A 72089-nucleotide genomic window follows, 5' to 3' on the forward strand; every position below is an offset into this window, starting at 1 on the left:
CCACTTTCGGCATTTCAAGCTTAAATTAGCTACGGACCCCCAAAACTCAATCCGAACACGCCCTTAAGCCCGAAATCACCCAACGGAGCTAACGGAACCATCAGATTTCCATTTTGAGGCCGTCTTCACACTGTTCCGACTACGGTCAACTTTCCAACACTTGATCTCTCATTTAGGGGCTAAGTGTCAGAAAACTCTCCGAAACTCAAAACTGAACATCCCGGCAAATCAAAATAGCATAAATAAACTCAGGGAAAGCAGTTAATAGGGGATCAGGGCGTTAATTCTTAAGACGACCGGCCGGGTCGTCACACATCCCGAGCCCCTCGAGGCCTCAATCAAATATACCATCACATCACATATCAACATACGAACTTAGTCGAACCTTCGGAACACTCAAAACAACATCAAAACACCAAATTACCCTCGGATTCAAGTCTAAGAACTTCTAAACTTCCAAATTCCGCAAACGATGCCGAAACATACCAAACCTCGTCCGAATGACCTGAAATTTTGCACACACATAAAAAATGACACTCTGAACCTACTCCAAGTTCTAAAATTCCATTCTGATCCCGACATCAAAATTTCAATGCCGACCAAAAATTGCCAAATTTCCAATTTCGCCAATTCAAGCCTAATTCTACTACGGACCTCTAAATCACATTCCGGTCGTGCTCTCAAGTCCAAAATTACCTAACGGAGCTAACCGAACCATCAGAATTCGCATCCGAGATCGTTTACTAAAAGGTCAAAGCTTGGTCTAACCTTTCAAATTTTAAGCTTCAAGTTGAGGATCATTCTTCCATATCCGTTTTGATTAACTTGAAAACCAAAACCAACGATTACATAAGTCATAATACATCATACGGGTCTAGTCATGCCTGAGAACTGGCAAGTGAAGTGCAAATGCTCAAAATGACCGGTTGGGTCATTACATCCGCCCCCACTTAAATATACGTTCGTCCTCAAACATGCCTTGAGTTGTTCCGAAAACCACCAAACACTGTGTTCCCTTACCACACACATACCCGGGGGTGATCCCGCGTACCCTATCTCATATAGGCCCGATAGAACTATATATATATATATATATATATATATATATATATATATATATATATATATATATATATATATATATGAAATTTCACAATCCAACCTAGCCCATAAACCTTAGAACCAAATTTCCACTTCCGAAATTATCTATAAGATCAGAATCTTACATCTACACACCGAATAAGTCTGAACACACCGTATCAAACCATAACCACAATTCAAGATGGAAATCACATGATATAGCACATAACTCAAACACTCATAGCGATAACTTCTAATCACAGTAGCTGCCCAAATAACCCAATTCCGGTAATAAACCTCTTATGAGTAAAGATTCACTCCAACACTTTCATATACTACCAATGAGGAAATAAGCATGTAGAAATCATAACCATTTCTCAAATCAAATAGTCATAGAGTTCCTTATCCTTCTGTAAGGACTGTAGTAAATTTCTAAGTTGAATCCCGATATTATCCTTCCAACATGCTGAAATCGAATCCGGTAGTATTCATTCTAAATCCCAATGCCCTCATCTCATCCAACATGATTGCTCTATTGACATGACACATCAATACAATCTAAAGCCGCAACCCGTGCAATCCGCACACCAACAAGCAATAATCCAAATGTACTCAAATCATGGAAAATAACTCAAATGAGAGAGTTGTACCACAAGCTCACCAGTACCATCACAACACGATGTTAAGAACCCTCCATACACCGTAGAACTAGAACACACGAATCTAACCCAAAGGATCATACCTCCATATATCGCGGCATTGCGCGACCCTATCCAAACACTAGTCCACATGAAACACCTTGCGTCACCATGCTCAAAATCGACTACCATGCGCAATTTGATGCCTAGTACCAAAAGTGAATCACCATAACCACGAAGAAGCAAATGACATAATGCCATATCAGTCCGAAAGAACATATCCAATGCACAATCAGTCATGCAACACCCAAATACCCATCTCATTCAAATTCCGCTATAAAGCCCCAAATAGAACCCTATCACTTGTGCATAAAATCAGCAAATCACAACTCCTCGCAACATGGAAAGGTAACTCATAGATTACTCCCGAATGCGAATAAGCTCAATGACAATCGAACGACACATCCCTCAACAATAGCAATTCGGAATCAACAAAGCCGACTCGATGCAGAACACACATCCACATTGGCCTACCAATGAACCCCTTATCAAGGAGTTCCTGAAGCTGCTCCTTCAACTCCTTTAACTCCTCTGGTGCCATACGATATGGTGAAATAGAAATGGGCTGAGTGTCCAACACCAATTCAATACTGAAATCAATATCCCTATCCGGCGGCATGCCCGGCAGGTCTGCAGGAAACACATCCGAAAAATCTCTCATCGCCGGTACTGAAACAATGGTAGGAGTCTCTGCACTAACACCCCTCACGAAGGCCAAATAAGAAAGACAACCATCCCCAACCATCCGTTGGGCCTTCCAAAAAAACAAAAACACTCTACTAGGAATATAATTCGTCGAACCTCGCCCACATCGTCGTCTTAGCGTAACAATCCAAAATAGCACGACACGGAGACAATTAATCCATACCCAATAATCCACCATACTAAGCAACAAATGATCTACTCGGGTCTCCAAACCCCCGATAGTTACCACACAAGGTCGATACACGTGGTCCACAACCACGACATAACCTATTTGTGAGAACTCCCAGTCCCCAAATTAGTATAGCACAAGAATCATCATATCCGATCCCAACTCCACTGCCGTACATCTGACGTACCTCTAATACTCGATCATTCCACGAGGGATACTCCTATAATCTTTCTGTGCCACCAAGCAAACTCGAACACATCAGTCGATCAACAAAAGAGTGCCACAATACTAATGAAGTAACCTTAACTCAAACACATTGCCCTTTATGAAAATGTATACCCTCATCAAGCCACACCAATTAGTAATATCATTTACCTAGTCATCTAAAACTGTCCATGCTGCCTAAGAATTTATGACCGTCCTTTCGGAACTGAACCGTGACCTTACACATGCAATTTTCAATACTACATAACATACCGCATATACCATGCCATCCCATGATAAATATGAGAACTTCATAGTCCTTTCCAAGCCACAAGCAACTACGTACTCAACTATCCAAAAGCTTTCCATTTGATCCCATCTAGAAGAAAATCACTATATATCACATACTTCTCACACCATTAGAAAATATACATCCCTACCTATGGTAGAAACCATCAAGAACTCTCCGAATCCCATTTGCACAAAACAACCCGTCAGGACTAAATCTTTTTAACTCAACCAAGTTACGCAGGTCACCAAAAACCTAAGAGCATTGCCATGAAACACCTATAGAAACTCATTACCTCATAAGGACCCAAAGAACCAATCAAATCCCTCACCATGTTGATCCGACCTACTATAAATCTATCCTATTTATCCAAGTTCCTTCTAAATTACCTTTAAATTGATACTTCTTCTTGCTATAATACCCCAATCTTCAACTCAGACTCACCACATGAGACCCAAGCATAAAACTACACTGTCTAAAGGCTGATAAGTTGTTGAATACTCTCTTAAATATCCCCAAAAGCACCACATTCAAAATACTTACCCTGAAGAGACTTCCTGCGAATCCAAAACCATCACCTTCACCTTCCTGATACTGATATGCAGAATCCATAATTGATATAGAAATGCCATAAGTCTTGACACCCTCCAATGTAAACCTCAATTTCTAGCCAAATACACATCCTGAAGAATTCACAATCGCTTCATGTAAATCTTGAACCCATCAAAACATTCTCTAGAGTCATCCACTCTACTCAGGTTTCAATTACACTGATCAAACAAACTGAACGACCTATGCCCCATTAGCACAGCAACACCTAAGGAAGTAACCCATCCTTCTAAGCAGCCGAGCGATATCCTACTCCATACATGTTACATCCCTTACGATAACAACTAATTCATCCAACGATTTTCTCATGTACCTACAAAGCATAACACACCACTATCCAAAATTTCCTTTACTCGAGTCATCCTCGATCTCGACCTCTGTAAGCCATGACTGATTTGCCGGTATACTACGAATTAAAACTAATAATCAACTTATCAATAGCAGACTCCCCCACTTGGCTCAAAGCCATAGGCCAAAACACACAAAAACTCACAATGCCCATACTCTATTACTGCCATAATACTATAGGGAATTTAAACTAAATCCTTCATAAGCTCATGCAACACAATCATTGAGTACTTCAAATCATCCAAAAACTCGCATTCACCCTCATAACAGTCAAGACAACTCCCATACGCGATCCAAACTCAAACTGGAGCACATATAATTCACTGGTAAAAGAGGACCTCCAACAAACAACATAGGGGTCACACAAACTTCAGAACACTCCACAGGAGATAACCCACCTGCTCTGCCTTAAACTAACATCTCTTTATACCCTTCCGTCCTCTTAAACATCACTCAATCACTTAATCTTCCTAAGTCCGAACTCATATCACGACATAAAATCTACCTCACTACCCGACTAAACAACATAAAAAGATCCTTCAGCACACCCATAACTCGGGGCTATGCATCAAATCACGATGGAAATCAAGCACCAGATAATTCTTTCTACCCTCAAGCAGACCTTTCTCGTCATATTCAAATCATGTGAACGCACCTCACAATCACATCATACTCATCACGTAGCCATCTAGTTATCACTTCCCCTAATAGGGACACTATCAAACATATAAATCTAAAAGCACGTACTCACACAATCAACACATCAGTGCTCAAGCTGCAGGCAAAGTCCGGCCTCAAGTCCTCCAAACTGGCCCAACATCAACACACAGAAATCGCATCTCGCCCCTCGATTAGGGAATCACAAACCGTCGATGCACAGCTAATACTGACCGCTCATGCGTGCATACGAATGCGTGGAAGGAATTTCAAGAGTTACATTTAAGGCTGAATCAATGACACGCGATAAGAATTCAAGAATGTGGGATTTCCTAAAGGTTCTACAGCCTCTCGAAGATAAGTACAGACGTCTCCGTACCGATCTACGAGACTCTACTAAACCTGCTCATGACTCGTGAGACCTATGTAACCTATGCTCGGATACCAACTTGTCACAACCCCAAAATTGACCCGGTCGTGATGACGCCTATCGTGAAACTAGGCCAACCGACGCAATCCCAAATCAAACCAATATTTCATAAAAGGAATGTTTTAGACTATAAATAAAATAAAATCCCATAACATGAGTCTAAATAACAAGTGCAGAAAGAAAATACAAGCCTAAAACCGGGGAGTCACACGTCACGAGCATCTACTAAAGGCTGAATACAATGAAGACTACCACAGTCTGGAAAATACTAAAACAATCTAAGGAAGATGAGAGGGAGAAGAGCAAGGCTGCGAACGCCAGGCAGCTACCTTGCTAACTCCGATGGACCTGCCACTGAGTGATCAACACCCACTACCGAGTTCAGAAATACCTGAATCTGCACACAAGGTGCAAGGAGTAACACCACAGTAAGTACAAGATGTTTCCAAAACAGTATATAAATCAAGTAATCTCGTTAAAATCCAATTTCAGTAAAAAAAATCCTTTGAAAAATGTCTTTCTAACATTTTCAATATAGATTCAATGAAGTTTAAAATAAAAATGATGAAAGTCGTAAATAGCCCCTCGGCAAGACATGTATCATAAACCGCCCCTTGGGCATAACATCAATCAGAACCAGCCCCTCGGGCTACCTCACAATCACTCGTAATCAGCCCCTCTGGCACAACATGTATCAAGATCAGCCCCTTGGGAAACATCATATCACTCACTTAGGGTACCTACGCTCACTAGGGGTGTTCAGACTCCGGAGGGGCTCCTACAGGCCAAGCGCTATAACAAGCCATCTTGTGGCATAAATCAGTCAGGCCCTCGGCCTCATAACAACAAGCAACCTTGTGGCATAAATCAATCAGGCCCTCGACCTCACATAATAATGAATCAGAACAACCTGATGCGGCGCGCAGCCCGATCCCATAATATCCTCATAAAACAGGTCGTTGGCGTCACTCAATCAGAAACCTCTCAAGCCACTCGAGCTAACAATAAAATAGGACGCTCAGCCCAAAATATCATTTATATGCATCAAAACAGAGTAATAAGCCTGAGTTATGAAATCAATAAAACACAACAAGACTGAGTACAAATATTAAATCAAAATAGAGAGGAATAGTAGTAAAAAGACCTTAAGGGTCCAAACAGCTTGGCACGAGGCCCAAATATGGCATTCAGCCCAAAATATAGTAATACTTTCCAAAACACAATAGTATCAAATAGTTTTCAGTCAAATATGCGACTTAATAGTCGTACGGGACAGACCAAGTCACAATCCCTAATGGGGCACGCCCCTCCCCCCCACCCACTCGTCATCTAGCGTGTGCGTCACCTCAAAGTAGTGAAACGATGTGAAACTCGGGGTTTCATACCTTAAGGACAAGATTTACTATCATTACTTACCTCAAACTAGACAAAACTCTAACCCGCGATATCCTTGCATGTTGACTGGGCCTCAAATCATCCCAAATCTATCCAAAAGCAGAATCATATCATCAATACATGCTAAAGGAACAAAGCCCATACGGAAATTATCAAATTAAATCAAAATTCCTGAAATTGGCAAAATCCGACCCCCGGGCCCACGTCTCAGAATCCGATAAAAATCACAAAACTAGAATTCTTATCCTCTCACGAGTCCATACATACCAAATTTACCAAAATCCAACACCATATGACCCCTCAAACCCTCAATCAAAACTATCCAAAATCCCAAGCCTTAACCCCTCATTTCACCCTTAATCACCACTAATTACATGATTAAACCACAGAAAACTACCAAAATTATGAGTATTAGGGCTCAAATTACTCACCTCAGGGAAAACCCCCTTGAATCCCTCTTTAAATTGCTCCCAAAAGCTCTAAATCCGGATGAAAAATGACCAAAATTCACGAAGGGGCTTTTTTATACATTCTGCCCGGCACTTCCGCATCTGCGGCCCAATTCACGCACCTGCGGGACCGCACATGCAGTCCAAACGCCGCATCTGCGCATTTCACTTAAATCTCTAGCTTCCGCACCTGCACCCCAGACCCCGCAGGTGCGGCCAAATCCTCTGTTCTTGCGACAAATTCTGCATCTGCGGTTGCTTCCCGCATCTACGATCATCACACATGCGGTCCCCACTCCGCAGGTGCGAAAACATCAGAAGTAGCATCTTCAGCTGCAAAATCCCACTTCTAAACTTCTCCGTTAACCATCCGAAATCATCCTGAGCCCATCGGGGCCTCAACCAAATATACCAACATGTCACATATCAACATACAAACTTAGTCGAACTTTTGGAACAGTCAAAACAATATCACAACACCAAATTACCCTCGAATTCAAGCCTAAGAACTTCTAAACTTTTAAATTCTGCAAACGATGCCGAAACATACCAAACCTTGTCCGCATGACCTAAAATTTTGCACACACGTCAAAAATGACACTACGAACCTACTCCAACTTTCGGAATTTTATTCCGACCCCGATATCAAAATTTCCAATGCCGACCGAAAATCGCCAAATTTTTAACTTCGTCAATTCAAGCCTAATTCTACTACGGACCTCCAAATCACATTTCGGCTGCGCTCCCAAGTCCAAAATCACCTAACGGAGCTAACCAAACCATCAGAATTCACTTCTGAGATTGTTTACTAAAAAATCAATGCTTGGTCAAACCTTTCAAATTTAAAAGTTCAAGCTGAGGATCATTCTTCCATATCCGTTCCGATTAACCTGAAAACCAAAATCGACGATTACATAAGTCATAATACATCATACGGGGCTATTCATGCCCGAGAATTGGCGAGCGAAGTGCAAATGCTCAAAACAACTGGTCGGGTTGTTACACACCAAAACTCGCTCCAAACCAAATTTAAAGAACTTCTAAAAACCTTCAAGAACCAACTTTCACTATTAGGCGCCAAAATGCTCCCGGGTCATCCAAAACCCAATCTGGACATACGTCTAAGTCCAAAATCATCATACGAACATATTGAAACCATCAAATACCGATTTTGAGGTCGTTTACTCAAAACGTCGACCGAAGTCAAACTTGGCCTTATAGGCCAACCTTAAGGAACCAAGTGTTCCGATTTCAGCCCAAACTATTCCAAATTTTGAACCAACCATCCCCCAAGTCATAAATTAGTAAAAGCAAGTACGGGAAATCTTATTCAGGGAACGAGGTTGTAGAAAGCAAAACGACCGGTCGGATCGTTACAGTCAAGGTGTTATCCAATTAGCAAAGAACCAAGTTTATCATGCAAGGACGAAGCACATTGATGTTTGATATCACTTTGTACGAGATATTATAGAAGAAGGTGGAGTCACGATGCAGAAAATGCGGGCTACAGACAGCCCTGCCGATATGCTAACAAAGTGACTGCGATCAAGTTTCAACATTGCTTGAACTTGATCAACGTTGTTGACTTTGAAGATTGAAGTTGAAGACACAATCAAAATTTATCAATGAGAGAAAATTGAAAGAGTAAAATCTTGCCAAGGTGGAGATTTGTTGAATTTGACAAGATTAATGTAAACTAGTGTGAATATTTGAGAAATTCCTATTAGGAGGAAATTGGTAGATGCATTTTTTCATGCATTTATATTTCATCATCACACTTAATGTTATGTCATGCATGACATTATTAAGGCCATTTCCCTTCTATAAATAGCAATAGTTTTGTTCATTTGTAAAACATCTCTCACTTGCCTTCTTATCTCCTAAAACATTTGAATCTTCTTTTTCTCTTGTAGTATTTCACTTGTAGTTTTGGAGTGAAATAAAGTTTTAGTTGATTGTGTCCGAGGACAAGACAAAAAACATATTTTGCCGAACCTCGCAAACTTCTGGTGTTCTTTTTATTATTGTCTCACTTACTATTTATTAGCTACCTTTAGATATAATAGTTGTGATTTAATCAGTCTCTATATATTCGGCTTCCGCAACATACTAGAAGTAGGAAGCTCCTAAAACAAAACTTGAATTACCAAAATATCCGTAAAAATTTAGATGACCATTTTATCCTTCCTTTGTACTCTACTCCTATAATATTTTTGTCCCAAAAAGTAAATTTACCCTTCAGTAAATGATAATATGTGTACTAATCTACCATAAGTTAGGTAAATGAAAAGACAATTGTGTAATAAAGATGTACTATGCACCCTTTCAACTCATCCTTACTAAAGTTGTACCACGACAATCTTTCCAATTCTTGCAATTACTTTCATCTTCTCTATTCAAACCACTGTAATTGAAGAAACGTTTTTTTTCCATAAAGAAACATTCTTCTTTTGATTTGCTTATATCTGGTTATCATCTCTTACATACAAAGCTAACTACAAATATCAAATACACACACACACACACACACACACACACACACACACACACACATATATATATATATATATATATATATATATATATATATATATATATATATATATATATATATATATATATTCGTTTTGCGCGTGTACCCTAAGTATAAAACTTAAAAATCATATAAATATTGTTAAACTGTGTATGTGAGTCGCATAATAATTCATACAAAATTTAGGTTAGAAAAGGGAGAAGGACTAAGACTCGCTTATATAGTATTTAATTTGTCTTTTAATATACTTATAATCTGTATTCATAAGAAATAGTGTTTAATAAACCTTTGTCTAATTAGAAGAATCTATACTTAAATACGTAACTATGTACCATATACTATATAGGAATTTTTCTCTGTGTATGGACTAATTATATGTATCGTATTTATTAAGTTAATTTTCATACTGAATTTATGAATAGGTCATAGTTGTCAGTTTAATTTGGTCAGTGTTAGTTAAGCAAATACATTGTTAGTATAAAACCAATTGTCTCAGCTTCTCATCTATATTTAAGAATATCCTTGTTAAAAGCTTTTAGTTCATATAGGTCTCAACCTTTTCATTGTGTTTCCTTCGGCCGTCGGTCACTAACTCACTATTGCTAGTGTGAGTCCTGACATTGAGAGAGAATCAATTTTTTAATATATAGTTAATTTCGGGGATAAGTAAATTATCATCCTATTGCAATCAACTACTCCATTTGTTAAATAAATTTTCGAAACAGCTAATCGTGTTATGTAAAGTGAGCTCAATGAAAATAGAGTCTTCAATATGCTAATTGATTCTTGCCTTAGGAATATTATCAAGGTTTGCATAGAAGTTAAACTAACTTCTCGATCGAGTAATTTTCTTTTAGGACGTGGATGATGATTCTTAGAGATTAAAAATTTGAAAACTAATAGTTGTAGGCAAAATCAAGACTAAAGTAAAAAAAAAAAAAAAAAAAAAAAATGAAATCTCGTGAATTTGTTTCTTTTAATAACTACACATTTTTGGATAAAAAATAATAAATGCACTTTAAGATATACTAAACATATTCTATGTTGACTTGGACTCTCTATAAGGAATACCTATTTTCTATTCGGGAACATAATTCTTTTTAAAAAAAAAACAAATTGCTTACCTTCTAAGTCTTTAATTTAAGTCCTAAATATTAGGACTTCTTACATAGTCCAAAGAAGGAAAAATAAAAAGACCAAGTTTTAGATGATTTTGAAGTACTAAATATTATGAAAATAATTTAATTATGATTTTGTCCAAAGTAAATCTATTTTTAAAGGTTAAAAAAGGCGAACGATATTTCGCTGAGGGGCTTCGTGCTTTTAATATAGTACTAGTCTTTGGGTACGCTCTTTGCGTGTGTACCTATATTAATGAATAAATAAATTTTAAAAATTACATACATATTATTAGATAATTTGTTTGAGTTATAAAGTATAATTTAAGATTTTTTTAAAATAATAAATATTATTCCCATTTAGTTAGCTTAACAAATGAAGGAATTTTATTTAGATGCCTTATTGTTATTTTGTCCGGACTTATGTCAAAAATTATGAAAATTGTTAATATTTACAATTCTTTAAAGATTTATCAAATAACACAAATAAAAAATTAATTTCTTGGTCTTTTAAAAATTTGCGAATGAAAAAAAATGGCATTATACCTTCTAAGAATTTGATAGTGATAATGTAAAGTTTAAAGAATGACTAATATTAAACTAATATTTTACAAGAAAAAACTTAGTATAAAAAATATAGCGAGACATTTTCGTTTTTTAGACTTAATGCAGGAAAGAATCAAATGACAACTCATTTATAATCTAGTTGCCTTCTACAATTTACCTTATCTCTTAAAATTTATTTTTTCACCGATTTGAATATGTATTTTTTACTATAATTAATTTTGCTATATTTTATGATTTCTTTCACTATCGATACTCTTCTTAAAAAAATAAAATTTATGTACTTTCAGTGTTTTGTCAATGTAACAGGTAATTTTTCTTATATGATAAAATTTTAAAATAATTGAATTTGATTCGTTTGCTAAATTGTTATTCAACGACTTAATTATGTGTTCTCAACATTAAAAGAATAACTTAAATTTTATTAATTCAAATTCTGAATATTTGCTCATTCTAATTTTTAAATATTTGAGAATAATTATAATTTTTCCAATATGAATTCGATTTTCAAATAGTAAGAAAAATCATATGTTTTGAATCTTTATGTTTTCAAAATTCGTTGTGTGTTTGACTCCTACATAATTTTGCTAACTCACATTTTGCATAATAAAAAATCTTATAGGAATAGTTCAATACAACTCTAATATTAATGGGCTTTGAATAAGAAAAATTTTAATAATAAAATCTTAGTTGATTTTAAAGTCCTAAAACAAGAAAAATAATTAAATGACTATTTTATCTAGTATAAAATCTATTTTTAAAGGATAAAATAGATGAATAATATTTCGCTAAGGACTTTTATGCTTTACTATGTATAAAATAGATAGATAGATAGATAGATAAAGATTTTAATGCTCTAATGAGATGTACAATTGCTCCAGCTATACCAAATATGATTAGAATATTTTGGGACGGTTCTAATTAAATCTCTCAAAATATTAAAGTAACATTTCAATAAAAGGGGAGAGAAGAAACCAAAATTCAAAAGAACAATTTGTTAAAAAAACTTATTTTACTTGTTTTTCTCTTTGGTTACCAAATTAGCCGATAAGTAACAGAATTAGATCAAAAAGATGTAAAACTTATGTATAATTTGGATTTGGCCAAAAATAAAATTTTATTGTATTTAACTATTTAAGGGCAAGCATAATTTATATTATTTATAACAAAACAAAAAGGGTAAAGATTTGAAAAATAAATATGTCTGACGGGGATCTGGAGAAAGTTAAAAATTTATTATATTTAACTATCTATGTTTGATACTAAATATGATTAAAATATTTTTATCAAAACAAAAAGGTCAAAGACTTAGAAAAAAATTGCCTGACGGTTCCTAACTTGGTTAAAAAGAAGAACTTGGAAACTTAGAAGGATTTAAGAAGAGTCCTAATATTTAGGATCTTGTACATAGTTAAAATAAGTTAGTATTTAATAAATAAATTTTTAGTTGATTTCAAAGTTCAAAATTTTAGGGAAATAATTAAATGACAATTTTGTCTAATATGAACTCGATCTTTAGAGGGTAAAAAAAGCGAACGATATTTCGCTAAGGGCCTTCGTGGTTTTAATATAGTACTAACTTCTAGGTACGTGCGTTGCACGTATATCTCGTTAACTATTAAAAGGTAAGGTAAAAAATACTTCTTCCTCCAACTTTATATTAAAATGAAATCCATCCAACTTTAAACAAATAAACATTTATTACGGCACGTCTCAAAATATGTCAATTAAGCAACCATTTTAGAAAGACAATGTAACTTTATCCTTTAAATTCGATTATTAAGTTATTCTTTTTGTTTCATCATATTTTTATTGTCTTTCATAAAAAATATGTATGTTGGCAAATTTTATATATTGAGTAGTTGCATGTTATCTTTTCTCATCTGTGTACATACATATTTAGAGCCAATGTACATAAGAATGTTAGTAAATTTTATCTCTTTTATATATTGAGTAGTTGCATGTTTTTCTTCTCATCTTGTATATACATGTTTAAAGAATGAATATTTGAGTTTTGAGCTCTTTCTAGAAAGACTCTAGCCTTAGAATAAAAATGGTAAGTGTCTTTAGCCAAATCATGTAGATTTCAAATATTAATGGTCGTATATCATGTTGCAGTAACAATAAGTAGTTTAAAATAATTATTAAGTTGAGAAATCAAAACAAGGGAGCAAACTTTGTATTATGAATTGCATGGAGGATTAGTGTTACAAGCCAAATTTGGAGGGAGGTATGTGAAATTATACTTATATAAAAAGTAAGTAATTTTTAAATAGATTATTAATTCTAAAATGTCCGAATATTAGAAAACTAATTGTGACCTATCATGTAATTATTGCTTGTGCACGTACGACATTGTCCAAATTCATATTTGTAATTGGGAAGGCCTTGGTTTTAGGATTCTGTCATTGTAGCTAGCCGAGTCTTAACGGAATTGGTTAATTTTAATTTTTAAAGAAGAAACTCAATTTAAAAAATTACATATGCAAAGCGAAAAAATTCATTTATGGTGAAAAAAAAAAGTAAATTTCTCTACCCATCTCAACAATAATTTAAAAGAATAAAACAATTATTATTAACCCTAATTCTCATCATAAATTCTCTAATATATTAAGATATTTAAACATAAAGCACATACAAGAAATTTATCAAATGAGCAAGAACTCAAGTGTTGTATCGCAAAGCAACATAACCACCTCCGGCCTGCAATCACAACTAAAATATGTTGAACAATTGATGACAATTCTTAAAGTTAAATAAAAAAATATGCACGTCTCTTACAAATAATTTCTTAACAATTAGTTTTCCTTACATAAATGACATAGAGTTTTAAGGCTTAACTGAATTAGAATTCCCATTACAAATAAGGTATACTTCCTTTATGTAGTGGGCTAGTGGCGGTGATTTTCTAAAATCTTGGTTGATTTTAGAGTTCTATTATAAGCAAAATTCTAAAATTTTACAATTTTACCCACTATGGTATTGTCTTTTCCCAAAAAGAATTAAAATTTTAAGGGTATAAAAGTCGATTAACATTTCAAGGATATTTTTGTCGTTCAACATTTAGCGTTTCAACATTCGTGCTTTTATAATAATATAGATAGATATAGATATAGATATAGATATAGATATAGATATAGATATAGATATAGATATAGATATAGATAGATATAGATATAGATATAAATATAGATAGATATAAGATATATAGTTAAATTTTCTCTTAACTGTGTTTGGTCATTATCTTATTGTAAATCAATTTCTCTTAAAAGTCATCAAACTATTTTCTTAATTATATTGGTTATGTAATTACTCAAATATCTATGCATTCCAATTCCATTTTTCAATGAGTATTTCATTTACTGAATTATCTTTGTTATGTCCACTTTTTTCTTCTTCGTAGATGCTGAGATTTTTTTGTCCTCTATTTTATTACACAATATTGGTTTAATATTCAAAAGCTAAAACTTCAACACTAACGATGATGAACGTAAATCATGTACTGGTGGTAATAAATATGCTATTGTCAAATATATGTTATTGATTTTTGCTACTTAAATAGGTATTCCTCTTCCTCTTATTAGAATTCTTTCCTTCTCCTTGTTAATTCTTCTTTATTTTATGGCTTTCATAGAATTATTGAAGGTGCAGTTTAATTGGAGACAATCTTTTGGCATTTTATGCCGCTATTATTCTGCTGAGTTTTCCTCTAAACAGTGATTTTCATTTGGAATTGAACCCCACTAAAATAATTATTTTTCTATAATATATAGATTAGATTAGGTGTTCCATATTCCTTTGGTCTTGTATATTGACGTCTTACATATACAAAGCAAAAATAAGTCTCCAAAAACTTTGTATTTGTATCTCCATAAGGCACTTTATTCGTTTAGACTACCTAAGTGTGCTATATTGCTAGATAAGTCAAAGTGCTACATATTTTGTTATGTATGCATTATACCTAGCTGCATTTAGTTGTTCAACTTTGCAGTTTATATACTATCTTATTAATTTGCCATCAATAATCAAGTTTGAGCTTGTATTTTTCTCTTTTAAATTTTGTGCAACTTATCACATATGTTTTAATATTATCTATTTATACTATTTTTTAAGAAAAAAATTATTGAGATACGTGTGCAACGCACATGTCCAGGAACTAGTCTCATCATAAAAAAAGAGATCTTGAAAGGAAGATTAGGGTGCCAAATCTTATAACTTGTTATGGAGTGATTCTTAACCTTCCTCATCATCGTAAAGAAAGAGATCTTGAAAACTTATTATTCAGATATTAGCAAAGGTTCATTTATAAGCTTAATGAGGTCATTCATAATCACATGAAGCGCGAGCAAATTACCTAATAATAAAATGTTAATAAGACCGTAACATTTATATGATTCATTATATTTGACCTTTGTCTACAATGAAGAACAGAAAGTACAAATTATAGTTAAAACCATATTTAAAGAAAATAGTCTCAGAAAGAGTATTTTCCAAAACACTAATTCTCTTCACAAAATAATACTCCCTTCTTTCCAAAAAGGATGATACTTTTTGAATTCGAGAATTAAACTTCTTAATTTTAACAATAAATTCGGACATAGAATCTTTAATTTTTTTAAATAAAATTTATATTTTTGAAAACTATATAAAAATTACTATTAGTCACAATAATTAACATTTCAAAATATTTAGAAAGGCATATGAAAAAGTTATGACGCCTTGTTGTACACGGATTCCTTCAGTAAGTAACACGATTGCAGCCTAAGTAGCAACACCTTGGTGGAATTGTGCTTGCATTAGAAAATCATAATCTCAGCTCCTGATCAACGCACTCTAGGAACCTGAAAGAGAACCTGATTCTTTTATTATCTACCAGTTATATTTGTAATCCTGTATGTTAGTTCGGCAAATATCTTTTAGAGACCTAGTTCTTAGACAATCGTTTGTTAATCATCAAAACTAATTTTCAGCTTAGCTGGAGAGGCAGCAGATGAGGTGCACGCAAGCTGTCTAGGACACCATCGTAGAGAGCTTAGGTGCTCTCTACCAATTCTCCAAATTTTGAGGAGAGTCAATCACTCAATCTGAAGCGATATAATGAGTGGTCAAATCTCTGTATGTAAAAGGTAGTAATTGAAACAACTGTTAAACTAAGCTCTAAAATACAGTTTTATTTATATAATTATACACCTCTATTTTTTGGAATATAAAGAAAGAGATAAGCCTGAATAATTATATTTTGAGTGCAGAATAGAATGCTTTGTTTCACTCTAGTGTTCTTTATGCTGTATATCTTGCTATCTGTCCTTGAAAATTAGACATGAGCTCCTTACACCGAGTGGCTGATAATTTTGGAGTTCTCTCGAGATTGGTAAAATTGACATAATGCAATCCAAATCTTTTTGTATACCCTTCTAACCATTCAAAGTTGTCGAGCAATGACCAAGCGAAGTAGCCCCTCACATCTGCACCTTCCCTGATCATATATATGTTAAGGATTTAACTTATATATACTTACAGTATAAACATCTTTTTACACGATCAATATGTGGAATTAGTCGGAGGCGGATACATAATTTAAATTTTATGGGTTCAAACAAATTATATTTTTAAAGTTATGAGTTCATATTTACTATATGTTGTAATTTTAATAATTTTTCACATAAATTTATACTCCGCACTGAAAGTACTGGGTTCAGTTGAACCCGGTACCAAAGGGCTAGATCTGCCCCTGGAATTAGTATGTGTTCGAGAGAGGAAGAGATATACCTTATTGCATTTGCTAAAGAATTCAAGTGGCTATGCATATATTCAACTCTTGGAGTGTCGTTGAGAGAATCAGCTAGAGAAGAATTTGGATTGTCACTCTCAGCAATGCCTGCAAAATTTCCATTACATAAGGAGTTGCCTCCAAAGAGATAAACTAGCATTTGATAAACTTATTACTCCCGCTGTCCTAATTTATGTCGTACACTTTTCTTTTTTTGTATGTCCCAAAAAGAATGTCACTTTCTATATTTAGAAATAATTTAACTTCAAAATTTCTGTTTTACTCTTAGGGGCCGTTTGGTTGGAATACGATTTATACCGGTATAAGTTATGCTGGAATTGTTGTTTATTCATTGTTTGGTATGTTGTATTAAGAATGACAATGACATAATTTCTAAGAAGAAGGTATAAGTTATACCGGTGCTAATTACCCCACCTTCTATAAGATATAAGTTATCCCGGTGTTAATTTTAACACCGGGATAACTTATACCTGGTTTGCTAACCAAACAGAGTATTAAGGTAGTATTAAATTTTTATACCATCCTTATACCTTCTTATACCTCATACCAAACGACCCCTTAATGAGAATTTATAGCCATACAAATGTTAAAGACTTGTTTTGACCACAAGTTTTAAAAGTCGTCGTTCTTTCTTAAACTCCAGTACCAAGTCAAATGGTGCCACATAAATTGGGACGGAAGGAATACTTAATTAACGACACTGTTATTTTTGTAACTTTTCGTCTTTTCCGTTACCATTTTCAGTGATAATGATTGGAGTGTTATTGAATCTGTCCTTCATGTACATCACAAGCTTTTCCATCCCTTGAGGGTAAACAAAAAGCCAGTCCATTGTAGTCTGAATCATTTACAAGGTAAAGAATCAATTGCTATTGCAGTGTCAAAAGAGCTTCCTCATTTTCTGCAGAATGGCATAGTACTGATCAGAATACTTACAGGTTGTCCAATGTACACACCATCTTTTTCTGTAGTACGAAAATAGGAACCCTCCGACCAAGAGGTTCCGTGTTCACAGGCGGAGTACAAGCAATCTTTTATATAAGCAGCAGTGTAATGATTGATGCCAATGAAATCCAGGCCATTATTCAGTTTTTTCAAATCATTGCTTGAAAAAACAGGCAGGTTATTTCCAAGAATTTGTTGCATTTCTTCAGGATATCTTCCAAATATAATAGGGTCTAAAAACCTGCATACCAATTAATCAAAACATTCCTTTTTCTTGTTTTCATTCACTTCTGTTTCTTGTAATATAAGCTATGTTGCTCGGACTCTCCGAAAATGTAGTCAGGTGCGTGTCGAATCCTCCAAAAGTAGTGTATTTTTTGAGGGTCCAACACGAGTGCGGCAGCATTTTGAAGAGTCCATGCAACATAGAATATATGCACTGATTAAGAAGTCTTACCAGTTGTAAACGAAAGATCGAGCTCTCTGAGCTGCATATTTGTCTTCTGATGAATTGCTAAAAGGTTCATACCATTGAGTATTTAAAGAAATTCCAATCATACCTCCTTGTCTTTCCTACATGTCAGCAAAGAACAAACTAAAATTACTGGTTTTGTTATATTAATACTTCAGACCAATTTGTCTAAGGGGTGATTGAAATAAAAGACTCATAAGTAAGGGGTAGCCCGGTGCACTAAGCTCTCGCTATGCGCGGGGTTCAGAGAAGGGCTGAACCACAAAAGTCTACTGTATGCAGTCTTGTCCTGCATTTCTGCAAGAAGCTGTTTTCACGGCAAAAACTCAGAAGTAAAACAAAATAAAACGGTGAACTTAGTAAAGAACTTAAAATTCTATTCTTTGACTGTGTAAAAGAATAGAATGGCCAAAAAATTGTCCAAAGTATAGATGCAGAAAGTAGCCGGAATGGCCAAAGTATAAATTGTCACATTTTGTCTTCTAATCTCCACAACTTTCCAACTTTCCAACCCCCCGCCGCGTCTAATCTCCACTTAATAACATCATTTATCCACTTAAATTCCATCCCTTATCAACTAACATGCTCAAGAGTAACATGACAGTTGAAAGAACCTGATATTTGGTTCTGTAAATGCTGGCAGCCGCGGCGTGGGATAGGATCATATTGTGGGCAGCAATGAACGGCTCCTTTTCCGAATTCCCAGCGCTGCAATTACCAAATGAACGAGAGCATCGAGCTGGAGGGAAAGTCCCCAATCTGTAGCCGCGAACGGCCATCACATTTGGCTCATTCATAGTCACCCAGTATTTAACTCTGTCTCCAAAATATTTAAAACATATGTCTGCATAATAGCTGAAATCACTCCTGGAAACAGAACAGATTTGTTCAGCAGAATAGCAACAACCACAACAGCATACCCAGTGTAATCCCACACAGTGGGGTCTGGGATGGTTGTGTGTACGCAGACCTTACCCCTACCTCGTGAAGATAGAGAGCATAATTGTTCGGCAGAATAGGTCATTGATAATATATATATAGTTACCTTTTCACGAAGTATATAAGAGGCGAAAATACTTACTGTATTTTCGGACTTAGCCAACCTCCATATCTGTCTTCAAGTTCTTGAGGTATATCATAATGTGTTAACGTGACAAATGGTTCGATACCTGAAATCATAGCAAATAAAAGAACTTGTCTAAGCCTACAGATGGTTACATTTTGCATATATTTTAGATTATTGTGATCAAAATATGTGTAAAGTTGTTCTCGTGCAACCTATGGGTCACGGGTTCCAGCCATGGAATCAGCCACTGCTGCTTGCATAGGGTAGACTGCCTACATCACACCCCTTGGGGTGCAGTCCTTCACTGGATCCTACGTGATCGGATGCTTTGTGCACCGAGCTGCCCTTTTATTGAATCAAAATATGTGTAAAGTTGTCTTAGTGCGACCTATAGGTCACGGGTTCAAGCCGTGAAATCAGCCACTGATACTTGCATCAGGGTAAGCTGCCTACATCATGCCCCTTTGGCTGCGGCCCTTCCCCGGACCCTACGCTTCATGCATGACGCTTCATGCGCCGGGCTGTCCTTTTTGAGAATCAAATATTTATAAAGTTGTCTTCGTGCGACTTATAGGTCACGGGTTTGAGCCGTGGAATCAGCCATTGACGCTTGCATTAGGGTAGACTGCCTACATCATACCCCTTGGGGTGCATCCCTTATCCTGACCCTACGTGAATACGGGATGCTTTGCGCGTCAGACTGCCATTTTTGTGATCAAAATATGAAGTGTGAACATAACAAAAGGTCACTAAATGAATGAGATAAGCAGAAATAACCTTTCTGTATGAGTGCATTAATCAGCTTACTGTAATGCTGAATTCCAGCTATATTGATATCTCCATACATCCCATCTGATTCAGTTATTGGACAAAAAAAAAAGGGTTATTAATAAGTAGAAATCGCGCTTAAGGTCAATAATTAAGGAGTTTAAATCCTGAAATATGTCATATAGACAAGAGATGTGATAGTTGTAACTTACTAGGCAGAATTCTTGCCCATGAAATAGAGAAACGAAAGCTATCCACTCCCATATCTTCCATGAGCTTGATATCCTCCTGTTTTCATTTATTTCCAAAAATCAGAAATCTAAGATTTCAAGCATTCTTCACATATTATGCTTTAGAGATACAGCATATTGATCTATATTTTCATTCTTAGATTATTTCCAAAAATCAAGAATTCTTGGATTGTCAAATGATCTTTCAATTACTTAAACTTCTAGCTAAATGAAAATTAACAGCCGTTAATCTTACTATCTTGTAAGTTACCATCACCCAGAGCTGCTAAATTAGCTCTTAAATTAGTAAACGCAAGCGTGATACTGCCCCGTACTAAGTTTCAGGTGGCTATCACCTTGATCCACGAGTCGCCCCTTCGAACTAAGTTTCATGTGGCCCCACGGGTTAATTTCCGAGATTCACTGTGTGCCACCACATGATCGAGCATTTATGGTCACCAAAACTTAGAGCTAGCTTCTTCTTGTGCACGTGTGTCTCCGGGCTACCTTGGCATGGTAAAAGTAGTAAAGAGCTTCATGAAATCACTCCGCCATTTCATACTCGTCCCCTCGAATCATTCGCTTTAATACCAGTTGTTAGACTCGGTTCAAAGACACTCTTAACATGACATCATACTATGCGCTTATTGGGCCAAGTTGGCTCGCACAGTTTTATTCAAAAAGGTTTCGCACCATTAAGAGTATTCCTACGCTTTATATGTAAGTTCACAATCTTTTCTATTCAATATTACTTTTTATGTATATATACTATGTAAAATCAATTGACACCCAAACCGTAAAATCATATTGTTTAGATAGGTAAATATTACTTACTACTATATATCGAATCTTCTTGATTTATTTATGTATTTACTTCTAAAAATTTTAATATTCCTTAATAAAAATACTTGCTACGCTACTGATGACACCTAATTTAAGTCTTCTGCCCTTATTGTGAAACATTACATTTTTTCTTTGTGTCGATATGCATAGTTGTTAATAAAAATTACGCAATCCCTCTGACATCTCGTTGTTGATTTTCGTGGAATAAATCTTCACAGTGATCGGGCTGCCCTGTTTAAATCTTCACAGTGATGTATTTTGACTTCACAAAATTGTGCAATAACAATTGTACTTCCAAAAGGGGATGTTGAGGACCTTACAACAATTGAAAGAACAGAGGTCCGTGTACAACAAATAAGGGAAAAGCATATTTTGCCCATTTAGTAAGAAATATTTTTGCCAAAAGAAAATGAACACTTTTTTAAATATGCATCATTTGTAAGTCTTTAACATGAAGGGGTAAAACGAAGACATAGAGATCGTTAGAAATGATTTTCTGCATTTTGCACGTTATGCTATTGTTCATTTACTTTAGATTGTGTTTAGTACAAAGAAAAAGATTTCTATAAAAATGCTTTCTTGAAAAATAAGTGTTCTACTACTTAATTATTTTTTGATGTTTAAAAATTAAGTAAAAAAATATTAATTTCAAAAACTCTTTACCGTGAAAATGATAATGACAATTAAATTTGTTAATGGGACTCTAGAAATACGTGATTTATTTTTATGCTAGTTGTTAGTGCAGTTGATGCTAGGCATATGAAGATAAGAGATGAAATGCGAGCTAAAACGGAGTTATAATCAAACCGAGAGATCAGTTACTCTGGCCTCGAACTGGCCGGTGAGGGGCCTCGAGGTCGATCCCTGGGCTCGAGCTCGAGCTATCGGGGGTAACCGGGAAGGGAATAGCAGTTAGAATATAATTAAATGAGGCTCTTTATGGCCAATATCAAGCAATAAATGAGGAACAAGTATGAAAGCAATAAATGAAAGAGGCAGCCTCGAGCGAGCAAGTTAGAGAAAGGAGAGAAAGAGTTGTTATTGATCTTATGTAGAATGGTTGGAGCAACAAAAACCCTTTACAAAATGGTAAGGATCCCCTTTATATAGAAGGGGAAATACAACATAGTACAAAATGCATTAATTGTAAAGATACGGAGATGGGACGACTAGACGCGATGCCTTGATATAGGCTTCGGGTAGGCCGGCTTTGTCAGACTTAGCCGTATGCCTTGGGAATTCCCCATTTTGCTCTAGCCTCGATCTACATCCTCTTTAAATCGGGTCTCGACGAGCTCCGAAGGAAGGAACTCAGTCACAGCTTCGCATCCTCGGGGTCTCGAGGTGTTCTTCTGAAGTGACTCGATAGCAAGAAATTAGGCCCTCTGATTTCGCCGCATACAGATAGTCTCCGCGTTTCTCAGAACGAAGCGATGGAAAATGATTCTGATACCCGACTCCTCGGGCTTCCCGTGACGATGTCATACCGATGATGCAACCTATGACGCCAAGTTTTTACGATAACCGGGATATTTTCTTTACTTCAGTTTTTGATATTCGGCATATTCTTGTGTGTTTGCGGGAATTTTGAATGTATGCCTCTTTAGACGATCACCAATATTTTTTCCGGTCTTTGGTTGACAGAAATGGCTCCCTTCCGAGCTTATCGTTGTTCCCCGGGTCAAGCCTGAAGCGGTCCGGTAAACTCGGATTATCGGGACCCTCGAGCCTCATGGAGATAGAGCACCGAAGTGAAAGTCAACTTCGGGCACTAGGAGATTTTATTTTGAGCTTGATGTAGATAACCTTTTAAGGCGTTGTAGATGGGTTCCTGTGGAGAGGTTGCCCATGGCCAGGTGGTGTCCTGAGGTCGAACCCTCATGGACGGAGCTTGAAGTGCTTACTTTTCTTCTTGGGAGGAGCCTTCGAGGCCGTATACCTTATCGGGACTGGAGATGATGTCGCTGACCTTTCGGGGCCTAACTTCCTTTTGACGGAGATCCTTGGGGTCGGGTACCACCTCGGGATCCATACCGAAGTCGTTGGCCTCCCAGGGCCTATCCTGGGTAGGCGAATTGCTGTTGTTCCCACATATATATGGGGTGTCTCCCGCTTCTAGGAAGATCCCATTATTTTAGATAGCTATCCTTCCGCCTTGGCGTCGACTTCTTCGTTACCTTGAGCATAAAAGTGTTTGTGTAGGTTCTTGCTTCTGTCTGCTAGTTCTACCATAGTCATGACTGTCACTTCGGGGCCTGCCCGGTTAAGAGGGGAGAGTTCCACTCCCAGTGCTCAGGATCCACGGGAGTTTACTCTTAAGACCATATCTTCGATAAGAGAGGACCATCTGGAGATAGTGAGGAGAGACTGCGGATGGGGCGAGGGGGTAGCGTTGCAGGCGCTTTCCTCGGATGAGGGCATTACGGACCCCACCGATGGATTCCTGAACGTGTACTTGTATCCTTTCGCACTAGGACCCCTTGATAGGGTCGTGCTCGATTTCTGCTTGAAGTATCGTGTTATTTTGGCGCATATACATCCGTCATTTTGGTGAGTAGTGCTGATGATGATATTCTTTGCGGAGAAGGCTGGGCATGAATTCACGCTTAGTTACCTCGTCAAGCTGTACCGGCCCTTTCATCATCGAGGTCTGCTAACCTTGTGGTGTCGTTCGTCCACGCCCTTTGTTGTTGATGATGAGGAAGATGGGGATCGAGAGTGGGTCAGTCGATTCGTCCTGGTCCGGACGACTAACGTTATACCCGTCAAACTTATGCCATTTCCTGAGGAATGGAATTTACATGAGTGAGTGGAGTGTCTCGTGCTTTCTCAGATTCGCTCGTGGCGAAAGCCAATTTAGTAATTGTGGTTCCTCCTTTTCTCCAGCAACTTTAGGGGCACCGGGCGAAGTTCCCGATCTGTCCGGCTGGGTTCGGAGGTTGGTGACCCATCCGACTTGCGACGAGCGTAGGTGGCGAGCTATGTCCCGGTGCAGATGGGAAGCGAAATACCAAGGTATGTGCGTATGCTGCTTTTACCTTGGCCTTCATATATTTGAGATGACATTTTCCTCTTTTTATGTATTGACCTTACCGTCGTAGGTGTCGGAAGGTCCCCAGGGGTGAGGCTATGCTCCTCCGGAGAGGGGGAGGAGTTGTTAGCTTCCGAGCCAAAGGTCGGTGGTGATAAACGGGATATGCACTCGTGGTGCGATGAAGCTTTTGATAGGGCTAAACGGGTCCGAGTCTTCGAGGAGAAAACGTCGCCCGAGCCTACTATTCCTGAAGTTTCCGGTTCCGGAGCGGTGATTCCTCCGAGTGATCATGCTTCGATCGAGGTTGGTTCTTCCAGGGCCGAGGGGGCTGGACCAACAGAAGTGTGCTCAGCCTTCGAGGAAGTCCGTCGGCTTCACTTCGCGGTGAGTTTTGGCATAGGCCTTCCGCGTCTCGCGTCTTCCCTTCCTTATCGAGTTTTTCTTCTGCAGGCCTTTGACAGGCTTCGGTCTGAGCTACTCCGTCATGGGGCTAGGCTTCGGAAAGCTCTGGATCAAGGTAGGTCCCTTATGCTCTTCTACGAGGAGAAGGAAGTTGAGTTGACGCACTGGCGATATGAGGCGTACCGGGGCTCGAATTACGAGAGCTATTTGATGGAGCAGGTAACTTCTCATGGTATGCGTTTCACTTTTTAACCTTTTAGGCTAACTTTTTGCCTATCTCAGTTGCAGAAAAAGACGGAGGCTCCGAAGCACCTTAGGGGTGAAGTCGTCCGAGTCAGGAATGACTGTGGCGAGCTGAGAGCTTAGGTTCAGGCTCAAGCTTCAGATGAGAAGGGTGCCTGGCTAAAGTTCCTGCCTTCGAGACCCAACTCCACTTGTCTCGTGATAACGCTTTAGTTCAAGCGGATATGATCGCGAAGCTCGAGTCCGAACTTTCGAAGGTCAGGGTCGAGATCGTTGATGCTCAGGCTGAAGCAGCATTAACCTGGACTAAGGCTGACCAGGAGATGGCGATTCATTTGAAGGATGCTACTGATGCTCATGCTGAGTTGAAGAGGGCCCTCGATCGTGAAGAGGGGATCGAGGAATATGTTCGTTGCAGATCCCGAAGAGAGGTACTTGAAGAGATCGGCGCCAAGGTTTTCCCGGAAGAGCTGGCTCGAGCGAGGGCGGACGAGCGTGACGCTTGGTCACTTCTGGCCGACACCATGGAGAGTGAAGATGAGACTGGTAGACCGTAGCCTTCTGGAGCAGGGCGTAGACTTTGTCATTTTGTATGTGATATTCGTAGAGCGCGTTTGTAGATGGGGAATGCACTTTTTGTGTATGTAAATAAAAGAAAACCTAAAGCTTTATTTCCTGTGTATCCCTTTCTTCTTTGCTTCTGACCAGGTGGACTGGTTTCGGAGTTGGCGAGAATCCTTAGACTCGTAATATGGCTCCGGGGCTCATCAGGCATGCTCGGGGGCTCTTACGCGTTCGGTCTATGCAGCCTTTAGTGTAAGCTGGAGTTGGAGCCCTTACGTTTTTGCTTGACTGTCTTGGGTTCCGTCTCCAAGTCGGATTACGACTTGAGCTCAATTGACCATCAAGTTTTGTGTTTTTGTGGGATGGCCACAACGGCTCTTACGCCTTGGGTCGGAGCGACCTTTTGGTCATTTGTATTTTAACTATTTTGGGTTCAGTGTCCGAGTCGGGTTGCGAATCAAGCTCACTGACATTCAAGTTTTTTTAGGGCTGGCGACAATGGCTCTTACGCCTCGGGTCAAGGTGACCTTTTAGGTGTGAGTCCATGAGGCTCATAGAGCTGGCAACGATGGCTTTTATGCTATGCCCTTAGGAATGTATAGTTAACTATTTTGGATCTGGTCTCCGAATCGGGTTACGACTCGAGCTCATTTTGATCCTCAAGCTTTCAAATTTTAAGCTGGTGATTGTGGCTCTTACGCTTTTGGTCGTTGCAACCTTTTAGTGTGTGGCCCTGAGGCTCATTTGGCTGGCGACAATGACTCTTACGCTTTTGCCCTTAGGTATATGTAGGCTTTGTTTTCCTCTCGTTAAGGACTTTTTGAAATAATTTTTCCCGACCCGTCGTCGGTTCGGGGAGAACCTCGATTTCAAGTTGTTAGAGGCGATGTTTGAGCACCTCGAAAGGTTTAGCTCGTAGGCTAAGTAGCTCGAAGCCTTGTGATTTGGAGCTGACATGGTCGAAGCTCGTTTGCCTGTCGAGGGTAGCCTGTTTTAACCGGTTCTTTTTGACGTAGATTTGAAGTAATGTCATGTGATTTTATAGCGACGGTCGAGCGTCCCTGAGTCGCGTTAATTTGGCTGGTGCATCCATATTGACTGTACTCAATTGTGTTTTTCCGGAGCCATTTTTGATCCCCGAGTGTGGTAGTTTAGGCGTCTACATCGAGGGTATGCCCTTTCGGAAGTCTTACAAATACGACATATAGCCTAAACTTTGGGATCAAGTTTTATGCCTGTAGTAAGGTCTTACAAATTCCTCATGCCTGTTGAGATCTTACAGTTTTTTCATGCCTGTTGAGGTCTTACAGTTTTGTCATGCCTGTTGAGGTCTTACAGTTTTGTCATGCCTGTTGAGGTCTTACAAATTTTGTTGCTATGTTAAATAGATCTTGCTAGACCGAGTTGCTCGCTCGGGGTCTTACGGCTTCGGGTTTTTAAGTGAGTGGCGACCAACGACAGTCTCCGAGTCATCGAGTTTGTTTATGCTCGAAGGTCGTTACTCATGAGTTCGGAGTTGCCTCATTGAGGACTTATGAGCATGGAGTTCCAACCCTGAGGTCATGCAGGTATCAAATTGTTGGCACTAGTCTCCGAGTATTTCGGGATGTACTCGATGGAGGGATCCTTGATGTGAACATGCTAAATTTTCTTTGGAGTACAAGACGCTTTTGGCGAAAGATATTCTTTGATTGCTTGGCGTAAGTACATGACATTGTGTTGCTATAAGCCCAGCTTATGCGGACACGGTTCGCTCGACCGTTTAGTCTGGTACATCATTTCCTATTGGAATTTAGTCTCCGTTCTTCGGCTCTTCCGAGCGGATGGCCTCTCAAAGGGGGTGCCCTCCAATTTTCGGGGTTGATTACAAAAGAAGCCCTGCGAGCTTGTCGAATCCTCCTTAGGCGGCGCATCGCCCCATTAAGAATCTTGCCGGTGAAACCCTCTTTGGACGAAAGCTCTGGCGAAGGGAAAGAGTGTAACGGGTTCCATTAAGGCCTTGGGATCTTCGGGTTGAGTTAACACTTTCGAACGCCCTGACCGATTGCCTGCATATGGGTTAGTGTAAAGTAACACAGGAGGGAGGTGGTCTTATCGTATTGCGGGGTGTGTAGGCGATGTTCCGAGGTCCGACGTGTCCCTACTATTTTGGAGCGAAGGATCTGTATGGCCCTCCGTTGTGTTTAATCAGGCTTGGCCGAAGACATGGTTTGATTACCCTTTGACTTTTTTGAGAGTGGAGATATTGGTGCCGACACTATATCACGTAACGTGAACACTTCCCTTGCCACATGCTGCTCCCCGTTGACGGTTTTAATTTCATCCTTTGCTGGGGGTTTTATCATTTAGCGAAGAGGGGACTGTATCACCTTCATGCGATGCGTTCGTGGCCGTCTGAATAAGGCGTTTATACCTTTCGTCTCCTTTGACGACATAGAATTTGGCGTTCCGATCTGCGCCAGCCATACTGACTGAGAGAATGATCTCTCCTCTCATTGTTCGATTGCCGTGTTGAATCCGCCAAAGATTCGAGAGGCGGGCGTGATTTGGTTCGGCAGTATGAGCTGCTCTATCACTCTCGTCCCAATAATGTTGGTCGAGTCACCTGAATTCATGAGCACATGTTTTATTTGGAATGAATCGAATGAGGAAGAAGGTTACCAGTGCGTTGTTACGAGGTTGGGGCGAGGTTTTGGAGCCTTCCTCGCCGAATGCGAGGGTATCTTCGGATACGTATCCCGAGGTCCGTTCTCCTCTGGTGACAGACATTTTTATCATCCACTTTACAAGTTCCTGGAAAGTGTCGTCGCTTCTCCACCATCATGGTAATATGTCGCGGCCTCTTTGCTTCGTTCTTCTTGGCCGCCTTTCTTACTCGGAACTGAACTCGAGCCCGATCGCTCAAAAGTTCTCGGCAGTGATTTTTATTGAGTAGCTTGGCTATTTTCTTTTGGAGCTGATGGCAATCTTTGGTCCTGTGGCCATGCGTATTATGTAGTTCACATACCAAGCTGTGATTCCTCTGGGAAGGATCCGACTGAATAGGCCTAGCCATTCGTTGTCCCTGGTTTTGCTGATGGTGAACACGATGTCCGATACAGCGATGTTGAAGTCGTATTCTAATGGACGAGGCGCCCCCGCTGGCCTCGTGCCTCCGTCGAATTTGGCTATGTTGGCGAGTCCTCGAGGATATTGTCCTCGATCCCTTCTCCGACCGTCGCAAGGTAGGTTGCGCCTCGGGGCATTCCTCCTATCTTCGGCGTATGGCCGGTATCTTTCTTTGTTTGGTTTTGGTTCCTTTGCCAGGAGCCTGCTTGGGTATACTGAGCCTAAGGGGGCTCCCGGATGGTCATCCTCGACCCTGATTTGCGACTGGTACCGGTTGTGGGCGTTCGACCAGGTCTTAGCTGGATACTCAATCAAGTTCTGTTTCAACTATCCTGAAGCCACCGAGCTTCATTCATTCAGGCCTTGAGTGAAGGCCTGCACTGCCCAGTCGTCGGAGACCGGGGGTAGTTCTGTTCATTCCGTCTGGAAACGAGATACGAATCCTTACAGCATTTCATTCTCCCTTTGCTTAGTCTCAGATGCATCAGACTTTCATGTTGCTACTTCGATGGCACCGACGTGAGCCTCTACGAAGGAATATGCCGGTATGGTAAGTGAGTCTGTGGGGTTGGGAGCTAGGTTATGATGACATCTCATGGCCTCCTTCGAGAGCGTTTCCGCGAACTTCTTCAACAATACAGACTCGATCTCGTCATTCTTTATACCGTTGCATTTTACTGCACAGGTGAAGGTAGTAACGTGTTCATCAGGGTTTGTGGTCCCGTTGTACTCCGGGTGTTCTGGCATTCTGAACTTCTTTGGAATAGGTTTTGGAGCCGCTTTCTCTGGGAACGACTGTTGTATGAACTTTTTCGAATCTACACCCTTCAGGACCGAGGGTGCGCCTGGGATTTGGTCGACTCTGAAGTTATAGGTTTCAACCTTCTTATCATTGGCTGCTATCATTTTCTTGCCTGACTCGACCCTTTCGGTGAGGTCCTCGAGCATTTTTAAGATGGCAGGGTCTGCTATCGATCCGTTATTGCTCGATCTCTCAGGTACCTGCTCAGCTGGAGGGGAGGCTATCCCCGGTGCTACCGTGTTGGGAGCCTTCGGGTGGCTTTGTAGCTGGGCAATAGCCAGCTGTTGTGCCTGCAACATTTCAAAAATAACACGAAGACTAACTTCCTGTTCTTCCCAGGCTGGGGTTTCTTGGGCTTCCTGTTGGGCGCCATGTCGTATGCTCTTGTCAGTGTGTGAGGTTTCGTCAACCAGTCGTGCGTCTTGCAAATCCGTGTCCGTTGGGATCGGTCCAGGTGCATTATTGGCGTTCTGCGGTGGCGCGCCAACAAATGGAACAACCACGCCATTTTCTCCGTGGTTTTTGAGGTTGTCGTTCTCGACTCTGTTCACTGAGCCAGACATTTTGACCTGAAATCGAAGATCTTGGACAAGAAAAAGTGTGAAAGATAACTTGCGTTGTGTAGTGAAACCAGCAAGAAAATAATCACTATTATTTTTAGCCCCACAGTGGGCACCAAACTGTTTACCGTGAAAATGGTAATAACAATTAAATTTGTTAATAGGACTCTAAAAATACGTGATCTATTTTTATGCTAGTTGTTAAAGCAGTTGATGCTAGGCGTATGAATATAAGAGATGAAATGCGAGCTAAAACAGAGTTATAATCAAACCGAGAGATCAGTTACTCTGGCCTCGAACTGGCCGGTGAGGGGCCTCGAGGTCGATGCCTGGGCTCGAGCTATCGAGGGTAACCAGGAAGGAAATAACAATTATAATATAATTAAAGGAGGCTCTTTATGACCCATATCAAGCAATAAATGAGGAACATGTATGAAAGCAATAAATGAAAGAGGCAGCCTCGAGCGAGCAAGTTAGAGAAAGGAGAGAAAGAGTTGTTATTGATCTTATGTAGAATGGTTGGAGCAACAACAGCCCTTTACAAAGTGGGAAGGATCCCCTTTATATATGAGGGGAAATATAACATAGTACATAATACATTAATTGTAAAGATACGGAGATGGGACGGCTAGACGCGACGCCTTGATACAGGCTCTGGGTAGGCCGGCTTTATCAGACTTAGCCGTGTGCCTTGGGAATTTTCTATTTTGCTCTAGCCTCGATCTACGTCCTCTTTAAATCGGGCCTCGACGAGCTCTCAATCGCAGCTTCGCGTCCTCGGGGTCTCAAGGTGTTCTTCTGAAGTGACTTGATAAAAAGAAATTAGGCCCTCTGATTTCGCTGCATACAAAAACATTTATAGATAATCTAGGCAAACACTAGAGGGTGAGGTTGGGGATGGTGGGCCACGGGGTGGGGGTGGAGTGTGTTGGGTGTGTGTGAACTATGGCTGTCCGGCCCGTCCCATCCTAGTCTCGATCCCATCCCGGCCCGGCCCACTTAATTCTAAATAGGATGGGCCCATATTAAATAGTACAAGGGATGGGACGGGCTTCCCATTTCGTCCCGTTTATCCCGGTCCATTTATCCTGTCCTGTCCCGGGTGTTATTTAATATTTTTTTTGAAATAGAGTCGTTGGGGAGCGGCCTTGTTTGCAAATTTAACCGTTCCCATTGGCTATAAACTGTCATATCTGCCCCTCCCCCTCCCAAACTTTTAATTTAACCCCTAAGTTTATTAAATTATCACATACAAATATAATTTTTTTGAGAGCACCTAATCTATTTGAGCTTGTATCCATAAAAATTTGTGGTCCTTAAGTAAGTGCCTGGTTAGACCCCCCGTCTCATCACTTTTGGCATGTACAAATCGTTGCTTACTTTTTTTGCATATAGCAAGTTCATTGACTTTATCATGTTTAAAAAATTTCCATACAAGTGATGTTTTGGTACGTTCAACCTTACGCTTACCCCTTATAGGAGGTACAAGGGTAAAGCTCCAGACCGAGATTGACTCAGAGTTGGAGTTTGTGTTGCGGGACTAGTGGGTGTTTCATCTAATTCTTCTTCCTCATTTTCTTCATCCTCATTTTCTTCGTACTCAATAAAAATATCATTACCAAATTGTCTTTGTAAAGTTTCATGATCTATTTATTCTCCGAAATTAATATTATAACATGCGGGAGGTTGGAAAAATAAAGTTTCATCAACATGAGTGTCATATATTTTCTAATTTAGGAGAAAGACTAGGACTAGGATTACTACTACTATCACATTTACTACTTTTTTTACTACTTTTTAAAATATGCCAAATACATTTTTAGGAGCCATAATTTAAATACGAAATTAAATTAAAAAGGTTAACACATAAATTAAACACACAAATGAAATACGAAAATAGAACACGTAGAGTAAACACAAAAATTAAGCACTAAAATGATACGCAAGAATTATATATTAAAACTAAGAGATGGAACGAGTGAACCGTGATTAAATATTAATACTTGAAGAGATTGCCAAAAAATTGCTCAAATACTTGACGAATTAAATTGAAGCTTGGAAGTTGCTCTAAAAATTTACCCAAATACTGGAAACTTAGTTGATTGTGAGAAAATTCAGAGAATAATATAGATAGATTGTAAGAGATTTGAGAGAGAATGACTGATTTTTGTGGGAAAAAATGAAGAAGGATGAGGTTATTTATAGTTAGAAATAGGGCCAAAGTAGAAATTTGAAAGTTCTATTAATAAAATAAAAGGCTATAAGCCTTGATTTTTTTTTTTTTTTTTATAAATTGTCTTACACTCTTACTTATTTACGTAATGGCTTGAAATTTTATTAAATAAATTGTAACTCAATTATAATTACTAAAATATTTCATTACAAGTCTTTTATTTTAATAGTTTATTATTCTTTACTTAGTTTCTTTATAATTTATCAAATTTTAAGTTTATTAAATAAGTCAAAAAAAATAGTCGTTGCAAACTTCAAAAACTTAGTCATTGTCAAAAAACTAGTCGTTGCCAAACTTAATGCTTAAATAATGAATTTTTTTTAAAAGGCCACCTTAAGGCCTGCGAACCGTCCCGTCCCGTCCCGTCCCATCCTATCCCGTTTGTTAGTGGGATGGGATGGGCCTACCGTTTTGTCCCATTTATCTCGTCCCGCCAGCATCCCCGCTAAATATCGTCACATCTCGTTTATTTGGTCTCGTCCCGTTGGACAGCCATAATGTGAACAAAGTCCCACATGGAAAGTAGAAAGGAAAAAAATTCAACTTATAAGGAGTTGAATATTCTTAATGGTGTGAGGTATTTTCGGAAAAACCGTCCAAGCTTGGCCTAAAGCGGGCAATATCTCACCATGTTAATAGTATCTTTGGACCGTTTTAGCTCAATAAAATGTGGGGGCGGCGGTAGGTGTTGGGGTGTTGGGTGAGGATGGGAAGTGGGGAGGAGTGTAGGGGTGGGGGTTGAGTATGGGTGTCGACGTGTGGATGGGGGGTGGTAGGGTGCATGGGGGCGGGCGTATTAGGTGGAGAGGAGACAAGTAGTTGGAATGCCAGTAAAAGATCGTTCTATAAATGAAATTGTTAACTATTCGAAAGTTATTCAACTTGAGTTTACGAGAGCATGAATGATTTCTTTTTCATTTTAGGAAGAAAGAAGAAGAAAAAGACTAGGTGAAAGTCATTTTCCTAAATTATTGAAAATTTTTATTCTTCTTGAGATATTTTTGCTCCACCCTTAAAATATTACGATAATTAATATATAGGAATTTCTCTCATACTATTTTGCTCAGGATGCCTTTTGACTATCTCTCTTCAAATTATTCTATTTTAATTATTTATAGATACACTCAATATTATATTTCAAAAGTAATCACTATACCCTATATGTAAGGAAAATATTGCACAATAGTTGGTAAAATTTCTATCATATAACTGTTTAAGTTTTTGATTTTATATCATAAGGTAACCATCATATTTGTGTACGATTTCTATTTTATAAGGGGTTTAACTTTTTAAATTTTTAAACACAATAGTCTATCAACAATTCATTTATATTCAGAGAAATTTATTTGATCATTTAAGTAAATTCAATTTTAACGAATAAAATATAAATATTAAAGGGTGAAACCTAGTGGCCAATAAAGCGAGGAGAATTATGAGGTTTCGCGTTTAAATCTTTGTGGAGGCAAGAATATTACTTCATTTGTCTCGTTTTATGTGTCATAATTTAGACTTCAAAAATCAAACTTTTTATTTTATTAATTGAAATTAGATGAGGTGTGGGCATATAATCCTAAAATTAAATGAATTGCACACAAGTTGTGCTTAAAACTGCTATCACTACGTACAATACAACTCATTTTGCCTGTACCTGACTTTTCTGTCACATCAGTGCGTAAGTGGACAGGTTGTAGAAAACATGCAAAAATATGGGAACCTCTCAAATCCCACCAACAGATATGCCGCATAGCTCTACGCAATGATTGACAGATACAAATACTCGTTTTAATTTATATGGACTTATTTGATCGAGCATCGAGTTTAAGAGAAAAAAAAGACTTTTGAACTTGTGGCATAAAATGAGACACATATATTTTATGTGGCTATAAATTATTTTATAAAAGTAAACTGTTTTCAAATAAGGAAAAAAATCATTCTTTTTGACACGAACTAAAAAAGAAATAAGTTCATATAAATTAAAACGGAGGAAGTAAATACTATGCTTGTGGGATAACAATTCAGCAGATACCACATTTTTTTGTTTGACATAGGAATCCTCACTAGTGTTAGATGTTTGTTCTAATTTTCTTATCATATTTAATTTTCCTATCTCTCAACAAAAAGGCAACATATTTATAAATAATTGGATTTTCCTTCTTGTAGAAGAAAATTATAAATCGTTCATATTTGACTAGTCTTTTTTCTTGTATAAAAATGTTTGGACTTTTATAAATTGTTGATTTTTCCTTCTCATCAGTAGCATCCACAATGTAGCCATATGGGTTTGAGAGTCGTATTTAGGAAGAAAACTTTACGGGACAAATATTAGTGTGTCACTCGTGTTTGCCTCTTAGTTCTCTCGATATGTTGTACTCTCTTTTATATAGTAGATTGTTCATCTCCGCCGTGGACATAGGTCAATTGATCGAATCACGTTAAATATTCGTATTTTTTTGATAAATTTCTTTTTTGTTATCTGATTTATCATCGTTTAAAAATTGACAAAAGATTCGGAAATTTTGTAGCAACATGGAAAACAAACGCCAGACCAAAAAGTAAATGGCCTCTGGTGGAAGTCAAATTTCTATTGTTATTAAATCAATGCATGCTTTCACGAGGAAAAAGCTAAAACTGCAGTAAACATTAAATAACGCGCCAAAAAAGCCATTGTGGTTTATAAAAAAATAATGTAACAAGGAGTAAACACATATCAGTTACCTATATACTTTACGTACTAGCTTTCCTCATATATAGCTTATAGTACTACGGCCGGCGTGAGAGTAATATACTTTATGCACGTGACGGAGCCAGAATTTTTATTAAAAGGTGTCAAAATATTTGAAAATAAACGTAGAAATAATTTGGGAGGGGGGAGGGGGTTGATCACGATATAGTAATATATACGTCTAAATTTTTTTACGTAGCTATACAATATAATTTTCCGGATGAAGGGGTGTCAGTTGACACCTCTTAGGATATACGTACTAGCTTTATTAGAGGCGAAACAAGTATTTAATACCACTCTTGATTAATCTCTTGGTAGTTGCCTAGTTGGTAAAGTACCGGTAATTGTTTGTTTATCATATACTCCTACATTAGTATATAGTACATTACTTATCTTTGAGGAAGATGCTGAATTTTGAATACTTAATTACTACAACAGTTACCATCGAAGGATGTGGTTGAATGGTTGAGGCCTCTTTAACAAGGGCGGATGTAGCCTATTATACGTGGGTTCCCGTGAACTCAGTAGCTTTTGCATATATTCTGTATAGGTATTAAAAAATTAACTAAATATCCATAAATATTTAGTTGTGAACCAAGTTACTTATTGTATATTTACTTAAAGTCGATATAGGAACCCAAAAACTTTAAATCCTGGATCCGCCTCTGCTCTTTACGAATAGCTAGAGGGTTTCGTGTGCGAGAAATTGGAAATACATAATTTTTTGACCACGCTAATCAAGGAGCGAGACTGTTTGTGCTCGTGATAGGCTTAATTTTAATTAGCCGCTATCATTTGTTTAATGAATGAATAAGAAATTGATAGTAAATTAATAAGGAGCGGTTTATTCTCTCATTATATGTATCCGATGTGAAACTGAATTAATTAGGTCAATAAACTTAAAATATTGAGACGGAAAAAAAACGGATGCAGCGTACCCGATATCGGTTGTAATGGTCGAGAGCAATATCTCCATTACTTCCATCTGCTATGTGCCCTGCACCAGATCCCCAGTCATATATTATAATTCTTGATTATTATCTAGGGGAGGGGGAGATGGGGTGGAGGGGTAGTGCTGAATGTGTCAAACATGGGAAGAAATTTAGACATATACCGTCAAACCCCTCTATTACATCCTCGATTGTTCCGATAAGTATTGTTATAGAGGATGTATAATATAACATAATATAAAAATTAATTCTGAGAAAAATTTATTTTTTATAGTTAATGACTGTTATATAGGAGTGCTAGAGAGATCTGACGGCAGTAAATTAAAGCTCACCAACTTCATGAGTAAAAACATCCCAATTGTTAAGGCCTTTTCCATCACTAAGGAAAGCTCCTTCAAACTGCAAAAGAAACAAGAATTTATTTTAATGCCCTAAAACATAAAGTTCAACTACTGTATAAAGCAAGATGTAGAAATAAGCAGAGAAAAACCTGGTAACTAGAAGAGGCTGTTCCAAACAAGAAAGTGCTTGGAAATGAAACTGAGTTTGGATATTCTTTGCCACTAAGGTAATTTTCTGTCTGAGAACATGATACCATGAAATCAGGAAAAGACACACTTAGTGCAAATATTACAAGCCAAATCATTGCAATTGATTCCATTATACTTAGAGAATAAATTACTGTGCTTAAGAATGCAATGGAGAAAATACTCATCTAAGGAAGGGAGGAAGAAGAAGGGTATTAGTGCATGGTTTGACTTATTTTTTCCTAATATTATATGTTACAAATTTGAAGATCTTTTAGATAGAAAGAAGATACCCGAGTGCTTATGTAGAAAACCTCAGGGTACTAACACTGAGATTGTAGGGTCTATCTTATTCAAGAATAGACATGTGCCTATGAAATAAAGCTTGGCTGATAACTCTTTCTTGGAGCTAAAGATTGAAAATAAGCGGAGGAGATTAATATATCTCCTGTAGCATTCTTTCATACTACGTATTTTACTCCTATAAAAGGGCACATCAACAAAGACAGAAAGAAAGATCAAGATATTACAGATAGGGTATAAAAAATAGTGTGTAAGAAAAATAGAGAGTGTGAGCGATATTGTAGTTGTCACGACCCCAGTTCGCCCTCCTTGAACTATCGTGACGGCACCTAATCTTTACGACTAGGTAAGCCTAACAAATTACAGAAAAAGAAACAACAGAATAAAACTAGCCAAAAACTACATAAATAACATAATGAAGCGTTTAGGATACAATACAAGCTCTCAAACTGAAACCCGAAATCTCATGAAATCACAAACTGTTGAATTACTACAAGTGTCTAACTCCAGAATGTCTAAACAAAAGTAAATATCGAAGGGCTAATACTATAAGAGAGAATGGAAAGGGACTCATCGGTCTGCGGACGCGGCAGATATACCTCGAAGTCTCTGGAGAATCGCCTCGCCTCAAGGGTAGTAGGGTTGAGTCGAAGTACCTGGATCTGCATATAAAAAACATGCGCAGAAAGGGAATGAGTATACCACAGCGGTACTCAGTAAGTGCCAAGACTAACCTCGGTCGAGTAGTGACGAGGAAGGTTAGGGCCCTACTAATTATAGCTGAAAAATGAGGTAAAACAGTATAGAATATGACAATATAAATAATTGCTAACAGTATGAAGTAACACAGGATAATAAGAATAACAACAACTATAACAGAGACAAAATAATCACAGAAGGAATACAACTCAATATAGAGATAATAACCGGGGATCTCCTAGGATACCGTCCTGTAGTCCCAAATATAAATATCCAGTGGATCTCCCGGGTGTCGTCCCGTATTCCAACTCATAGTGCGCGGGGATCTCTCTGAATACCGATCCGTAATCCCAAATATAAATACCCAGTACTGGGGAATCTACTAGGTGCAGTCCTGTAGTTCCAATATAACTGTGCAGAGGGATCTCCCGGAATATAAATTCGTAGTCCCAAAGTAAACATACAGGGGATCTCCTAAGATACCGTCCCGTACTCCCAAAGTAAACACACAACAGCAATACGATGAATACTTAATCCAATTCAAATTTCATACCAAGGAAAAACAGGTATTTCTAACCTAGCATGTTCCACATAATCCAAATAAGGCAGTTTGAGCAAGTAAAACAATTAAGTCAATTAGACATGCTACCCTAAGCTAACAGTAGGCTTAAATTGCAAGTAGTATAAACAGGAAAGGGAACACAATTATAGTTACTTAATGAAAATAGGATTTTCAATAATTCGCACAAGTACACACTCGTCATCTCACGTACAAGGCATTTCAAATATCAACAATACCAAATCCTAAGGGGAGTTCCCTCACACAAGGTTAGGCAAGCCACTTACATCGAACCGGCTCAAAAATCAACCCGAAACCACGCTCTTGCCATGAGTACTCGACTCCAAATGACCCAAATCTATTCAAATCAATTGCATAATGTAAATATCACTTCAAGTAATTGATTCCACTAATTGATTCTAAGCTAATACGCGAAATTTAGGAAAAATGAACAAAATGCCCATGGACCCACATCTCGGAATTGGGTAAAATTTATAAATTCAGAATCCTCATGCTCTCACTAGTTCAGTCATACCAAAAGTACCAAAGTCAGACCTCAAATGGCCCCTCAAATCACCACTCAAAACTCTCCAATTAACCAAGCCCTAACCCCCAATTTTACCACTGATTTTCCTTCAAATTTCATGCTTACAATGATAAAAATCACCACAATAACGAGCTTAAGGACAAAAGACCTTACCTCAATGAATATCTCTGAAAATCTCCCTTGAAAATGCTTCCCAAAGCTTCTTCCCGATTGAAAAAGATGAAAAATAACTCAAATTCGCAAAGGCATCTATTTATATATTCTGTCCAGCAAATCTCCTTTTGCGGAACTAAAGCCGCATCTGCGACAATTCATTAAAAACCCAACTTCCGCACCTACGACCACTTTTACGCAAATGCGGTGCCACTTCTGCGGTCCCTGTTGGCTCTCCGCTTTTCCGCTTTTGCGATGCTATAGGCCGCTTCTGCGGCTCCGCACCTGCGGGCCCCAACCGCATGTGCGGTTATGGCAGAAGATAAGCAGCTTCAGCTGCTTCAGCTGCTTCAAGCCACTCCCAATTCTACCGACAACCTTCTGAAATTATCCCGAGGCCCCTGGGACCTCAACCAAAAATACGAACAATTCCTATACCACTATTCAAACTTGTACCAACCTTCAGAACACAAAACAAATTGAATCATCAAAACACCCTCAGATTCAAGCCTAAGGATTCCAAAACATCAAATTTTCGCTTTTGATCAAAAAGTCTATCAAACCTCATCCGAATTACCTAAAATTTTGTACACACATCCCAAATGACACCACGGACCCATTCCAACTTCTGGAATTCTATTCTGATCCTTAGATCAAAATCTCACTATCGAACCGGAAACTTTAAAAATTCAACTTTCGGCATTTCAAGCCTAATTAAGCTACGGACCTCCAAAACACAATCCGAACACGCCTCTAAGCACGAAATCACCCAACGGAGCTAACGGAACTGACATAATTTCATTCTGAGGTCGTCTTCACACTGCTCCGACTACCGTTCAAATTCTAAAGCTTAAGCTCTATTTTAGGAACTAAGAGTCCCAAAACACTCTGAAACTCAAAACCAAATATCCCAACAAATCAAAATAGTAGAAACAAATACGGGAAAAACAACTATTAAGGGATCGGGGTGTAAATTCTTAAAACGACCGGCCGGGTCGTTACATCCTCCTACACTTAAATATTCGTTCGTCCTCGAACGAGCATAGAGACATACTTGAAGTAGTGAAAAGATAAGGGTAGAGGCTGCGCATATCCTGCTCGGTCTCCCAGGTCGCCTCCTCGACCGGCTGACCCCGCCACTAAACCTTCACTGATACAATGTTCTTTGACCTCAGCTTCCAAACCTGCCTGTCCAATATTATCACCGGCTCCTCAACATAAGATTAATGCTTGTCCAAATGGGCTGAACTGAAATCCAATATGTACGAAGGATCACCGTGATACCTCCAGAGCATCTAAACATAAAATACCGGATGAACTCCTGCCAAGCTGGGAGGTAAGCAAGCTCATAAGCAACCTCCCCAACACGCCGCGATATCTCAAAAGGACCAATAAACCTCGGACTCAACTTCTCTTTCTTCCCAAATCTCATAACGCTCTTCATAGGCGAAACCCAAAGCAAAACCCGCTCTCCAACCATATAGGAAACATCACGAACCTTCCGGTCCGTATAACTCTTTTGTCTCGACTGGTCTGCACGGAGTCTATCCTGAATCACTTTAACCTTCTTCAAAGCATCCTGAACCAAGTCTGTGCCCAATAATCTAGCCTCGCCCGGCTCAAACCAACCCACCGGGGGTCTACACCGCCTACTATATAAAGCCTCGTATGGTGCCATCTGAATGCTGGACTGATAGCTATTGTTGTAGGAAAACTCCGCCAATGGTAAGAACTGATCCCATGACCCTCCAAACTCAATCACACACGCACGGAGCATATCCTCAAGAATTTGAATAGTGCGCTCGGACTGTCCGTCCGTCTGAGGGTAAAATGTTGTACTCAACTCCACCTGAGTACCCAACTCATGTTGTACGGCCCTCTAGAACCATGATGTGAACTTAGTACCTCTATCTAAAATGATAGAAATTGGAATACCATGTAGACGAACAATTTCCCGGATATAAATCTCTGCCAACCGCTCCAAAGAATAGGTAGTACATACAAGAATGAAGTGTGCGGACTTGGTCAGCCGATCAACAATCACCCAAATGGTATCGAACTTTCTCAAAGTCCGTGGGAGTCTAACTACGAAGTCCATGGTGATCCTCTCCCACTTCCACTACGGAATATCTATCTGCTGAAGCAACTCACCCGGTCTCTGGTGCTCATACTTCACCTGCTGACAATTGAGGCACTGAGCTACAAACTCAACTATATCTTTCTTCATCCGCCTCCACCAATAGTGCTGCCTTAAATCCTGGTACATCTTCGCGGCACCGGGATGAATGGAATACCGCAAACTATGGGCCTCCTCTAAAATCAACTCCCGAAGCCCATCAACATTGGGTACATAAATCCGACCCTACATCCTCAATACCCCATCATCACCAATAGTCACATCTCTGGCATCACCGTGCTGAACCTTGTCTTTGAGGACAAGAAAATGAGGGTCATCAAACTGACGCTCCTGAATACAATCAAACAAGGAAGACCGGGAAACCACGCAAGCTTGAACCCGATTGGGCTCCGAAAGATCCAATCTCACAAATTGGCTGGCTAAGGCCTAAACATCCATTGCCATGGGCCTCTCCGCTGCTAGTAAATAAGCCAAACTCCCCAAACTCTCCGCCCGGCGACTCAAAGCATCGGCTACCACATTGGCCTTGCCCGGGTGATACAAAATAGTGATATCATAGTCCTTCAATAGCTCTAACCACCTCCTCTGGCGCAAATTAAGGTCCTTCTTCTTGAACAAATGCTGCAAACTCCGGTGATCAGTATAAATCTCACATGGCACACTGCACAAATAATGATGCTAGATTTTCAAGGCGTGAACAATAACAGCTAACTAGAGATCATGGATAAGATAATTCTTCTCATATACCTTCAATTGTCTGGACGCGTAGGCAATCACCCTACCGTCCTGCATCAATACCGCTCCAAGGCCAATCCTTGAGGCATCACAATGATAGTATAAGACCCCGAACCTGTAGGCAATATCAAAACTGGGGCTGTAGTCAAAGCTGTCTTGAGCTTCTGAAAGCTCGCCTCACACTCTTCCGTCCACTAGAACGGAGCACCCTTCTAGGTCAGCCTGGTCATAGGGGCTGCAATAGATGAAATCCCCTCAACAAATCGACGGTAATAACCTGCCAAGCCAAGAAAACTGCGTATCTCTGTAGCTGAGGATAGTCTAGGACAACTCTGCAATACTTCCACTTTCTTCAGATCCACTTGGATACCCTCACTTGATACCACATAGCCCAAGAATGCCACACAATTCAACCAAAACTCACATTTTGAGAACTTTGCATATAACTTATTTTCCCTCAAAGTCTGAAGCACTGTCCTCAGGTGCTGATCATGATCTTCCCGACTCTAGGAGTATACCAGAATATCATCAATAAAGACAATGAAGAACGAGTCAAGATATGGCCGGAACACACTGTGCATCAAATGCATGAAGGCTGTTGGGGCATTGGTCAGCACAAATAACATAACGAGGAGCTCGTAATGACCATACCGAGTCCTGAAAGTAGTCTTCAGGATATTTGGCTCCCAAATCTTCAACTGATGGTAACCTGAATGCAAGTCAATCTTAAAAAACTCTCGTGCACCCTATAACTGGTCAAACAGATCATTAATACGAGGCAAAGGATACCAGTTCTTCACTGTAACTTTGTTCAACTGGTGATAATCAATGCACATACGCATAGAACCATCTTTTTTCTTCACAAACAAGACAAGAGCACCCCAAGATGATACACTGGGACGAATACAACCCTTATCAAGCAATTCCTGTAACTGATCCTTCAACTCCTTCAACTCAGGAGGGGCCATACGATATAGAGAAATAGAAATGGGCTGAGTTCCCGATAACAGATCAATGAAAAAATCAATATTTCTATCGGGCGGCATGCCCGAAAGATCAGCTGGAAATACATCAGAAAAATCCCATACTACTGAGACTGAATCAACTGTAGGGGTATCAATACTGACATCTTTCACATAAGCTAGATATGCGTCACACCCCTTCTCAACCATACGCTGAGTTTTAAGGAATGAAATAACTCTACTGGAAGTATGATCTAAGGTACCCTACTACTCAACTCGCGGTACACCTGGCATGGCCAGCGTCACGATTTTGGGTGTGACAATCAACAATAGCATAGTGGGGTGATAACTAGTTCATGCCCAAGATAACATCAAAATCTACCATGCTGAGCAATAATAAATTGGCTCTGGTCTCAAAACCACTAAGAGCAACCACACACAAGCGATAAACGAGGTCCACAACAAGAGAATCTCCCACATGAGTAGAAACATAAATAAGGGAACTCAAAGAATCCCGAGATACACCCAAATACGGGGCAAAATAAGAAGACACATAAGAATAGGTGGAGCCTGGATCGAATAAAACTGATGCATATCTATGAAAAACTAGAATAATACCTGTGATGACAGAATCGGAGGCGAAAGCCTCAGTATGAGCAGGAAGGGCATAATATCTGGCCTGGCCTCCCCCTCTAGGGTGACCTCTGCCTCTAGCTGGCTGAGCAGGTGGGGTAGCCACTGGAGCTGTAACCATAGCCTGAGAACTCTGTGGGGCACGTTGTGGCTGAGAAGTCTGTGGAGGTGCACCCTTCCTAAGTCTGGGGCAATCCCTCACCATATGATGTGTGTCACTACACTCAAAACAAGCTCTGGGAGGACGTGGTGGCTGTGACTGGCTCGGGACAGGTTTGCTAGTTTGACCACTGAAAGCACCCCGCATAGACGGCGCACTAGATAATGGAGGTGCATAATGACGCTCTTAAGGCCTAAGAGGGACTAGAATGCCATTGGCTGCTAGAAGAGCTAAATTAAAGGGGCGACTCATATAACCCCTACCATGACAAACTGCATCTAGAGCACAAGCACCAGAATAATTGCCCAACTCTCGAGACCTCTTGGCCTCTCTCTCCTCTCTATATCAAGCATGCATACCCTCCACTCTCCTAGCAATGCTCACCATATGCTGATAAGAAATATCCATCTCCAACTCATGAGCCATGCTAGACCTGATGCTGGGAATGAGCCCCTCAATAAACCTGCGAACCCTCTCTCAAATAGTAAAAACCAAGGCTGGTGCATGCCTAGCCAAGCTAGTGTAATGGACAACATACTCCGAGACAGTCATAGTACCCTCGCGCAAATGCTCAAACTCTGCGCGCCATGCGTCCCTGAGGCTATGAGGAACATACTCTCTGGGGAACATATCTGAAAACTGAGTCCAAGTTAGGGAAGCTGCCTTATTCAGACTGTCTAACTCATAAGTACACTACCACTCATAGGCGGCTCCTTGAAGCTGGAAAGTAGTGAAGAAAACGCCACTCGATCCGGATATACCCATCGTACAGAGGATACAGTAGCACTCATCTAGAAATCCCAGAGCATCATCTGATGTTAGACCACTAAATACAGGAGGCTTGTACTTCTTGATCTCAAGCCTTAGCTGCTCATCCTCGGAAGCCGCTGCCATGTCCTCAGGCTAACCTGGGACTACAGGCTGTATAGGAATAATCTCTAGGACCAGATCAACATGCACTCATTGCTCAGGAGTGCGAGCGGTGAGAGTTTTTACTCCTCTTCCGCCCTAAGATGTAGCTGTAGCAAGGGGAAGAAACCCTACTTGAGCCAAAGTGGTGTACATGCTCATGAACTGTGCAAGAGACTCATGGAGAGTTGGAGCAGTAGTAGCAGTAAGCATATCAGGTGTCTAGATTCCAGCTGGAACTGCTGGTGGCACCTCGGTGGCAGCTCACGCGGGTGCTCTAGCTGTACCACATGCGCGTCCTCAGCCTCTACCCCGACGCAAACCTCTAACGGCTCCGGTAGGGGACGCGGGTACGTATTCATCTCTGGTAGCACGTGTCCTCACCATCTGTGAGAGAATAGAAGACAGAAGCTTAGAATTGCAATGTCAAAATCTCGCACGACGAGGAAATCAAATGAAGTGGAGTTTTCCTAATAGTTACATAACCTCTCGTAGATAAGTACAGACGTTTCCGTACCGATCTGCGAGACTCTAATAAACCGACTTGTGATTCATGACTCCAATGAACCTAGAGCTCTGATACCAACTTGTCACAACCCCAGTTCGCCGTCCATGAACTATCGTGACGGCACCTAGTCTCTACGACTAAGTAAGCCTAACAAATTGTGGAAAAAGAAACAACAGAATAAAACTAGCCAAAAACTGTAGAAATAACATAATGAAGCGTTTAGGATGCCGCTCGGAATATACAATACAAGCTCTCAAACTGAAACTACATTTCCCAAAACCCAAAATCTCATGAAATCACAAGCTGTTGAATAACTACAAGTGTCTCACTCCAGAATGTCTAAACAAAAGTAAATACCGAAAGGCTAATACTATAAGAGAGAATGGAAAGGGACTCCTCGATCTGCGGATGCGGCAGATATACCTCGAAGTCTCTGGAGAATCGCCTCGCCTCAAGGGTAATAGGGTTGAGTCGAGGTACCTGGATTTGTACACGAAAAATATGCTCAGAAAGGACATGAGTACACCACAATGGTACTTAGTAAGTGCAAGTCTAACCTCGGTCAAGTAGTAACGAGAAAGGTCAGGGCCCTACTGATTACAGCTGAAGAACGAGGTAAAACAATATATAATATGACAATATAAATAAATGCTAACAGTATGAAGTAACACATGATAGTAATAATAACAACAATTATAACAGAGACAAAATAATCACAGAAGGAATACAGCTCAACACAGAGGTAACACCCGGGGATCTCCCAGGATACCGTCCTGTAGTCCCAAATATAAATATCGAGTGGATCTCCTGGGTGTCATCCCGTAGTCCAACTCATAGTGTGCGGGGATCCCCCGGAATACCGATCCGTATTCCCAAATGTAAATACCCAGTACTTAGAGAATCTACCGGGTGCAGTCCCGTAGTTCCAATATAACTATGTAGGGGGGATTTCCCAAAATACAAATCCGTAGTCCCAAAGTAAACATACAGCAGCAACACGACGAATACTTAATCCAATTCAAATTTCATACCAAGGAAAAACATATATTTCTAACCTAGCATGTTGCACATAATCCAAATAAGGCAGTTTGAGCAAGTAAAGCAATTAAGTCAATTAGACATGCTTCCCTAAGCTAACAGTAGGCTTAAATTTCAAGTAGTATAAACAGGAAAAGGAACACGATTATAATTACTTAATAAAAACATGATTTTCAACAATTAGCACAAGCAGTCATACCGAAAGTACCAAAAATCGGACCTCAAATGTCCCGTCAAATCACCACTCAAAACTCTCCAATTAACCAAGTCTTAACCCCCAATTTTACCACTGATTTTCCTTCAAATTTCATGCTTACAATGATAAAAATAACCATAATAACGAGCTTAAGGACCAAAGACCTTACCTCAATGAATATCTCTGAAAATTTCCCTTGAAAATGCTCCCCAAAGGTTCTACCTGTTTGAAAAGAGATGAAAAATAACTCAAATTCGCGAAAGCATCTATTTATATGTTCTGCCCAGCAAATCCGCTTCTGCGGCCATGGGACTGCACCTGCGGTCCTGCTTCTGCGGAACTAAAATCGCATCTGCAACAATTCATTAAAAACCCAGCTTCCGCACCTGCGACCACTTTTACGCAGATGTGGTGCCGCTTCTACGATGAAGCGCCCACTTCTGCGGTTCCTGCTGACTCTCCTCTTTTCTACTTCTGTGATGCTATACGCCGCTTCCCAACAGAGCTATTCCAACTTCCGAAATTCATTCCGACCCTTAGATCAAAATCTCACTATCGAACCGGGAACTTCAAAAATTCAACTTTCGACTTTTCAAGCCTAAATAAGCTACGGACCTCCAAAACACAATCCGAACATGCCCCTAAGCCCGAAATCACCCAACAGAGCTAACGGAACCGACAGAATTCTATTTCGAGGTCGTCTTTATACTACTCCGACTACAGTCCTAATTCTAAAGCTTAAGCTCTCTTTTAGGGACTAAGTGTCCCAAAACACTTCGAAACTCAAAACCAAATATCCCGGCTAATCAAAATAGCAGAAACAAATATGGGGAAAGTAATTATTAAGGGATTAGGGCAAAAAATTTTAAAACAACCGGCCGGGTCGTTACAGTAGTAAGCTGGGAATATCAAAATAGGGTTATTTATTTTTAGTATTGTATTTGTCTTTGGAGTATTTTACTCAGACCTACAAAGTATAAATTCCTTACTATAGTGATATCAATTGCTCTTTTCGGGGTCATGATTTTTTTCTTATTCAGAAGAGTTTTTCACGTAAAAATCTTGGTGTCATTGTCACTCTTTTATTCTTGTTGATTACTGTATCTCGATGCTATATTATTATTTTGCTTTTATTAACATGAATATTATTTACTGTGGGGAATTTATTCCCAACAACTGGTATTAGAGCATAGGTTCTACTCGTACATAAAAATATTATTCATGGTCGATAGTATTACACTAAAAAAATGCCTGGAGTAAAGTACGAGGTTGCAAAATTCCACGGAGATAGAGGTTTCTCAACATGGCAAAGAAGGATAAGGGATCTACTCATCCAACAGGGATTACACAAGGTACTAGATGCTGATGCCAAAATGCCTGATACCATGAAACCTGAGGACTGAGCTGACTTGGATAAAAAGACTGCTAGTGCAATCAGGTTGCACTTTTTAGATGATGTGGTAAAGAACATCATTGATGAAGACATCGCATGTGGAATTTGGACAAGGTTGAAAAGCCTATATATGTCCAAAATGTTGACAAATAAATTGTACCTAAAGAAGCAGTTATAAGCCCTACACATGGGTGAAGGTACGAATTTTTTTTCATTTTTTAATTGACTCATCACACAGCTCGCCAACCTCGGAGTAAATATCGATGAAGAAGATAAATACATCTTTCTCTTGAACTCTTTGCCATCTTCGTACGATAATTTGGCAACAATCATCATGCACGATAATACCACCATTGAGTTGAAAAACGTCACATCGACTCTTCTACTCAATGAGAAGATGAGAAAGAAGCCTGAAAATCAAGGATAGGCTCTCATCACATAGGGTAGAGGCAGGAGTTACCAAAGGAGTTCAAGCAATTATGGTAGATTCGGAGGTCGTGAAAAGTCCAAGAATCGATCCAAATCAAAAGCCAGAAATTGCTACAATTGTGATCAACCAGGTCACTTCAATAGAGATTGTCCTAATCGAAGAAAGGGCAAAGGTGTAAGTAGTGGCCTAAAGAATGACGACAACACAACTGGGACAGTGCAAAATAATAATAATGTTGTTTTCTTCATAAATGAGGAAGAGGAATGCATGCACTTGGCAGGTCTAGAATCTGAATGGGTGGTTGACACAATAACATCTTACCATGCTACTGATGATAACCTTTAATTGCATATTTTAGTCGCTTATTACACTCTAATTTACTGCACTTTAATTGAGTTTGAGCTTTAATCGCTAGTGTTTTGCACTAATAGTGTGTTTTATGCCTTGTAGGAGTCATTTCGAGCTATATAGAGGTTATACAATGAATTATTATGATTTAAAGCTTTGAGTTTTAAGTAAAAGACCAAGGAATTAAGCCGGGATCGTATTTGGGGGTCAAGTTTGATAGTTAAGAACAAACAAAGACTTGAGTAGCTATATTACGCACTGTCTAGTAAAATAGACATAACGCTTTGCTCCAAACTCCATTTGGGATATATAATATATGGTTGGAAAGCTAACTCAAAGGGATACAACCTTTATGTTTTACAGGTTTCCAAATTCCAAACAGAACAGGGTAAAAATTGTGGTCAAATCTGCGATCGCGAACCTAGACGTGGAATGAGGCAGTGCACTAGTAAAATACCATGCCCGGACCGCGACCGCAATCGTCCAGACCTGAAAAGTTGTCCTTTTTCGTGTAGGAGAAGGTATAATTGTTTGGTCCCGACCCTGCTTGGTATATATACATGGAAAAATGGTATTTTAAGAGGTTGGACATACTTTTGATACAGATTCGACCTAAGGAGGCAGAGACACAATAAGAGCAAGGCGAGGAATTCTTCTACGAGTTTTCCTTCCTCTTCCTATTTTTTTTATTGTTGGTTATGACTTTTAGTATTGTAGTTTTACATACTATTGTGAATAGCTAATTTGTTATCTAGGATTTTGATGGAACCTTTTGTAGGGAACATAGCTAGAAGGATTCCGAAAATTGGGGAAATCATAACTCTAGACCTCCTTAATTTAGTCTCTAATCCTTTGTCTCGTTAGTTGATAATTTTACAGCTTTCTAGTATTTGCTAGTTAATTAGTTAGAAATATAAATCTCAATTTTTATAATTTAAAAAATTGTTCAAACTTGTCTTTTTAGTGATATTAAACAGATATAGATAAGCCTTAGTTCTCTGTGGGATTCGACTTCGGAATTTTAGATCGGATTATATTTGCAGCGACCACTTATCCTTTTTAGGACTAGAGTTGGGCATGATCAAATTTTGGCACCGTTATCAGGGAACTAATGGTGTAGTTGTAGCTGTATATATTGCTAGGTTTTAAGTTTGAACTTTTATTTTGTTTTTTATAACTGTTTATTTGAGAAACATGACATCTTGGAATTATGAGAATTTAGGTGTAGACAATTCTACTATTGATCCTCATACATATTGTGAAGGAAACCACCCGTATCAAAATTATCAAAATATTTCCGAGAGCGAGTTATGTGTACCAACTCAATCTTATTTTTAGAATGTGTGTGTTGGTAAAAATGGTCACTTTAATGGTTGTGCTTATATTTCTTATCTTTTCCCAACCCCTTACTATGATGGTTCTACCTTTTCTTGTGAAGTTAATAAGAACAAAGAACTTGGAGATGCAGACCTGAAAGAGATCAAGGATATGTTAAAGTGCCTTCTGGAATAAAACAATGAGAAACAATTTCAAATAGAAAGGCAAGAGGCAACTATTCGTAAGTTGGAGGCTCGATTGAGTCAAGTGGTTGGAGTTGTTAATGTTCAACAAGCCAATATTGTGGATAGTAGCCAAGAAGAGATTGAATTTGAGGTGTTAATTGAGGAGTTCATAGTAGAACATCAATAATCTAGACAACTACAATTTGAGGATGTCGATATTGTAGAAGTGACACTAGAGTCAACCACGGACATTGAGGATATAAATTTTGTTGGCTCTAGTATCATTGATGTGGAGGATGCTGAAAATCCTGGAGTTCATGTATTTGTGCGCATTGGGTCTCACTCCAAACATTTTTCCACATTACGCTTGGATGACGATATGGAAATAGAGTCATCTAAGCCAATTGAGGAGTCAAGGAATGAGGAGCAAGGTGCCTACATTCTGGAATTCTTGCTGCCAGAAATACAAGACTACATACCTCATTTAAAAGATAACAAGTGTAAAATAGTACAATGGTTGCTTAGGCCAATTAGATTTGTTCCACCACCCCGGAGCATAACCGAAAACTTGAAGCCAAATTGGGGGTTCAATTTATAATCTCGCGATGGAGGCAAAACGTGATTCACGTCGTGCCGTGACGTTAAATCAACCGCTTTTTGAGAGGCACCCAGATTTACTTTTATTTTATTTTATTTATTATTAGTGTATTATTCTTGTAGTGTCGATTTTTTATTTTTAGGAGCATGGAACGCAAACCAATTGGAAGGAGGCAACATCAAACCAGATGGTTGGAACTAAGTGTGAGGTACTCGCACGAAGGACTAGGCCTGAGAGAAGTTTGAGTACCCCATGAGATGCTAATGCTTCGGCCTTTGGCCTACCAGGGAGTTCCTTTTACCCTCTTGTATGTATGGGTGTGCGTTGGGGACAATACACAATTTTAAATGTGGCGTGAGGATATTGTCTAGGTGACTTTCTATGCTATTTTAGTTGTGTTAGTTTAATTAAACAATTTTTTACAAAATTAGAAAAGATTGGACTCTTTCCGACGATGGATCTATTAGACAAGTTTCTTGAGGGATTTAAGTCTAAAGAAAAAAAGATTTTTTTTCATTAGGTAGTGTAGTAATTTCCCCTTGGTTTTTCTTTGTACTGCAGTTCTTTTCTAAGGGTTTTGTTTGAACCAAGTGTAGTTAGTTTATTTATTTTTTAGGAATAGGAGCCATTGTGTTGTGTTTTGAAATGAAGCAATATCTTTTGACTTTGTTATGCCTTGAGAATAGTGAGTACTTTGGTTGTGATGCTTAGACTCAATTTTTGACTCTTGTATATGTACCTTAAATTGTATGATTTTAAATTTGCTTAACTGCTTTGACTAGAGTGTCTTGATGAATCCAATCCTGAGTGAGTTAAGTTCCATGTGTGTGTGAGGTTTGTGCGTGATTCTGTGCATTGCATTTGATGCCTAGAACTTGCCCCGTGTGTTTGCAAAGCGAAATAGTAGTTTTGTTCAGTCTTGGAAGTGATATAGGCATTTATTTGTTGATCCAGATATGTATATTTTACCCGCCTAATTATTATGTATCGTAGTTAACCCCTTTGAACCTGTAATCCTGTTTTTTTGGCAACCACATTACAAGCCTTACCCAATTGTTTGATTAACCATCTATTTGAACTTTTTCACCTCTCATGAGCACTTGAATTGTTATAAACTATGTAAAAGTTAAAGTGTGGGGTGATTGGTTTGGCTTTTGAGTGGAACTAATGAAATAAGGAGAAAGGTGCACTGTGTTAAAAAAAAATAAAAGCCACTTGAATTGAAAAAGAAAAAAAAGAAAAAATAGTTGTACTGTTGCGAAAATATTCATTGATAAGTAATAACTCTTGATGTAATTGTGCTTAAGTAAATTGGGAGTTGATGTATATTGATGTGAAGGTGGAGTCATGGTTTGACATAAGTATGAGGTTTGAATGTTAAAGTATATGTATTAAAGTGCTTAGAGAGGTGTAGTCACTTTTATATCTAAATGTATCATACCCGTCCCGCAGCCTACATTACAACCAAATAAAGTCCTACTTGATCCTAGACTGAATAAGCTCGATTAGTAGAATAGTACAATATGGGCAAGCCTATGGTGCATCTTTCGTGGCATATGAATGTTATTTCTGAGAGTGAGTGAATTCTTTCTATCTTGAGTTCCTAATGGTTCTTAAATTTTATTGTGTGGAACTACTCTCTTTTGTTGCGTGAGGGCACTTGATTCATGAAGGAAAGGTAATGTGAGTGACCTCTATGTTAGAGTAAGTGGCTGAGTTGTGAATAATGAGTGGTACTTATGAGTCAAATCTTGAGGTGAAAATGTTACGCTTTTGTGCTTAGTCTATTTTAAATATTCTTGGTAGGATGAGTTAGGAGAATTGTTTAAAAGGGTCGTGTCTATATAAAGTGTAGTTTAATTACTCGGGGGCGAGCACTGATTTAAGTTTGTGGTGTTGATGATAGGCTATAATTGCGTATTTTAGTTGCTTATAACACTCTAATTTACTGCACTTTAATTGAGTTTGAGCTTTAATCGCTAGTGTTTTGCACTAATGGTGTGTTTTATGCCTTGTAGAAGTGGTTCCGAGCTATATAGATATTATAAAATGAATTATAGTGATTTAGATGATGTTTGAGTAAAAGCTCAAGGAATTAAGCCGAGATCATGTTAGGAGGTCAAATTAGATAGTTAAGAACAAACGAAGACTCGAGTAGGTATATTGCATACTATATAGTAAAATAGATATAACTCTTTCCTACGAACTCCATTTGGGATATATAATATATGTTTGAAAAGCTAACTCAAAGAGCTACAACTTTCTTGTTTTATGTTTTTCCAAATTCCAAATGGAACAGGGTGAAAAACATGGTCAAATTTGCAACTGCACGACCTGGACGCGGACTGAGGCAGTGCACTGGGAAAATACTGCGACCGCGAGCATCCAGACCTGAAAAGTTATCCTTTTTCACGTAGGATAAGGTATAATTGTTTGGGCCTAACCCTACTTGGTATATATACATGGGAAAATAGTATTTTAAGAGGATGTACATACTTTTGACACAGATTCGGCCTAAGGAGACAGAGACACAATAGGAGCAAGGCGGGGAATTCTTCTACGAGTTCTTCCTTCCTCTTCCTATTTTTTCATTGTTGGTTATGACTTTTAGTATTGTAGCTTTACATACTATTATGAATAACTAATTTGTTACCTAGGGATTTGATGGAACCTTTTGTATGGAACATATCTAGAAGGATTCCGACAACTGGGGAAATCATAACTCTAGACCTCCTTGATTTAGTTTCCAACCCTTTCTCTCGTTAGTTGATAATTTTACCGCTTTCTAGTATTTGCTAGTTAACTCGTTATAACTATAAATCGCAATCTTTATAATTTAGAAAATTGTTCAAACTTGTCTTTTTAGTGATATTAAATAGATATAGCTAAGTCTTAGTTCTCTATGGGATTCGACTCCGGACTTTTAGACCGGATTATATTTGCAGCGACCGCTTATCCTTGATTTCAGTAATTGCTTTAGACGGAGATGGTACGAGAACTATTTTGCAAATCAAAAGTGGAGACTTACTAAGGGATCATTGGTGATTGCAAAAGGAGTTGCTCGTGGTACGTTATACATGACAAATGCAGAAATATGCTGAGGTGAATTGAACGCAGCACAAGATGAAATTTCTGCATATTTGTGACACAAAAGAATGGGTCATGTGAGCGAGAAGAGATTGCATATTCTTGCTAGGAAATCACTCGTATCTTTTTCCAAAGGTACAATGATAAAATCTTGTGACTGTTTATTTGGTAAGTAGCATAGAATTTCATTTCAAAAATCGTCTGAAAGAAAATTGAATATACTTGATTTGGTATATTCTGATGTTTCTGGTCCAATAGAAATTGAATCGATGGGCAGTAACAAATATTTTGTTACTTTTATTGATGATGTTTCAAGTAAATTGTGGGTTTATATCTTGAAAACCAAAGATTCGGTATTTTAAGTTTTTCAGAAGTTTCATGCTCTGGTGGAAAGGGAGATAGGTTGAAAGATAAAACGTCTCCAAACTGACAATGGAGGTGAGCACACTTCAAGAAAATTTGAAGAGTATTGTTCGAGCCATGAGATCAAACATGCAAAGACAGTTCCTAGAACCCCACAACATAATGGTATAACTGAGAGGATGAACTGAACCATTATTGTGAAGGTGAGAAACATGCTCAGAATAACTATATTGCCCAAGTCATTCTAGGGTAAAGTAGTTCAGACAGCCTGTTACCTGATCAATAGGAGTCCATTAGTTCCATTGGATTTTGACATCCTAGAGAAAGTTTGGACCAACAAGGAGGTGTCTTACTCACATATGAAGGTGTTCGGTTGCAGTAATTTTGCACATGTACCAAAGGAGAAGAGAACAAAGATGGATGATAAATTTGTTCCCTGCATATTCATCGAATATGGAGACGAAGGGTTCGGGTACATATTGTGGGATCTTGTAAAGAATAAGGTCATCATAAGAAGAGATGTAATCTTCTGAGAAAGTGAAGTTGGAGCTGTAGATAATCAGTCAGAGAAGGACAAGAATGGTATAATTCCTAACCTTATTACCATTCCTTCTAATTCTAACAATACCATAAGTATAAAAAGTAGGGCCAACGAGGTTGCCGAGCAAGGGGAGCAACCTGGTGAGGTTATTAAGCAGGGGGAGCAACTTGATGATAATGTCGAGCAAGTGGAGTACCCTACTCAGGAAGAAGAACAACCTCAACCTCCGAGGATATCAGAAAGGCAAAAGATAGAGTCATGTAGGTACCCTTCCACAGAATATGTCCTCATTAGTGATGATGGGAAGCAAGAAAGTCTTAAAGAGGTGTTGTCACATTTATAAAAGAACCAGTGGATAAAAGCTATGCAAGAAGAGATGAAATCTCTACAGAAAAATAGCACGTACAAGATGGTTGAAATTTCAAAGGGTAAAAAACCACTCAAATGAAAGTGGGTCTTTAAACTCTAAAAAGATGGAAATGGCAAGCCAGTTAACTAAATACAAAGCTCGATTGATGGTAAAAGGATTCAAACAGAAAAAAGGTATTAATTTTGACGAAATTTTCTTACATGTTGTCGAAATGACTTCTATTCAAACAATTTTGAGCTTAACAGCTAGCCTAGATCTTGAAGTGGAGCAGTTGGACGTGAAAACTGCATTTCTTCACGGAGATATGGAAGAAAAGATTTATATGGAGCATCTAGAAGGATTTTAAGTAGCTAGAAAGAAACACATATCTGCAAATTGAATAAGAGTCGTTATGGATTGAAGCAGGCACCAAGGCAGTGGTACATGAAGTATTTCATGAAAAGTCAAACATATATAACGACCTATTCCGATCCATTTGTATACTTCAAAAGATTTTCTGATAACAACTTTATTATATTATTATTATTGTATGTGGATGACATGTTGATTGTAGGACAAGACAAAGAGCTGATTACAAAGTTGAAGAGAGATATGTCCAAGTCATTTGATATAAAGGAGTTAGGCCTAGCACAACAAATTTTGGGATGAATATAGCAGAACGTTGTGGCTATCTCAGGAGAAGTACATTGAACGCATATTGGAACGCTTCAACATGAACAATGCTAAACTAGTTAGCACACTATGAGCAAGAAGATGTGTCCTACAACAATGGAGGAGAAAACATGGCTAGAGTTCCGTATTCTTCAGTCTACGAAAGCTTGATGTACGCAATGATATGCACTAGACTAGATATTGCTTATGCAATTGGTGTGGTTAGCAGGTTCCTTGAAAATCTTAGAAAAAAACACTAGCAAGCAGTCAAGTGGATACTCAGGTACCTGAGAGATACCTCTGAAGACTGTTTGTGTTTTGGAGGATCTAATCCAATCTTGAAGGATTACACGGATGCTGATATAGTAGGTGATCTTGATAAATGTAAATCTACTGCTGGATACTTGTTCACATTTTCAGGGGGAGCTATATCATTATAGTCGAAGCTGTAGAAGTGTGTCACACTCTCTACAATTGAAGCAGAATATATTGCGCTATTGAAGCTGGCAAGGAGATGGTATGGCTGAAATGGTTCCTTCGAGAGTTTGGATTGCATCAAAAGGAGTATATAGTCTATTGTGACAGTCAAAGTGCAATGACCTGAGCAAAAGCACCATGTATCACGCAAGGATGAAGCATATCAACGTGAGATATTACTAGATTCGGGAAAAGATAAAGGATAGATCTATGCTGATTAACAAGATCCATACAAGTAAGAATCCTTCAGATATGTTGACCAATGTGGTACCAAGAGACAAGTTCGATCTATACAAAGAACTTGACGGCAAAGCACTCAAACTAGAAACCTAATGTTACCTCCTTCAAGTGAATAGGATTGGAGGGGAAGATTTGTAGGGTCTACCCTTTTCAATAATAGGCATGTGCCTATGAAATAAAACATGGCTGGCAACTCTTTCTTGGAACCAAAGTTTGAAAATAAGTGGAGGATATTAATACATCTCCTGTAGCATTCTTGGAGGCTATGCATTTTGCTCCTATAAAAGGAGGATGTCATGACCCGTAACTCCCACCTTCAGGACCGTGATGACACCTAACATTTCACTTGCTAGGCAAGCCAATATTAGAGAATTCTTGCATCAACTTCAGCAAATTTATAATAACAGAAATAATTAAGCTAAATAGAAGCTAAACAGAGTTTGTGGAATAATATAAAACCCATAATATCTGATGCATTTAGGATCTGGAGTTACAACTAACAAGCTACTACGATTAACTACAAACAAAGTCTGAAAGGAAATACATAGTTCTGAAGGAAAAGAAATAGTAAAACACTAAGACTAGGGAGAGACTCCAGAGTCTGCAGATGCCAGCAGATCCACCTTGGGTCTCCGGTCAATCAATCTAGTGTCTAAGCTCACGATCAGCTCGGGCCAGTACCAAAATCTGCACAGAAGTGCAGTGTAGTATCAGTACAACTGACCCCATGTACTGGTAAGTGTCGAGTCTAACCTCGACAAAGTAGTGACGAGGCTATGACAAGACACCTACATAATAAACATGTGCATTTTAACAGTACATGTACAAAACAATGGCAAGTAAATGATAGACAGGAAATCTCGAGAGGGGGGACATGCTGAGGGGATTACAAGATAGATAATCATAGCAGTAATGAGAACTTGATCAACCAATATACCTTGAACCAATAATAACAAGTAAACACAGTAAAAGAAAATGCACGGCATCATCCTTTGTGCTTTTACTCTGAACCTCACCATATAATCAATAGAAATGACACGGCATCACCCTTTGTGTATTAACTCATATAACATGGCACGACATCACCCTTCGTGCTTTTAACACTCACAATATGGCACGACATCACCCTTCGTGCTTTTACTCTCTTAGAACATGGCACGACATCACCCTTCGTGCATTAACACTCCCCCTTACCATAAAGTAATGAACAAAAGACAATAGGGAGATGGAAATGACATGAACAAATCTTACTTCAATATTTGGTTCCACAATACCAACCTCAACTTTGAAATCAATTCTCAATTATCGCCAAAAGATTTGTAAACATGATAAGAACGATCATATTAATTATGCTAGTCTAAACATGGATAACATGTTCAAAAAAAGCAATAATGACAAGAAACCAGGTCCCACCCGCATGCTTTAACCTGACAACAACACATAGGTACTTGTCATCTCACTTATACGTTGTACCCAACATATAAACACATAGCAAATAGACAAATAACTCCTAATCCCTCAAGTTATTGTTAACCACGATACTTACCTCGCTTTAAAGACCAACTCAAAGCTCAACCACCGCTTTGCCTTTCAAGCAAGCCTCCGAACCAATAAAATCTAGTAATTTACCAACCAAATAATTCAAATTGAGCCTTAGGAACTACCCACTATTGTGAAGAATTCAATTTAGTTCATTATTGAAAAAGTTAACACCCGGGATCGCTTGGTCCAAACCCGAAATTCGGACCAAAATTCGATTACCCATTCACCCGAGACCAATTATGTGATTTGTTTTGGAATCCGACCTCAATTTGAGGTCTAAATCCTCAATTTACCAAATCCCTAGTTTTTACCCAAAACCCCCCAATTCTACCATGAAAACTCTAGATTTTAGGTTGAAATCTTAGGAAAAATAGTAAAAGATTGAAAGGAAATAGGTTAGAATCACTTACCAACAAATTGGGGAAGAAAATATCTTGGGAAAATAGCCTCTAGGTCTTCTAGTTTTGAAATTTTTAAAGAATGGCAAAAATCCCGTAATGGGACTGTTTTATGCGTTTGCTTAGACTTATCCCCCTAGCCTCCGCGTTTGCGATACCTACATCGCGTTCGCATAGAACAACGGTCAAGCCCCCAACCCACCTCCAATAACTCTACGCGTTTGCGTGTTGCCGGTCGCGTTCGCAATGAGCAAAACCCCCTTGTGATCCACGACCAAGGCCTCGCATTCACGTAGAACAAAACCATTCCCAGCCCAGCACGAACGCGAAGAAGGAAACCAAAAGGCACCTGAAGTTGCAGAAAACCAGATTTTTCTAAGTTCAATTCACCCCGTAGCCTATCCGAAACTCACCTGAGCCCTCGCGGCTCCAAACCAAACATGCATACAAGTCCAAAAACATTATATGAACTCGCTCGCGTGATCAAATCGCCAAAATAACACCTAGAACTATGAATTGAGCACCAAATCAAATAAAAATTTCAAGAAAACTTTTAAAACTTCAATTCTTACAACCTAACGTCCGAATCACGTCAAACCAACTCCGTTTCTCTCCAAATTTCACAGACAAGTCATAAATACAATAATGGACCAGTATCGGCCTCCGAAACCAAAATATGGACCCAGTGTCAACAAGACCAAACATCAGTCAATTCTTAAAATCATTAAACTTTCAAACTTTTAATTTTTCATCAAAAATCCATATCTCGAGATAAGGACCTTGGAATTCAATTCTGGGCATACACCCAGGTCCCACATTACGATATAGACCCACCAGGACTGTCAAAACATAGATCCGGGTCCGTTTTCTCAAAACGTTGACCGAAGTCCCCTCAAATTAATTTTTAAGGCAAAATTTCTTATTTTTAGCAGTTTTTCACATATATAAGCCTTCCGAAAAAATACCTGGACCGCGCATGCAAATCGAGGAAGGATAAAATGAGATATCTACGGCTTCGAAATACAGAATTTAGTTCTAAAATATGAGATAACCTATTGGTTCATCACATTCTCCACCTCTAAAATAACCATTCATCCTCGAACAGACATAGAAAAGTACCTGGGCTGGTGAAAAGGTGTGGATATCTACTCCGCAAGTCCGACTTGGACTCTCAATTAGCTGCCTCGACGGGCTAACCTCTCCACTATACTCGGTCTGAAGGATAACTCTTTGATATCAACAAGCAAACATGCTAGGCTAAAATGAAAAATTAATGCAAAATCTGATAATCCGTGAATATCTTGCACAACACGCCATAAAGATAGTGCCTCCAAATCTTCAGTGCATGAATAATGGCTGCCAGCTCTAAGTCATGGACAAGGTAATTCTTCTCGTGAACCTTCAGCTGCCGTGATGCATATGTGATCATCTTGCCACCATGCATCAATACCGCACCAATTATAATACGAGATGCATCACAATATACCATATAAGATCCTGAACCTATAGGCAACACCAACATTGGCACCATAGTCAAAACAGTCTTAAGCTTCTGAAAGCTCGCCTCACACTCATCTGACCATCTGAATGGGGAACCCTTCTGGGTCAACCTGGTTAACGGGGCTGCCATAGATGAGAACATCTCCATGAACCGACGATAATAACCCGCCAATCCCAAGAAACTTCGGATCTCCATAGCTGATGTGGGTCTAGGCCAGTTCTGAACTGCCTCAATCTTCTTAGGACCCACCTGAATACCCTTTGCCGATACAACGTGCCCCAATAAAGCAACTGAGCTCAAACAAAACTCGCATTTTGAAAACATAGTATATAAGTGGTTGTCTCTCAGAGTGTGAAGAACGATCTAAAGGTGCTGCTCATGCTCCTCTCGACTATGGGAGTATATCAAGATATCATCAATAAACATAATTACAAAGGAGTCCAGATAGGGCTTGAACACCTGGTTCAACAAATCTATAAATGTTGTTGGGGCATTTGTCAGCCCAAATGACATCACTAGAAACTCATAATGCCTGTACCGAATCTGAAAATTTGTCTTAGAGACATCAGATTCCCTAATACTCAACTGATGGTACCCAGCCTCCAATCGATCTTTGAAAACACTTTAGCACCCTGAAGCTGATCAAATAAGTCATCAATTTTTGGAATGGATACTTGTTCTTGATAGTGACTTTGTTCAACTGCCGATAATCTATGCACATCCTCATCGATCCATCCTTCTTCTTTACGAACAACACAAGGGTAAGATACTAGGTCTAATGAATCCCTTATCAAGAAAATGTTGCAACTGCTCCTTCAATTCTTTCAACTCTAACGGGGCAATATGGTATGGCGGAATAGAAATAGTATGAGTGCCTAGGCCAAATCAATACAGAAGTCAATTTCTCTATCGGGTGGCATCCCCGGTAGATCTACAGGAAACACCTCTAGAAACTCATGAACCACTGGCACAGAATCTAAAGAAGGAACCTTCGCACTAGAATCACGGACATAAGCCAAATAAGCTAAACACCCCTTCTCGACCATATGTCGAGCCTTCATATAAGAGATAACCTTGCTGGTAAAATGGCCAAGAGTCCCTCTCCACTCTAATCGAGGCAACCTGTGCAAGGCTAAGGTCACCATCTTGGCGTGCCAATCCAATATAGCATGATAAGGTGACATCCAATCTATACCCAAAATGACATCAAAATCAACCATATCAAGAAGTAGAAGATCACGCTAGTCTCCAAATGCCAATGATAACCACATATGAACGATAGACATGATCTACAATAATAGAATCTCCCACAGATGTGGACATATACACATGAGCACTCAAAGAATCACGAGGCACAACCAGATATAAAGCAAAATAGGATTACACATAGGAATAAGTAGAGCCCAGATCAAATAGAACTGAAGCATCATTATGGCAAACTAAAACAATACCTGTAATGACAGCGTGAGATGACTCAGCCTTTAGCCTGGTAGGGAATGAGATACATCCCTCGGATGGCCTCCTGCTAGCTAGCCTCCACCTCTAGCGGCCTGACCTCCACCTCTAATGGCCTGACCTCCACCTCTAGCGGCTGGACCTCTACCTCTAGCTTCTAGACCCCTACCTCTAGCTGTCAGACCCCTACCTCTAGGTGGCTGAGCGGGCGGTGATGCAACTGGTTCTGGAATCATGGCATGAGAACTCTGCTATGGCATACTGCCCAATAATCTCGGTTAGGTCCTCCCGATATGCCCAAAACCACCACACTCAAAACATCCATCCTGGTGCTGTGGCTGTTGAAATTGAGGCTAACCCTTACGGGCGGGATGACCACTATAGTAACTCTGAATAGGAGGTGCACTGTAGGCTAGAAGGAGGTACGTAAGGACCACGACTCCTTGAAGCATTGTGGGATGCTTGAAGCACTGACTAATACAGCCTGGGAGGATTGCCCCTACCAAAAGTACCCTTGCCTCCAGATGAGTAACCACTAAAACCACCTGAATGGCGAGGCCTCTTATCAGACCCCTGCCCTCTCTTCTATCAAAAAACATCCTCGATCCACCTAGCGACGTTAGCAGCCGTTTGAAAAGAAATCTCACTCCATGTTTCCTTAGCCATCTGCAACTTGATAGGATGAGCGAGTCCCTCAATAAACCTTCACACCCTCTTTATCTCTTGGTAGGAAGCAGAAGAATAACATGGCGGGCCAGATCCTCAAATTGGGTGTCATACTAAGTGACAAACATGCTACCCTAATGAAGATGCTTGAACTGCCTACGATAACACACTCTCTCTCTGAGTGATAGGAAGGAACTTCTCAAGAAATAGCTGAAAGAACTAGTCCCAAGTAAGAGCAGGCGGCCCAGCGGGTCTGGTAGATACATAATCCCTCCACCATCTCTTGGCGAAACCCATCATCTGAAATATAGCAAAGTCGACCCCATTGGTCTCAACTACGCCTATATTCCGTAGCACCTCATGGCAGTGGTCAAGATAATCCTATGGGTCATCATAAGATGCTCCACTGAAGTGATCTGGAAAGAGCTTGGTGAACTTTTCCAATCTCAATAAACCATCATGAGTCATGGAATGTCCATCACCGACCTGTGCCGCAATAACTAGCTGAACTACCCCAACTGGAGAGGCTACTGGAGTCTGATATTGGGGAGCCATCTGCTCTGGAGTGCGAGTAGCGAGAGTCTGTTCTCCTCCCCCAGCCTGAGAGATGGCTGGTGCCACAGGAAATGTACCGGCCTGAGCCACACTCTCCATAAGGCCCACCAAACAGACCAAAGCATCCTGAAACACTAGGGTGGTGATGAACCCCTCCGGGACCTGAGCTGGTGCGATAGGCATAGCCTTGGCTGGAACCTCCTCATCAAACTCCACATAAGGCTCCACCACTGGTGATACTTCTTGAGCTCTAGGCTGAGCTCTGCCCCGCCTCGGCCTCTGGCACGACCTCAGCGTCAACCTTTGCCCCTCGTAGGAGCTGTTGCTGGGGGTCCGACTGCTGTCTAGCTAAAGATGCAGTGCATGTTCTCGCCATCTACGAGAGAACAGGATAAAAGGGTTCAATTAGCAATGATAGAATAAAATCGTATGATAGAGAAGAATAGAAGTGAAATTGTTCCTCACTTTATAGTCTTTGGGAGATAAGTACAGACGTCTCCGTGCCGATCCTCCAGACTCTACTAAGTTTGCTCATGACTCGTGAGACCTATGTAACGTAAGGATCTGATACCAGCTTGTCAGGACCCGAAATTCCCACCTTCGGTACCGTGATAGCGCCTAACATTTTACTTGCTAGGCAAGCCAATGTTAGATAATTCTCGCATCAACTTCAGCAAATTTTTAATAACAAAAATAATTAAGCTAAACAGAAGCTAAATAGAGTTTGCGGAATATTATAAAACCCATAATATCTGATGCATTCAAGATCTAGAGTCACAACTCATGACCTACTATGATTAACTACAAACAAAGTCTGAAAGAAAATACACTGTTTTGAAGGAAAAGAAATAGTAAAATACTAAGATTAGGTAGAGACTCCAAGGTCTGCGAATGCCAGCAGATCTACCTTGGGTCTCCGGTCAGACAATCCAGCATCTAATCTCATGATCATCTCGGTCCAGTACCAAAATCTACACAGAAATACAGTGTATTAGTACAACCGACCCCATGTACTGGTAAATGTCGAGCCTAGCTTCGACAAAGTAGTGACAAGACACCTACATAATAAATCTGTGCATTTTAACAGTAAATGTACAAAATAATGGCAAGTAAAAGATAGACAGGAAATATCGGGAGAGGGGACATGTTGAGAAGATTACAAGATAGAGAATCACAGCAGTAATGAGAACTTCATCAACCAATATACCTTGAACCAATAATAACAAGTAAGCACAGTAAAATAAAATACACGACAACACCCTTCATGCCTTTACGATCAACCTCACCATATAATCAATAGAAATGGCACGGCATCACCCTTAATGCATTAACTCTCATAACAAGGCACGACATCACCCTTCATGCTTTTAACACTCACAATATGGCACGACATCACCCTTCGTGCTTTTACTCTCTTAGAACATGGCACGACATCACCTTTCGTGCATTAACACTCTCCCTTACCATAAAGCAATGAACAAAAGACAACAAGGAGATAGAAATAACAAGAACAAGTCTTAATTCAACATTTAGTTCCACAATACCAGCTTCAACTTTGATATCAATTCTCAATTATCACCAAAAGATCCGTAAACATGATAAAAACGATCAACTTAATTATGATAGTCTAAACATGGATAACAAGATCAAAGAAAGCAATAATGACAAGAAACACGGTCCCAATCACATGCTTTAACCCGACAACAACGCATAGGTACTCGTCACCTCACCTATAGGTTGTACCTAACATCTAAACACGTAAAAAATAGACAAATAAGTCCTAATCCCTCAAGTTAAGGTTAACCATGACACTTACCTCGCTCAAAAGACTAACTCAAAGCTCAACCACTGCTTTGCCTTTCAAGAAAGCCTCCGAACCACTAGAATCTAGCATTTTACCAACCAAACGATTCAAATTAAGCCTTAGGAACTACCCACGATTGTAAAGAATTCAATTTAGGTCATAATTGAAAAAGTCAACACTCGGGCCCGCTTGGTCCAAACTCGAAATTCGGACCAAAACCCCATTACCCATTCATCCTCGAGCCCAGATATGTGATTTGTTTTGGAATCCGACCTCAATTTGAGGTTTAAATCCCCAATTTATCAATATGTAGTTTCTACCCAAAACCCCCTAATTATACCAAGAAAAGTCTAGATTTTAGATTGAAATTTTAGGAAAAGTAGTGAAAGATTGAAAGGACACAGGTTAGAATCACGTACCAACAAATTGGGGAAGAAAATCTCTTGAGAAAATATACTCTAGGTCTTCTAATTTTGAAATGTTAAAAGAATGGCAAAAATCCCGTAATGGGAATGTATTATCACTGGGCGTTAGTGTTCATCGCATTCGCGTGAACACTGTTGCGTTCGCGAAAAGCAACAGCCCGAGTGGCTTACACGATCGCGAGTTGATCTACACGTTCATATAGGCTTACCCCCTAGTCTCCGCGTTCGCGATACCTGCATCGCGTTTGCATAGAAGAACAGTCAAGCCCCCAACCCAATCCAACTCCAATAACTCTACGTGTTCGCGTGTTGCCGGTCGCGTTCGCGAAGAGCAGACCCCCCTGTGCTCCACATTCACGACCAAGGCCTCGCGTTCGTGTACAACAAAACCATTCCCAAGACAGCTCACACTTCGCGTTCGCGAATAAGGCCTCGCATTCGCGTAGAACAAAACTATCACCAGCCTAGCTCACAACGCGAAAAGGAAACCAGAAGGCACCTGAAGCTGCAGAAAACTAAATTTTTCTAAGTTCAATTCAACCTGTAGCCTATCCGAAACTCACCAAGCCTTCAGGGCTCCATATAAAACATGCACACAAGTCCAAAAATATCATACGAACTCGCTTGCGCGTTCAAATCGCTAAAATAACACCTAGAACTACGAATTGAGAAACAAATCAAATCACTACTAAAAAAAACTGGAATTAGCTACAAATGTCATCGCTAATCTGTCGCTAAAATACTCGTAGCTAGCAGAATTTCTTGATAATCCGTCGCTAAATGATATTAGCGATGAATTTTTCTGTTTAGCTACAGAATTTGTCCGTCGCTAAAACCTGATTTTTTAGTAATGAATGAAATTTTCAAGGAAACTTTAAAACTTCTATTCATACAATCGTACGTCCGAATCATGTTAAACCAACTCCGTTTCTGAACAAATTTCAACAGACAAGTCATAAATATAATAATGGACCTGTACCAGGCTTCGAAACCAAAATATGGACCCGGTATCAACAAGACCAAACATCAGTCAATTCTTAAAATCATTAAACTTTCAAGCTTTTAATTTTTCATCAAAAATCCATATCTCGAGCTAGGAACCTCAGAATTCAATTTTGGGCATATGCCTAGGTGCCAAATTACAATACAAACGCGACAGGACCGTCAAAATACGGATCCGGATCCGTTTGCTCAAAACGTTGACCGAAGTCAACTCAAATTAATTTTTAAGGTAAATTTTTTTATTTTTATCAGTTGTTCACATATAAGCCTTCCGGAAAAATATCCGGACCGTGCACGCAAATCGAAAAAGCTAAAATGAGATATTTAAGGCTTCGAAATACGAAATTTAGTTCAAAAATATGAGATGACCTATTGGATCATCACAGAGGAGCTCTCTCACTTCTTCAAATACACCAACAAAGAGAGAAAGAAAGAATGAGGCATCACAGATAAAGTATAGAAAAATAGTCTGTGAGAAAAAAAGAAAGTATGAGCGATATTGTAATCATGTGGAAATATGAAAAAAGAGTTACTTCTTCTGAGTGTTATAGTGGGCTTTAGAGTATTTTACTCGGACCTACAATGTGTAAAATTTCTTGCTATAGTGATATCAGTTGCTCCTTCAGGGTCATGGGTTTTTCCCTTATTCAGAAGGGATTCCACGTAAAAATTTTGGTGTCGTTATCACTCTTTATTCTTGTTAATTGATGTACCTCAGTGCTACGTTATTATTCCGCTTTTATTATCGTGAATGTTATTTTTTGTGGGGGGGATTTATTTCCAACAAAGATATCAAGTCAATAATTGAGAGATTTTTTTCATTTGTATGAGTAAAAAAAGGGCAGTTCGGTGCCCAAAGCATCCTGTATTCACGTAGAAGAAAGAGTCGCACTCCTAAAAGTATGATGTATACAACTTACCCTAATGCAAGAATTCATATTAATACTATTATTAATTTTGTCCGTATCTACGAGCTTGCTCATATTATCTATTCCATATTCAAATAAAGAGAAGAATTATGATAAGCTAACAACAACAACAACAACTCAGTGTAATCCCATAAGTTTCAACCATTAAGTGGTGAAATCTTCCGTGCTATTCCGAAGGCCAAAATATGTTCAAGGTCTTCTCGTTTTTTATTTTCTTTTTACGATTCCTAAATATTATTTATTTACTATTATTCTACAATTACAGTACACTATTGGAATGTACTGGACACTACACTACTGGACCGGATCCCATCCTCTGCCTGATTATCGTTACTCTACAATTTGTTTGAAAGCAAACTACTTCTCACCTTAAAAAAATATATGTGTATTTAACAAGAAAAATTTATCTATTTGGTAATTTATAATTCAAACATTCATTTGATTAAAAATATACTATGGTAACATATATTTATATATAACAATTCTATTATCTCCTTAAGAATCATTATTTTATTTTATTTTATTTATTGACTATTTTAGGTGAAGAAGATTTTTTTAAAAAATAAAAAAAAGTGACAGTTGTTATGAAATATAACTCAAAGTAGCAATATGGAACAAGGAAATAAAAGCAATTTAGTAAAACATGAACAAGAAATGGAGATAGAGAGAAGGAAGAGATTTTCTTCTTCAAATTGTGTGTATTTTCCTATCTATTACAAAGCCTTTATATAGGCATGAAAAGTGAAGAAAATATGTCATGAAATATGTCATTGAACATAGAAAATATGTCATTGAATATGTCATTAACCATTTGAGAGAAAGATCATGGAGGAAGAGTAGACATCCACCATATTTTGATTTTTATCATAACACTCCCCCTTGGATGTCCATAAATAATGTGCCTCGTTAAAACCTTATTAGGAAAAAAAATCCTATGGGAAAAAAATCCTAATGAAGGAAAAGAGTACACATATTTAGAAATACGTCTTTTGGTTGCCTCGTTAAAAACCTTGCAAGGAAAACTCAATGAGACAAAACCTTGTATGGGAAAAAGAGTACAACGCGTATTAACTCCCCCTGATGAGATCATCAGTTCACATCGTTGAGCCTTCGTATCCCAATCTTGTACACTAGTTTCTTGAAGGTTGATGCCGGTAGATATTTGGTGAAAAAATCAGTCATATTATCACTTGAACGAATCCGTTGCACATTAATATCACCATTATTTTGAAGATCACGTGTGAATAATAATTTAGGTGAAATGTGCGTTGTCCTAACTCCTTTATGAATCCTCCCTTTAATTGGGCTATGCATGTTGTATTTTCTTCATACAAAACTGTGGGTAGTTTATCACACTTCAAACCACATTTGTCTCGAATAAGATGTATAGTAGACCTCAACCATACACATTCTCGACTTGCTTCATGAATAACAATTATCTCAGCATGATTAGCAGAAGTAGCCACGATTGATTGCTTAGTCAATCGCCAAGATATAACAGTGCCACACATGTAAACACATAACATGTTTGAGATCAACCCTTGTGTGTGTCAGATAAATACTCCACATCGACATAACCAACAAGATCGGTATTGCAATCATTGCCATAAAATAAGCCTACACTGGTAATCCCCCTTAGATAACGCAATATGTGCTTGATTTCATTCCAATTTCTCCTTGAGCGGAGCTATATCTTGCTAAGACATTAACTGAAAAAGTTATGTCATGCCTTGTAGTGTTAGAAAGATATATTAGCGCACCAATTGCATTAAGATATGGTACTTTAGGACCAAGAAGCTCTTCATTATTTTCATGAGGTCGGAGTGGATCTTTATTTATATCAGTAATCTCACAACCATCGGGGTACTTAACGGATGTGCTTTATCCACATAGAAGCTCTTTAAAATCTTTTTAGTGTATGCTGATTGAAGGACAAAAATTCTATCTTTCATATATTCAATTTGCAAGACAAAATTTTATCTTTCCAAGATCTTTCATTTCAAATTCTTTCTTTAAACAGTCTACTGCTTTAGGAAGCTCTTCGGGAGTTCTAATGATATTTGAATCATCAACATATATGGTGATTATAACAAATTCAAATCCATATCCTTTTATAAGGACACAAGGGAAAATTGAATTATTCTTATACCCTTCTTTCAACAAGTACTCTCTCGGGCGATTATACCATATGCGCCCTGATTATTTCAATCCGTATAAGGATTTTTGAAGCTTTATTTAATAAATTTCTTGGAAACCTTAATATGCTCCAAGACAATTTAAATCTTTCAATGATATCCACTATACGCATATCAAGTTTTTCATATATTGCCAGATTAAAACATGAAGTGACTATATCCACAATAAGAGAGCATGTCTCCATATATTCAATGTGAGGATATTTACTAATTTTCTTGTGCCACAAGTCATCTTTATGTCTATCGACTTGAACCTTTCGCACAAGAACACATTTATACCTCAATTGACTTTATACTTTCAGGTGTTGGACTATCCGTCCAACTTCACATTTTTCAAGTGAAGTCAATTTCATTGCGTATTTTTTATTTGGCCAATCTTTTATCCGTCCAAATTTCATAACAGATTTGATCTCAAGATCCTCGTCAATATTAATCATATTGAGCGCTACATTATATTAACAATATCGTCGACAATCATTTTATGTCGGTTCCATTATTACCCAATAAAGACATAACTTATTGAGATCTCTTTATTTTATTATTTTCAGGTACCTGAGCCTCTCCCATGGGGTCTTATGAAGGGTTATGTCGTGGTGCTCTTCTAGGGCACTTGCCTCCTTATTATGACCATTTTGAATATTTGCCCCTCTCCTTCTTCAAGGAGTTTTATCTTTGGAACCGATTGGTCTGTTACACTTCATGTGTGCCATAGACTCTGTCCCTCATGGACTTTATTCTATTTGGAGCATTAGCAGCTGAAATATGACATTTAGCTTTGGGTCAGCAAATGCGTCTGGCAATAATTTGTAAATGAATATCACTTGAACTTCAAGTTTATATTTTCTTGTACGAGGATCTATATGTATTCATAATAATTCATTTCACGTATCACTTTCTCAGCTGCCCATTTTCTCCCCCTAATGTTGGGATCACCAACACATTTCCCAACCATCTTTGGGAACTCATCTTTGTGCATTTTGGTGGCATAATTAAATCATATAGCACATCCATATTTCTATATAGAAATTATTTGGTTCCTGACCCTGAACCGATTGTGATAGGGAGAAATTTTTATAACTTGGCTAGATGCGTACAAGTGCTGCTGTATATTAAATAATAAATCTCATACCAAATTTTGTTTTTGGGAGTTTTGTTCTCATAACCAATGATTTAGCTATAATTGGAGGCATATAATTTCTGCTAAACCAACTTGGATTTAAACCAGTATTATTAAGATAAATCATCATAATTTATATTCTGGAATTGTGCTCTAATAATTTGAGCAAACAATCTTGCAAAAACCAAACTGCAAGTTGATAACAAATGCACATGTGACCATAAAATAGATGCATCTATTAAAATTATATAATAGTAAACGGTCCACATGGCAGGTGACTGGGCCTATATATATATCACCTTTTATTCCTTCCAGAAATCAAGGGATTCAATCCCAACCTTTAACTAGTATATCATGAGAATAAACAGCACAAGAGAATTCTTTAAGAATCTTCTATTCTTCAATATATGTCAATGCAATTCTTAATTAATTTTTCGCATCATAATTGAACCGAGATGGTCAACCGGTCATGCCAATTAATATTTGTTTTAGTAAACCTCTAGTTTACTTGTGACATATGATTCCAGCATCATGCTTATATTTGTGTAGTACAAATAGAAAGAAGATCGGGTAACCTTTCATATTTACCCGGTATGATTATAGAAATATGAAGATATTCAATCTTCCTTTCATTTATAGTCTCAATATGCCAATCACTTTGACTTATATATTTGAAACTCAAAAAGTTTTTTTGAGACTTTACAATATCAATGTCGTGAATAAGTTAATTCATCCGGGTAGTAACAAATTAGTTTTTCCGGAGTTCTTAACAATTTTTGTACTACAAGATCTTTTATCATACCATTCATATGGTAAATGTCTCCTTCACGAATAAAATTATATCATAATAAATTGTCATGGTCAAAATCATCATAAGCAAAATCATTTCTTGCTTTAATTTTGTCTTTAATAACTTTTATAAGGCATGACAAAATAATATTTAGCGTATCACATGTACGCGACCAATGACATATTCATGTAACCACACAATAATATTTATTCTTTTTATTTTACTCAAACCTACCTTAGAGGTGAGTTGTGTGTTATTCATATAATCATGAATTGCATGTCTTTATCCATTGCTTTTACCATATATTGTCACATTCAACTTTAGGAATGAGTTTTCATTCTCAATGCTTATCACAAGTCACATTCTCTTCAAGGAATGGATCATAATCAACGATGTGCTTTATTATTTTCATACCAATTTGATGGTAAGCATTGTCTTCACATTTTGAAGGACTATTTTGAGAACTTTTATTGTTCTCCTTTTATAATCATAGTGATTATTATTATTATTTTGATATTTGTAACGCCCACGTTGATTGTTCAACCACTTGTCCTCATTGAAACTTATATTATGCACTGCTATCACATTCACTTCAAGAATGGAGCAAATCAAGTGGGACAATTTTCATGCCTTTTCATAAAAAATATATTATTTTTCTTTAGTCATCATTATATCATCAATATGGTACATTGAGACTCAAACCCAATGTCTTACCAATATAAAGACATGTTAGGCCATAATAAATTGGGACTCAAACCCAACTCTTATCATTATGGAGCATCATGACTTGATCCCGATGTCTTACCCTCAATCCATGGCATAATAGGCTAAACAATATTGAGATTCATTCTCAAGCCTTAATTTCAATCACATGCCAAGAAAGTTATACACAACTAATTTGCAACTTAGCAAATCAAATTTGCTTTCTTAAATAAGTGTACAAATCTCAAATCAGTGTAAAGCTTTATTAGTTATTTGTAGCATTTATATGAAATACAATCGTTTGTAGTCAGAATATTTCTTCTAAATTCTATTAGAGTTTAAAAGGATCATAAAATTATTGTCATAATATTTATTGAGTCTCTCTCAAAAATATTATTGTTTTCGGGGTATATTCTACCTATTGGATTTGATTTAATGCCATGACTTTCCTTCATTCAATTCAACCAAGCAATTAGTGAATAAATTTATCAAAAGTACATCATATAGGTAACAACACATATATAGTACTAATACATAAATTCAACATTTATATTACCTGAAAAGTGACATTATAGGTAACAACTTACCAGTTGTAGCTTGTGCATCATTCGTATAAAATACTTAAAAATGGTAAGTCAGTAGCAAGCATCAAGTAGGTCATGGATACTTAAAAATACCTCTTCTAGTAGTCATACTAATCAGTGTTTGCTTTCAAATGATACGACCATAAATTATGAAGTATACTTTCTCAATAGCTGGTTTGTTTTCCAAATTTCAAAGAAGTAATTAATCAACCTAGATAAAGATGTGAAGTATTTCTTGTTTTATTCAAGATGATTTATGCTTTTAATCAGTATGACCAATTTTATTTTATTTTTTATTCCTTTTTTTGGGTACTATATGCAAGTGTAAAAATCCAAAAGAAAAAAAATATTCATCCAAGTAAAAGAAAATGTTTAAA

At 38.5% G+C, this 72089-nt stretch overlaps 1 protein-coding gene across 1 annotated transcript; it reads right to left on the reverse strand.

Moving 5' to 3' along the window:
- Positions 1 to 16393: 16393 nt before the first annotated feature.
- On the reverse strand, positions 16394 to 36869 carry LOC107832842 (beta-glucosidase 18-like). Its single transcript, XM_016660737.2, has 12 exons — positions 36472 to 36869; positions 36314 to 36380; positions 35970 to 36028; positions 20503 to 20578; positions 20300 to 20374; positions 19538 to 19625; positions 19071 to 19323; positions 18442 to 18557; positions 17976 to 18225; positions 17775 to 17877; positions 17018 to 17126; positions 16394 to 16724 (listed from the first exon to the last, which is right to left on the reverse strand). The coding sequence occupies exons 1-12, from the start codon at positions 36694 to 36696 to the stop codon at positions 16529 to 16531; spliced, it is 1617 nt and encodes a 538-aa protein (XP_016516223.1). The 5' UTR covers positions 36697 to 36869; the 3' UTR covers positions 16394 to 16528.
- Between the last annotated feature and the right edge of the window lie 35220 nt (positions 36870 to 72089).

Source organism: Nicotiana tabacum, chromosome 21 (assembly GCF_000715075.1).
Source record: "Nicotiana tabacum cultivar K326 chromosome 21, ASM71507v2, whole genome shotgun sequence".
Taxonomy (NCBI): domain Eukaryota; kingdom Viridiplantae; phylum Streptophyta; class Magnoliopsida; order Solanales; family Solanaceae; genus Nicotiana; species Nicotiana tabacum.

What these genes read in the sequence shown, in the direction of transcription:
- LOC107832842 (XM_016660737.2), bottom strand. Translation starts at nt 36,696, where the DNA reads ATGAGTATTTTCTCCATTGCATTCTTAAGCACAGTAATTTATTCTCTA. An exon ending in ACCATTACAACCGATATCGG is followed by an intron (nt 20,579 to 35,969) that starts GTACGCTGCATC and finishes AAATGAAAACAG; the next exon opens with GAGGATATCAAGCTCATGGA. An exon ending in CGATCTTTCGTTTACAACTG is followed by an intron (nt 18,226 to 18,441) that starts GTAAGACTTCTT and finishes ATTGGTATGCAG; the next exon opens with GTTTTTAGACCCTATTATAT.